The sequence below is a fragment of the Triticum aestivum genome, chromosome 7B (assembly GCF_018294505.1).
Source record: "Triticum aestivum cultivar Chinese Spring chromosome 7B, IWGSC CS RefSeq v2.1, whole genome shotgun sequence".
NCBI classification, from domain to species: Eukaryota; Viridiplantae; Streptophyta; class Magnoliopsida; order Poales; family Poaceae; genus Triticum; species Triticum aestivum.
Genome location: NC_057813.1, coordinates 599,163,665 through 599,235,753, shown reverse-complemented (window position 1 = coordinate 599,235,753; position 72,089 = coordinate 599,163,665). Strand labels below are relative to the sequence as shown.

The window sequence follows — 72,089 nt, the reverse complement described above, 5'->3', positions numbered from 1 at the left end:
TCTCCAGCCCTACCATTATTATGCAACCTACGTGTAACTATTGCCCCCAAGTTGTAATCTTTATAACCTAACAGAGCGCTCTTGAGGACACAAAGATCAGGGACACACATATGACATGCTTCATCTTTACTGTTAATGCATCTACCAATGAAGAGAGCAAAATAATGTATAGTAGGGAAATGAATGCTCCCTATGGTAGCTTGTGCTATATCCCTGGATTCTCCCACAGTAATACTAGCAAGAAAGTCTCTAAATTCAGATTTGTGGGGATCATTAATATTGCCCCACTGCGTAAGTTTGCAAGCAGTTGTAAAATCCTCTAAGTCCATGGTATAAGATTTATCATAAATATCAAACAGGACACGCTGAGAATTATGTGAACATTTATATTTAAAGCTTCTCACAAATGAATCAGTTAATTGATAGTGCTGAGGACACTTATCTTGTAAGATCCTCAAGATCGGCATTACGCACATATGCGTCAAATTCATCCTTAATGCCTGCATTGACCATAAAATCGTCTGATGGCCACTCACAAGCTCGCACTTCTGCGACTCTCGGTAGTTCATCGTCTTGCTCACGCATAGCAAGCCTGGGTCCTTTCTTTATTGAGGAACCACCTTGATACATTCTCCTAGACATATTTCTTTTTATGAAAAATTACTAAAATTTTAGTAACTTCAAAATAAAAGTGAATAAAACTAAACAAGGTTGGTAGTAACTACTCCTACAAGTGCCTAGAGCCTATATCATGCATTAGAATTACTTGGGACCTCATAAATTTAACATGCAAGCTCAAGAACAGGGTCACCTATGCAGAAAAAATTTGCAGAGAATAAAGCACTAGAACAAAAACTAATTGGACCAATGGAGGAGTCACATACCAAGCAACAATCTCCCAAAGCAGTTTTGTGAATGGAGCTTTCAGTAAGGAGATCGAAAATCACAGCAAAATGAGCTAGAACTCGTGCTTGAGCTGGATGGGGATTTTTTTGGGAAGAAGATGGAGTGTGTGGGTGCAGGAATAAGTGGAGGGGGCCACCGTGGGCCCACGAGACAGGGGGGCGCGCCCAGGGGGTGTGGGCGCGCCCTCCACCCTCGTGGCCAGGTGCTTGCCCCTCCTGGAGTGTTTCCAGTGCCTAAAATCCTCAAATAATCCATAAAAAATCATACTAAATTTGCAGGGCATTTAGAGCACTTTTATTTTCTGGATATTTTTTTATTGCACGGACAATTCACAAAACAGTCAGATAATACTATTTTTGCTTTATTTTATTTTAAATAACAGAAAGTAAAAATAGGGTACAGAAGGTTGTGCCTTCTAGTTTCATCCATCTCATGATCATCAAAATGAATCCACTAACAAGGTTGATCAAGTCTTGTTAACAAACTCATTTTGAATAACACGGAACCGGAGAAATTTTGAATAACACTAAGTTACCTCAACGGGGATATGAACATCCCCAACAATAAGAATATCATACTTATTCTTGACAGTAGGAAGAGGAAATTCAAAACCTCCAATAATGATAGCTGGAACTTTTCCAATAGAATTGATGCTATGAACTTGAGGTTGTTTCCTCGGAAAGTGTACCATTTGCTCATTACCATTAACATGAAAAGTGACATTGCCTTTGTTGCAATCAATAACAGCCCCTGCAGTATTCAAAAAGGGTCTACCAAGGATAATCGACATACTATCGTCATCGGGAATATCAAGAATAACAAAGTCCGTTAAGATAGTGACATTTGCAACCACAACAGGCACATCCTCACAAATACCGACAGGTATAGCAGTTGATTTATCAGCCATTTGCAAAGATATTTCAGTGCGTGTCAACTTATTCAATTCAAGTCTACGATATAAAGAGAGAGGCATAACACTAACACCGGCTCCAAGATCACCTAAAGCAGTTTTGACATAATTTCTTTTCATGGAGCATGGTATAGTTGGTACCCTGGGTCTCCATGTTTCTTTGGTATTCCACCCTTAAAAATGTAATTAGCAAGCATGGTGGAAATTTCAGCTTCCAGTATCTTTCTTTTATTTGTAATGATATCCTTCATATACTTAGCATACGGATTTACTTTAAGCATATCAGTCAAGCGCATACGTAAGAAGATAGGTCTAATCATTTCACCAAAGCGCTCAAAATCCTCATCATCATTTGTCTTGGATGGTTTAAGAACCCATGGTTCTCTTTCCCTACCGTGCTTCCTAGCAACAAAATCTCTCTTATCATAACATTATTCTTTGATTTTGGGTTATCAAGATCAATAGCAGGGTCAATCTCTACATCAATATTTTTGCTAGGTTGAGCATCAACATGAACATTATCATCAACATTATCACTAGGTTCATGTTCATCACCTGATTGTGTTTCAGCATCAGAAATAGAAGTATCATTGGGATTCTCAGGTGTGTCTACAACAGGTTCACTAGAAGCATGCAAAGTCCTATCATTTTTCTTTTTCTTCTTTTTAGAAGAACTAGGTGCTGAGGGAGTCCTGGATTAAGGGGCTCTCGGACAGCTGGACTATCTACCTTGGTCGGACTGTTGGGCTATGAAGATACAAGATTGAAGACTTCGTCCCGTGTCCGGATGGGACTCTCCTTTGCGTGGAAGGCAAGCTTGGATATTCGGATATGTAGATTTCCTTCTCTATAACCGACTCTGTGTAACCCTAGCCCCCTCCGGTGTCTATATAAACCGGAGGGTTTAGTCCGTAGGACAACAACAATCATAATCATAGGCTAGCTTCTAGGGTTTAGCCTCTACAATCTCGTGGTAGATTAACTCTTGTAATACTCATATCATCAAGATCAATCAAGCAGGAAGTAGGGTATTACCTCCATCGAGAGGGCCCGAACCTGGGTAAAACATCGTGTCCCCTGCCTCCTGTTACCATTAGCCTTAGACGCACAGTTTGGGACCCCCTACCTGAGATCCGCTGGTTTTTACACCGACATTGGTGCTTTCATTGAGAGTTCCACTGTGCCGTCGCGATAAGGCAGGATGACTCGCCTCGTTGACAAGGACAACATCACCTCCGGAGGATCCCTGGCTGTGGGCCAAACTCTCCGGCTGGGCGGTTTCGTCATGGCTGCTCGTTCGGCCGCCGCACCGACGATGACTTCTCAGGTCATCAAGAATAACCTCCACGTCAGCCCGGAATTCGCCGAGCAGATGGATCCAATGGAGCTCTCCTCCCTAAACGAGCTCTTGGATCGCATCGCCACCCTGGGAGTCGCTACGGACTATGATCGGATTGGGCTTAAACCCGACCTAAGGGAGATTAACTCTCCACTGGTCACCCATCAGATAGCAGTGGTGGAGGAACAGAACAACAATTCTCCCTCTATTTCGAGGACGAACTATGTCTGGATTCCCGAGCTCTCTGAGCCGGATACCCGTCTACGGGAGGACGTGGCCCAGGATTCGAACTTAGAATCGGGCAACAGGCCACAAATATTGGACAATATCCTGGAGCCTGAGCTGCCAAGCTCAGGAGCTCCTTTGCCCCTGGCACCCAGATTGGGTCAGGATGTGGACTTAAGTCTACCCACCCACCCAGACACAAGTGATCTTTCCCACATCAGACAAGAGCCCCAAGAGACAGTACACCACTTCTGGGCCAGATTCCTCCTTGTAATGAGCAAGGTTAAGGACTGTCACGAGGAAGACGCAATCTCATTCTTTTGCAAAAATTGCACGGGCAAGGGAATTCTCAATGCCATAAGTCACCGTGACATAGAACACTTTGCCGACTTGGCGGCCATAGTACAGAAGTACTGTGCGATGGAAGGTGCCTGGAAGACCCAAACAAAATTATGGGATCCTCCGACACTAACTAAACCCCTCGTCCGAACCAAAAGGTTGCGCTCTTGCAAGCCACCCAACCCAATTACAAAGAAGCCAAGGCCCCCTACAGGGCGTGGAACCATACTGGAGGGATGGCCCAATATGCCATGCAAAATTCACAGCACACCGGACTCCATACCAACACACAGCCTTAGAGCATGTTGGATACTCTGGCAGGTGGCAGAGAGCGGCGAGGACCTCCTCATCAACAATACCGCAGAGTACCATCCCGCAGAAAATAACAATACAGTATTTACTGTCTTTGAGACTTTCGCCTCGAACAACAGGCGCAAGCGAGCGCTCCGCAGCCTCACCGAAGTCTGCCACGTCGCAGCAACAAACCCGTGGAGCGATACAGCCATAACCTTCAATGCCAGCGATGAACCTCAATTCCGAACAGTCCGAGCACCAGCTGCTTTGGTCCTTAGTCCAATAGTGGACGGATTCCGGCTTACTAAAGTGCTGATGGACGGCGGCAGCGGATTAAATCTCATCTACGAAGAAACTCTTAACAAAAAGGAAATAGATAAGAGCCACATTGAGCAAAGTAGCACGACCTTCAGGTGAATCATCCCTAGTAGAGAGGCATGATGTGCAGGGAAAATCACATTGGATGTGGTATTCGGCACACCGGAGAATTATAGGTCCAAAGAAATCACATTCCAAGTGGCCCCATTTAGTAGTGGATACCACGCCCTCTTCGGGCGAGACGCATTCACAAGCTTCCAAGCCATACCCCATTACGGGTACATGAAGCTCAAGATGCCGGGGCCCAATGGGATCATCACTCTAGCTAGTGATCCGGACATAGCACTCCGTGCCGAAAATAAAACTGCCGCACTAGCCCTGGAAGCGTTATCCAAAGCCCTTGCGGCCTAAGAGTTAACTGTGCTGTGTTCCGTAGTAGACAGGGACGACGTGATACTCAACAAACAACCCAAGTCCACCTCGTTCAAACCAGCAGACGAAATAGTCAAATTCTAGGTCCACCCAACGGACCCTACAAGAATAGCATCAATTGGGGCACAGCTAAACCCCATAATAGACGCCGGACTACGAGAGTTCTTGCGCAAGAATTGGGACATTTTTTCCTAGCATCCTTCAGACATGCCAGGTATCCCACGCAGGTTGGCCGAACATAGCCTAAACATACTAAAGGGATACAAGCCGGTCAAACAGACTCTTCAGCGCTTTTCAGAACCCAAGCGACAAGCCATGGGAGAAGAGCTAGCCAAGCTACTCGAAGCCGGATTCATCAGAGAGATAAAACATCCGGACTGGCTAGCAAACCTGGTGATGGTACCAAAGAAGGACAAATCCTGACGCCTATGTGTCGATTTCAAAGACCTTAACAAGGCTTGCCCTAAGGATCCCTTCCCCCTCCCTCGCATCGATCAAATTATCGACGCTACTACAGGACACGACTCATTGTGTTTCCTTGGCGCATACTCCAGATACCACCAAATCAAGATGGCGGAGTCCGATCAAGCCGCAACGGCATTTATCACTCCATACGGTCCCTTCTGTTTCAACACCATGCCTTTCGGGCTTAAAAACGCCGGTGCAACCTATCAACACATGATTCAGACATGCCTGGAAACACAAATCGGCAAAACAGTGGAGGCTTACATAGATGATGTGGTTATCAAAACCAGACACGTCGAAACATTAGTAGACGACTTGAGGCTTATGTTCGATAATCTCCGAACATATGACATCAAGCTCAACCCGGAAAAATGCGTTTTTGGCGTTCCAGCCGGAAAACTCCTGGGATTTATTGTTTCCAATAGAGGAATCAAAGCAAACCCGGCTAAAATCCGAGCTCTGTCACAGGTTGCTACCCCAATAGACCTCAATAAAATCTAGAAACTAACTGGATGCATGGCTGCCCTAGGCCGCTTTATCTCCCGATTCGGAGAAAAGGCGTTACCTCTTTATCACCTTCTTCGACGCACCAAACACTTCGAGTGGACGGACGCGGCTACAGCCGGGATGGAGGAAATAAAAGCCCTCTTGGCCACCAATCCAATTCTAGCAGCACAAAATGTCGGTGAACCCATGCTACTATACATAGCTGCAACACACCAGGTTGTAAGCGCAGTGCTCGTCGTCGAATGAGAGACAGATGGACATAAATTCCCATTAAAAAAGCCAGTATACTACATATCCACTGTCCTCACTCCATGCAAGTCACAGTGCCCACATTATCAAAAGATAGCATACGCGGTCTTCATGGCATCTCGAAAACTATGACACTACTTTCAAGATTGTTCAATCACGGTGGCCTCCGAAGTACCACTCAATGACATAATAAATAACCGCGATGCCACAGGCCAGATTGCAAAATGGGCTATCGAGCTCCTCCCGTTCGACATAACATACAAACCACAGTGGGCCATTAAGTCGCAAGTACTGGCCGACTTCGTCGCCGAATGGACAGAAGCGAACTCCCTAAAGAATACGGCGCGTACTCCAATTGGATCATGCACTTTGACGGCTCTAAGATGCTAGGGTCTAGGGGCTGGCGTCGTCCTGACGTCCCCCACTGGAGATACAGTCCAATACGTACTCCAAATACTTTACACAGATTCCAACAATGCAGCAGAGTATGAGGCATTGTTGCACGGTCTTCGGATGGCAGTCTCCATGGGCATTCAACGTCTCGAAGTACGTGGGGATTCAAATCTCGCAATATCTCAAACAAATGGAGACTTTGACGCCAAGGACCCAAAAATGGCAGCTTACCGTAATGCCGTTCTCAAAATGTCAGCTCGATTCGAGGGGCTCGAATTCCACCATGTGGTTCGAGAAAACAATCAAGTGGCGGATATCCTTTCCCGCATCGGCACTAAACGTGATCCCGTCCCACCAAATATTTTTTTGGAAAGGCTGTTCAAGCCATCTGTGGTATGGGAAGGGGAGTCAGCAATACTAATCCAGATCCGCATACAACCCCAGATCCTGAACAATCTGACATAATCGGAGGCTCCGCCACTGAAATCACACCTTCGGCCCATTTGATCAAGGCGGTCATCGCCCTATGGACGGAACCCTTCCTAGCTTACTTAAATAGGCAGGAACTCCCAGAGGACCAAAATGAGGCACGCTGCATTGTGCGGCGCTCTAAAGCCTACAAAGTCCACGAGGGAGAGCTTCATAAGAAAAGCGCAACCGGAGTGCTCCAAAGGTGCATCTCCGAAGAGGAAGGGCGGCAGCTCTTGGCTGAAATTCATGCCGGACTCGGCGGCCACCATGCCGCAGCTCGGGTGCTCGTAAGCAAGGCCTTTCGTACAGGCCTCTACTGGCCGACAGCCCGGGCAGATGCACAAGACCTTGTCCTACACTACGTCGATTGCGAGCTTTTTGCAAATCAAAGCCATATGCCGCCCACCGCCGTCCAAACAATCCCCATAACTTGGCCCTTTGCGGTATGGGGGCTCGATATGGTTGGACCCCTTAAAGGAGGAAGCCATAAGAAGAAATATTTGTTGGTCATGGTCGATAAATTCACCAAATGGATAGAGGCCAAACCAGTTAAAACGGTTGAATCCGGACCAGTGATAGACTTTATATCCGAGGTTGTACACTGCTACGGTGTCCCCCACAACATCATCACCGATAACTGCTCGAACTTTATAGCCGATGAGGTGAAAACCTGGTGCAGTAAAATGGGCATAAACTTGATTACGCCTCCGTCTATCACCCCCAAACAAACGGTCAAGTTGAACGAGCGAACAGTCTTATCATGAGCGGCATTAAACCCAGACTAGTGCGATCTTTGAAGGAATCAGATACGCGCTGGGTCGAGGAGCTCGACTCCGTATTATGGGGGCTGCGGACCACGCCAAATCGCACAACCGGATACACACCGGTTTTTTATGGTGTACGGCACAGAGGCAGTGCTACCCTGCGATATCATACATGATTCACCTAGAGTGCGTATGTATGAAGAGAGAGAAGCCGAGCTGGATTTGGCAGGACAGCTTAGATGCCCTGGAGGAGGAGCGTGATGTCGCAAAGGTCCGTTCCGCATTCTATCAACAGCAGGCTCGAAGGTATCAAAGCAGAGAAGTGTGAGACAAAACTTATAACATTGGCGAACTCGTTCTATGCCTACCAGAGAAGAAAAAGGACAAGCTCAAGCCCAAGTGGGAGGGCCCCTTCATCATTGACAAAGTTCTCACAGGAGGTGCTTACCGTCTGTGGGATGCATCAGACAATCGACTCGAGCCGAACCCATGGAACGCGGCCAGACTCCGAAGATTCTACGCCTAGTGCCGAACTCTGTGTTTGTCTCCTTACCTCCATCTTCCCTTTTAATTATACCCTCTCTCTCTCTCTCTCCCTTTTACATTTATAGCCTTAAAAAGCTTCAAGTATGCTTTGACCGCACACTCTGGCCGCGCTATACGCGCTCAATATACCTGGGGGCTTCTTACACAGAAGCTTAATTGTCTTCTGGGCTTTATGCCCACCACATATGTGTCACTTTTCCATATGTGCCTTTTTTCGCCACTATATGCATCGATATGACTTAAGTTTTGGCAAAGCTAGGTTGCTTGGCTCTTGTGTTTATGCCCTACATTTCCGTTAATTTGGCTAGGGCATAAGGGGAGCACCTCTGCGATTGTTACTGCCGGGTCAGTCGGATGTGTACCTCAGACTGGGTGAAGCCGAAAGCTAGCGTTCTTAAGGGAATATTCGGTCGGTGAACAAAAGATGTATTTTACCTATTACAAAACATGCCCCCAGATCCTTATATCCTGCGTAAATTTTCGCAGTTTGGACATGCACGTCAATGCTTGCACACCCAGGGAAAGGAACCCTTAAGGGAACTATTCTCCCTGGAAGATGTTTCTTACTACCCATGTAATATAACATAACTAGTTGGGTACTTGTCTATTCAAGCACTTATGACCCCTACGCCTGGTTTCCACGCATGCCCCGGTTTTCACGTAACCGAGAGGGTATTCGGATACACTCCGGACTGTCGGGTTCAGAGGTTGAAGCGAAAAGGTTGGCCAAGACAAATGATTTACAATCCGGCTAGGGACAAAATATGTCCTTCGAAGTACAACATCACTTAGATTGACTAAATTCTTCTTATATACCATCCAACAGGCTGTCTAGCCTACAGTCCTGTTGGGAATACTTAGCGGCTAATGCTACTTGGTCATACACCAGATGTACAGGGATCTCCTTCCCATCTGACCCTACAGGTCCGACCTCGGACATGTGGTTCGGGTCAGCCTTGGTGTACCGCGTCTTCACCATGGCCCAGCCTTCCCTTGCGCCTTGTCGGTAGGCCGATATCTTCCATAATCGGAAGCGCTACCGCACTCCCTTGAGCATCTCCACAAGCTGCCCCATGCCTCCTGGAAGGGAGGCGGATGGCCACAAGGCTTGGGAAATGCCCCGCATCACCTGCCGAATTTGTTCGTGCAGTTGCGAGAGCTCCGACAGAAGATCGCCTGCAGATCCGGGCACCTCCTCCTCGAGACGGCCTGTTAGCATGCCTACAGACATAATTCTGTTAGCACGCTTCTTTGTCGAACTTTATAGTGATTCGTCAGAGCACTTACTGAAGATGCCGCATCGTAACCTCTTATTCTCCTTTACGGAGTCAGCAAGCTAGGCCCGAACATCCTTTAATTCGACGTCCAGTCGGACGTTCGCGTACTGGAGAGTATTTTTCTCCTTTATAACCTTCGTAAGCACACGCTGGCTAGCCTTCAGCTGTCGCCGAACATGTTGCTCATCCTCTGGTACGATCTCCGGATTGCCTCCTGGATTGTCTGTAGATTCTTTTGTTAGAATCACATTCATGTCGAATACTTAACTGGTACATACCATGACATTATTCTCGTTTAACGCAAACGTTACCAGATGGGGTCTTCATAGACTCCTCCATCACGGTGATTGCGGCCCGTAGTTGGCCCTTGCACTCCTCCAGCTCTTTGGATAGCTAGGTATTCTTCTTTGTCAGAACCTATGCACACGAGGATAGTTAAATCAGTTGTGCCAATTGTTTCAAGTCTCAGGGGCTACTGATATACATACTTATCAAATTTTCTTACCCGTATATCCTTTACGTACTGGTCCGTGGCCCTGGCGAGGCCACCTTGAGCAGCCCGGATGTACGCGTCCCCTGAGTTGAAGGCATAGAACGCCTCTTCAGAGAAATTAGGGTCGCGTAGTGCGGCCCGTCGGCGCCTATGATTTATGGCGCTCTCCACTTTAGAGTTTGTAGCGGAAAATCTATCCGCATCCTCTGTAGGAGGATCGTCCGCATGGACCTCTGCCCTTGAGTCCGGCCTCGGAGTCCAGTTGGTGGAAGCGTGACCGGCAGGCTCTCCGGATACAGTCCGGCAAGCACTCTTTCTGTCAGAAGGCAGCGGATATCGTTATATTTTAACAATGATAAATTCGTGGCAGGTTTTTAAACATACCTTTGCAACGGCATCTTGGTCCTGACTGCCTTCCTTTTAAGCCTACCCGACTTCGGTGCCCCTTGTTGGCGACTCACTGCGGGTTCAGCTTGGTGCCCCGATGGCCTTCCCTGTAAGACGCAATACATGTGCGGTGGGTGAAGTGTAAAGAGGGAATCATTTTTGGAAGTTGGGACCCTGGCTTTACTTACCTGGGATATAGGGAGTAGGCCAGGATAATCGGCTATGATGGCCACCATCACACCATCGCAGCTCAGCTGGTAAAATGGCATGTCAACAAGCTCCACAAACGTGTTCGGATCTTCTTCGAGTCCGGGGTCGAGGGCCCGGTTTGGGTCCTCTGGCTGTGGAGATGGGCTGTGGACATCCTTCATGGTCCTTCGCAGTTCCTGCTATGAATTGATGAATTAAACATCTGTGCCAAAAATATGGGAAAGATTGGAATAAAAGATAGCGACTCACTCAGCTTGGGGGGTTGTACATCGAGAATCCGTCCCGTGGCTTGATATGGATGAACTCCTCCTCTTCTCCTTTGTACAAATCGAACAGTATCTTTGCTAGAGCGGCGGGAGAATCCAGACCTTTACGGCTGCAGCGGGTGGCATCGTCTTCTCCATTGAAGTAACACATGGGTTTTCCCCGATATTGAAGTGGTTGCACTCCCCGCATTATACATATGGACATAACTTCAATTATTGTCAGTCCTGATTTGGCCAGTGTATTTATCATGTTCATTAGGAAAAGGATCTTTCTGTTATCTTCCTCCTGGGGGCTCCTGGGGCGCCAGCTGTGGCGTTTCCTTAACGGGGCATTTACAAACTCGAGAAGGCCCTTCCGAACAGGGTCCGGAAGAGGGACATCCTCCACGCAGAACCATTTCGAGGGACAGTCTTCGGATGTCTTCTTCGGGGTGCCGGATAGATATCCGGTCCCGGCGATGCGCCATATTTTGGCTCCGCCCACTTGATATACCGACTCCTTCTGAGTACAGGGTATGAGGCAGAATAGCCTCTTCCACAGCTTGAAATGGGCCTCGCAACCCAGAAAAAGCTCGCAGAAGGCAACGTAGCCTGCGATATGCAGTATGGAGGCTTGGGTAAAGTTATGCAGCTAGAGGCCATAAAACTCCAGGAGCCCGCGGAGGAAAGGATGGATTGGAAATCCGAGCCCCCTCAGCAAGTAGGGGACGAAGCATACCCGCTCTCCCTTGGATGGGTTTGGAAAGCTCTCCGCTTGCTCCCCGCCATTATAAGTGGCTAGTCCGGCTCGGATGGGGACCATGTATGCAAGTGGGAGAAACCCCTTGGTCTACAACTCTACTAGTCGGCTGTGAGGAACAGAACATCTCTCCCAATCGCCTGGCCTAGTGCTACAGGAGCAAGAGGAGGAACCGCGACAATCGGCCATGGTGGTGTGGATTTTTCCGGGTGCGCTCTGATGAATACTCGTTGGGAGGAGATGGTGTGATTTGGATCTGAGAATCCCCGTCTCTTTTATAGATGATTTACTCGCATGGTTGGGGTGGTAAATGTAAAAATGCCTCGACTTCTTGCATTCGCTCGACACATGGAAACAACTGTTATTAAAGCATAGAAGCCGAGGAGCGTGACCTAGATGAGGAGTCGGACACTACTTGTTACAACAATGCTCTGAAGGATTTGGAGAAGAACCTGCCTTGCAATGCCGAAGACAATTTGCGTGCCGGACTCATCGTCATTGAAGCCTGGTTCGGGGGCTACTGAGGGATTCCTGGATTAAGGGGTCGTCGGACAGCCGGACTATATACCTTGGCCGGACTATTGGGCTATGAAGATACAAGATTGAAGACTTCGTCCCGTGTCCGGATGGGACTCTCCTTTGCGTGGAAGGCAAGCTTGGATATTGGGATATGTAGATTTCCTTCTCTTTAACCGACTCTGTGTAACCCTAGCCCCCTCCGTGTCTATATAAACCGGAGGGTTTAGTCCGTAGGACAACAACAATCATAATCATAGGCTAGCTTCTAGGGTTTAGCCTCTACGGTCTCGTGGTAGATCAACTCTTGTAATACTCATATCATCAAGATCAATTAAGCAGGAAGTAGGGTATTACCTCCATCGAGAGGGCCCGAACCTGGGTAAAACATCGTGTCCCCTGCCTCCTGTTACCATTAGCCTTAGAAGCACAGTTCGGGACCCCCTACCCGAGATCCGCCGGTTTTGACACCGACAGGTGCCTCTAAATTATTTCTCTGAGAATCCTGCTCGATTCTCTTAGGGTGGCCTTCAGGATACAAAGGTTCCTGAGTCATTCTACCAGTTCTAGTAGCCACTCTAACAGCAAAGTCATGTTTATTATTTAATTCATTGAGCAAATCATTTTGACCTTTAAGTACTTGCTCAGCTTGAGTGGCAACCATAGAAGCATATTTGCTAATGAGTTTAAGTTCACCTTTAACTCTAGCCATATAATCACTCAAGCGTCCTATCTTGAAAGCATTATTCTTTAATTCTCTACAAACATAAGCATTAAAACTTTCTTGTCTATCCATAAAGTCATCAAATTCATCTAGGCATGGGCTATGAAATTTAGTAGAGGGGATTTCAACTTTATCATATCTATAGAGAGAATTTACCTTTACTACATGTGTCGGGTTATCAAGATAATGTGGTTCTTCAATAGGAGGTATATTAAGACCATGTATTTCTTCAATAGGAGGTAAATTCTTAACATCTTCGGCTTTAATACCTTTCTCTTTCATTGATTTCTTTGCCTCTTGCATATCTTCAGGACTGAGAAATAAAACACCTCTCTTCTTCGGAGTGGGTTTAGGAATAGGCTCAGGAGTTGGCTCAATTGGCTCAGGAATTTCCTCAGGAATTGGCTCAGGGAGAGTCCAATTATTTTCATTAGTCAACATATTATTCAATAGTAATTCAGCTTCGTCGGCTGTTCTTTCCCTGAAAACACAACTAGCACAACTATCCAAGTAATCCTTGGAAGCATCGGTTAGTCCATTATAAAAGATATCAAGTATTTCATTTTTCTTAAGAGGATGATCAGGCAAAGTATTAAGTAATCGGAGAAGCCTCCCCCAAGCTTGTGGGAGACTCTCTTCTTTGATTTGCACAAAATTATATATTTCCCGCAAGGTAGCTTGTTTCTTATGAGCAAGAAAATATTTAGCAGAGAACTAATAAATCATATCCTGGGGACTACGCACACAACCAGGATCAAGAGAATTAAACCAAGTTTTAGCATCACCCTTTAATGAGAATGGAAATATCTTAAGGATATAATAATAGCGAGACTTCTCATCATTAGTAAACAGGGTGGCTATATCATTCAACTTGGTAAGATGTGCCACAATGGTTTTAGATTCAAGGCCATAAAAAGGATCAAATTCAACCAAAGTAATAATCTCAGGATCAATAGAGAATTCATAATCCTTATCAGTAACACAAATAGGTGAAGTAGCAAAAGCAGGGTCAGGTTTGATTCTAGCATTAAGAGATTGCTGCTTCCATTTAGCTAATAACTTCTTAAGATCATATCTATCTTTGCAAGCAAAGATAGCTCTAGCAACTTCTTCATCAATAACATAACCCTCAGGAACAACAGGTAATTCATAATCAGGGGGAGAAATTTCACCATCACTATCATCAACCCTAGCAAGTTGTTCATCAAGAAATTCACCTAATGGCAAAGTAGTATCACGCACAGAAGTAGTTTCATCATAAGTATCATGCATAGCAGAAGTGGCATCATCAATAACATGCGACATATCAGAATTAATAGTAGTAGCAGGTTTAGGTGTCGCAAGCTTACTCAAAACAGAAGGAGAATCTAGTGCTGAGCTAGATGGCAGTTCCTTACCTCCCCTCGTAGTTGAGGGAAAATCTTGGTTCTTTTGTCTTTCAAGTTCCTCATAGTGATCAACAGATATAAATCCAAAGTGACTCAAAGAATAGAGCTATGCTCCCCGGCAACAGCACCAAAAATAAGTCTTGATAACCCACAAGTGTAAGGGATCGCAACAGCTTTCGAGGGTAGAGTATTCAACTCAAAATTATTGATTCGACACAAGGGGAGCAAAAGAATATTCTTAAGTATTAGCAATTGAGTTGTCAATTCAACCACACCTAGATAACTTAGTATCTGCAGCAAAGTAATGTAGGCATGTAATAGCTATAACATAGGGTGACACAGAACTAGCTCTAGTTCATCAATGTAATGTAGGCATGTATTCCGAATATAGTCATGCGTGCTTATGGAAAAGAACTTGCATGACATCTTTTGTCCTACCCTCCCGTGGTAGTGGGGTCCTAGTGGAAACTAAGGGATATGAAGGCCTCCTTTTAATAGAGAACCGGACCAAAGCATTAACACATAGTGAATACATGAACTCCTCAAACTACGGTCATCACCGAGAAGTATCTCGATTATTGTCACTTCAGGGTTGTCGGATCATAACACATAATAGGTGACTATACACTTGCAAGATAGGATCAAGAACACACATATATTCATGAAAACATAATAGGTTCAGATCTGAAATCATGGCACTCGGGCCCTAGTGACAAGCATTAAGCATAGCAAAGTCATAGCAACATCAATCTCACAACATAGTGGATACTAGGGATCAAACCCTAACAAAAGTAACTTGATTACATGGTAAATCTCATCCAACCCATCACCTCCAGCAAGCCTACAATGGAATTACTCACGCACGGCGGTGAGCATCATGAAATTGGTGATGGAGGATGGTTGATGATGATGACGGTGACGAATCCCCCTCTCCGGAGCCCCGAACGGACTCCAGATCAGCCCTCCCGAGAGAGATTAGGGCTTGGCGGCGGCTCCGTATCATAAAACGCAATGAAACTTTCTCTCTGATTTTTTTCTCCGCGAAACGGAATATATGGAGTTGGAGTTGAGGTCGGTGGAGCATTAGGGGGCCCACGAGACAGGGGGCGCGCCCAGTGGGAGGGCGTGTCCCCCACCCTCGTGGACAGGGTGTGGGCCCCCTGGTCTTGATTCTTTCGCCAGTATTTTTTATATTTTCCAAAACTTATCTCCGTGGATTTTCAGGTCATTCTGAGAACTTTTGTTTTCTACACAATAAACAACATCATGGCAGTTCTGATGAAAGCAGCATCAGTCCAGGTTAGTTTCATTCAAATCATGCAAGTTAGAGTCCAAAACAATGGCAAAAGTGTTAGGAAAAGTAGATACGTTGGAGACGTATCAATATGCAAGGGATGGAAAAGACAATTCCCGAGCTCTTCGTGATGCTAAAGGTTGCAGAGGTAGAAATCAAGAAGGAGCATCAAGTGTTGATGGTTAACAAGAGCACTAGTTTCAAGAAAAAGGGCAAAGGGAAGAAGGGGAACTTCAAAAGAATAGCAAGCAAGTTGCTGCTCCCTGAAGAAGCCCAAGTCTGGACCTAAGCCTGAAACAAAGTGCTTCTACTGCAAAGGGACTGCTCAATGGAAGCGGAACTGCCCCAAGTATTTGGCGGATAAGAAGGATGGCAAAGTAAAAGAAATATTTGATATACATGTTATTGATGTGTACCTTACTAATGCTCGTAGTAGTGCCTGGGTATTTGATACTGGTTCTGTTGCTCATATTTGCAACTCGAGACAGGGGCTACAAATTAAACGAAGATTGGCTAAGGATGAGGTGACGATGCACATGGGAAATGGTTCTGAAGTCGATGTGATCGCCGTCGGCATGCTACCTCTACATCTATCGTCGGGATTAGTTTTAGACCTAAATAATTGTTATTTGATGCCAGCGTTGATCATGAACATTATATCTGGATCTTGTTTAATGCAAGACGGTTATTCATTTAAATTAGAGAATAATGGTTGTTCTATTTATATGAGTAATATCTTTTATGATCATGCACCCTTGATGAGTGGTTTATTTTTATTGAATCTCGATTGTAGTGATACACTTATTCATAATATGGAAACCAAAAGATGCAAAGTTAATAATGATAGTGCAACTTATTTGTGGCACTGCCGTTTAGGTCATATTGGTGTAAAGCGCATGAAGTAACTCCATGCTGATGGGCTTTTGGAATCACTTGATTATGAATCACCTGATGCTTGTGAACCATGCCTCATGGGCAAGATGACTAAGACTCCATTCTCGGGAACAATGGAGTGAGCAACTGACTTATTGGAAATAATACATACTGATGTATGCGGTCCAATGAGTGTTGAGGCTCGCGGTGAGTATCATTATTTTCTGACCTTCAGAGATGATTTGAGCAGATATGGGTATATCTACTTAATGAAACATAAGTCTGAAACATTTGAAAAGTTCAAAGAATTTCAAAGTGAAGTGGAAAATCATCGTAAAAAGAAAATAAAGTTTCTACAATTTGATCGTGGAGGTGAATATTTGAGTTATGAGTTTGGTCTTCATTTGAAACAATGTGGAATAGTTTCGCAACTTACGCCACCTGGAACACCACAGCGTAATGGTGTGTCCAAATATCGTAACCGTACTTTATTAGATATGGTGCGAACTATGATGTCTCTTACTGATTTACCACTATCGTTTGAGGGTTATGCTTTAGAGACAACTGTATTCACGTTAAATAGGGCACCATCTAAATCCATTGAGACGACACCATATTCACTGTGGTTTGGCAAGAAACCTAAGCTGTCGTTTATTAAAGTTTGGGGCTGCGATGCTTATGTGAAAAAGCTTAACCTTGATAAGCTCGGACCCAAATCGGAGAAATGTGTCTTCATAGGATACCGAAAGGAGACTATTGGGTACACCTTCTATCACAGATCCGAAGGAAAGATTTTTGTTGCTAAGAATGGATCCTTTCTAGAGAAGGAGTTTCTCTCGAAAGAAGTGAGTGGGAGGAAAGTAGAACTTGATGAGTTAATTGTACCTTCCCCCGAATTGGAGAGTAGTTCATCACAGAAATCAGTTCCAGTGATGCCTACACCAATTAGTGAGGAAGATAATGATGATGATCATGAAACTTCGGATCAAGTTAGTACCGAACCTCGTAGGTCAACAAGAGTACGTTCCTCACCAGAGTGGTACAGTAATCATGTTCAGGAAATCATGTTACTAGACCATGACGAACCTACGAACTATGAGGAAGCGATGATGAGCCCAGATTCCGCGAAATGGCTTGAGGCCATGAAATCCGAGATGGGATCCATGTATGAGAACAAAGTGTGGACTTTGGTTGACTTGCCCGATGATCGGCAAGCCATAGAGAATAAATGGATCTTCAAGAAGAAGATTGATGCGGACGGTAATGTTACTGTCTACAAAGCTCGACTTATTGTGAAAGGTTTTCGACAAGTTCAATGAGTTGACTACGATGAGACCTTCTCACCCGTAGCGATGCTTAAGTCTGTCCGAATCATGTTAGAAATTGCCGCATTTTATGATTATGAAATCTGGCAAATGGATGCCAAAACTGCATTCCTTAATGGATATCTTACAGAAGAGTTGTATATGATGCAACCAGAAGGTTTTGTTGATCTTCAAGGTGCTAACAAAGTGTGCAAGCTCCAGCGATCCATTTATGGACTGGTGCAAGCCTCTCGGAGTTGGAATATACGCTTTGATAGTGTGATCAAAGCATATGGTTTTATATAGACTTTTGGAGAAGCATGTATTTACAAGAAAGTGAGTGGGAGCTCTGTAGCATTTCTAATATTATATGTGGATGACATATTGTTGATTGGAAATGATACAGAATTTCTGGATAGCATAAAAGAATACTTGAATAAGAATTTTTCAATGAAAGACCTCGGTGAAGTTGCTTATATATTGGGCATCAAAATCTATAGAGATAGATCAAGACGCTTAATTGGACTTTCACAAAGCACATACCTTGATAAAGTTTTGAAGAAGTTTAAAATGGATCAGTCAAAGAAAGGGTTCTTGCCTGTGTTACAAGGTGTGAAGTTGAGTCAGACTCAATGCCCAACCACCGTAGAAGATAGAGAGAAAATGAAAGTCATTCCCTATGCCTCAGCCATAGGTTATATCATGTATGCAATGTTGTGTGCCAGACCTGATGTGTGCCTTGCTATAAGTTTAGCAGGGAGGTACCAAAGTAATCCAGGAGTAGATCATTGGACAGCGGTCAAGAACATCCTGAAATACCTGAAAAGGACTAAGGATATGTTTCTCATTTATGTGGGTGACAAAGAGCTCGTCGTAAATGGTTACGTCGATGCAAGCTTTGACACGGATCCGGATGACTCTAAGTCGCAAAACGGATACATATTTATATTAAATGGTGGAGCTGTTAGTTGGTGCAGTTCCATGAAGAGCGTCGTGGCGGGATCTATGTGTGAAGCGGAGTACATAGCTGCTTCAGAAGCAGCAAATGAAGGAGTCTGCATGAAGGAGTTCATATCCGATCTAGGTGTAATACCTAGTGCATCGGGTCCAATGAAAATCTTTTGTGACATTACTGGAGCAATAGCCTTGGCGAAGGAATCCAGATTTCACAAAAGAACCAAACACAACAAGAGACGCTTTAATTCCATTTGTGATCAAGTCAAGGAGGGAGACATAGAGATTTGCAAAATACATACGGATCTGAATGTTGCAGACCCGTTGACTAAGCCTCTTCCACGAGCAAAACACGATCAGCACCAAGACTCCATGGGTGTTAGAATCATTACTATGTAATCTACATTATTGACTCTAGTGCAAGCGGGAGACTGAAGGAAATATGCCCTAGAGGCAATAATAAAGTTGTTATTTATATTTCCTTATATCATGATAAATGTTTATTATTCATGCTAGAATTGTATTAACCGGAAACTTAGTACATGTGTGAATACATAGACAAAATAGGGTGTCCCTAGTATGCCTCTACTTGACTAGCTTGTTGATCAAAGATGGTTATGTTTCCTGACTATAGCCATGTGTTTTCATTTGATGAACGGGATCACATCGTTAGAGAATGATGTGATGTACAAGACCCATCCATTAGATTAGCATTATGATCGTTTAGTTTTATTGCTATTGCTTTCTTCATAACTTATACATGTTCCTCTGACTATGAGATTATGCAACTCCCGAATACCGGAGGAACACCTTTTGTGCTATCAAATGTCACAACATAACTGGGTGATTAGAAAGATGCTCTATAGGTGTATCCGAAGGTGTTTGTTGGGTTGGCATAGATCAAGATTAGGATTTGTCACTCTGTGTATCGGAGAGATATCTCTGGGCCCTCTCGGTAATGCACATCACTATAAGCCTTGCAAGCAATGTGACTAATGAGTTAGTTGCGGGATGATGCATTACGGAACGAGTAAAGAGACTTGCCGGTAACGATATTGAACTAGGTATGATAATACCGACGATCAATCTCGGACAAGTAACATACCGATGACAAAGGGAACAACGTATGTTGTTATGCGGTTTGACCGATAAAGATCTTCGTAGAATATGTAGGAGCCAATATGAGCATCCAGGTTCCGCTATTGGTTATTGACCGGAGATGTGTCTCGGTCATGTATACATAGTTCTCGAACCCGTAGGGTCCGCACGCTTAACGTTTGATGACGATTTGTATTATGAGTTATGTGTTTTGGTGACCGTAGTTTTGTTCGGAGTCCCGGATGAGATCACGGACATGACGAGCAGTCTCGAAATGGTCGGGAGGTAAAGATTCATATATTGGAAGGTTATATACGGACACCGGAATGATTTCGAAGAAGATCGGGGATTTTTCGGAGTACCGGGAGGTTACCGGAACCCGCCGGGAAAGTTAATGGGCCTCATGGGCCATAGTGGAGAGGAGGAGGCAGCCACAGGAGGTGCCCCCCCACCCCCCCCCCCAAGCCCAATCCGAATTGGACAAGGGGTGGGGGCGCGACCCCCCTTTCCTTCTCCCTCTCCACCTCTTTCCTCTTTCCCCCTCCGTTGGAAGGAAGGAGGGGGTCGAATCCTACTTGGACTGGGAGTCCAAGTAGGGCTCCCCCCTTGGCGCGCCCCTCCTTGGCCGCCGGCCTCCTCCTCCCCCCTTTATATACGGGGGCGGGGGTCACCAAGGCACATTAAGATTCCCTTAGCTGTGTGCAGTGCCCCCCTCCATAGTTTACGCCTGCGGTCATAGCGTCATAGTGCTTAGGCGAAGCCCTGCGCAGATCACATCACCAACACCAGCGCCACACCGTTGTGCTGACAGAACTCTCCCTGGACCCTCTACTGGATCAAGAGTTCGAGGGACGTCATCGATCTGAACATGTGCTGAACACGGTGATGCCGTACGTTCGGTACTTGGATCGATTGAATCGTGAAGACGTTCGACTACATCAACCGCATTAACATAACGCTTCCGCTTTCGGTCTACGAGGGTACGTGGACACACTCACCGCCTCTCGTTGCTATGCATCTCCTACATAGATCTTGCGTGATCGTAGGAATTTTTTTGAAATTGCATGCTACGTTCCCCTACATGAAATCCATCGCCCAAGATCCACTCTCCATGGCCGAACAGACCAATCTCGTCTTGGGTGTTCTAGGTGGCACTAGGTCATACACATGCGGTGCAATCTCCTAAACTCTCAGGTCATCTAACCATCTATCTTCCCAAAAGAGTGTTGTGCGGCCCGACCACGTTGTACTCCTCATAGCTACCTGGCACAACAATTGTGCATCATCCGCAACTTTTATTCGGAACTCACTCCACGACCTTGACTCATCTTTCCTTTTGAGCTATGGCCAACGGGCCTGCATGGCGATGTTCATCCATCTTAGATTTGGCAGCCCCAAACCACCTGCCCACTTGGGCGTACAAACCATGTCCCATGCAACCGCGCAGTTGCCTCCATTCCCTTCCACTCTCCTACACCACAAGAAGCCTCTGTAAATCATGTTCATTGTTGCGATAGTTTTCATAGGGAGATCTAACACCATCATAGCATGTATTGGCATGGCGCAAAGCACGGACTGAACCAGAGTTAGGTGGCCACTCTTTGCATAAGTGTTGCCTTCCACTTTGGTAGCCTATTTGCCATATGCTCCACCAAGTACTATAACTGTGTTGCAGCTTGCTTCCTTAACGATAGTGGTAACCCAAGGTAGTTGTCGGAAACGATCCCAAGGGACACTCAAGCTCGCTGCATGCCATAGCTATCTCATCCTCAGAGCACCATGATAGGTAAGGCTGCAGATTTGCGCATGTTGATTCTCAGCCCTGTCGCCTCACCAAACAGCTCGAAAATGCACTTGCAGACTTCGAGATCCAGCGGATTGGGCTTGACGAACAGTACTACATCATCCGTAAAGATGGACAGGCACTTTCTCATGCCTTCCTACGTTAGAGGTGACAGCACGCCTCTACTCATAGCCACCTCGAACATCTTTTGTAGGGGCTCCATAGTTAGGACGAAAAGCATAGGTGAGATGGGATCACCTTGCCGCAGCCCTTTACAGTTATAGATCGTGTCACCTAGATCTCCATTCACCATGATCTTGGTGGTCGATGTTGCAAGAATCCCGCATATCCAAGATCTCCACCTCGGCCCGAAGCCCATCTGGTGCAAAACCTCAAGAAGGAACGGCCATTGCACCGAGTCAAAGGCTTTTGATATGTCAAGCTTGAGCAGCACAGTTGAACTCTTCAAAGCGTGCAGCCTCTGTGCCATGCTCTGGACAAGCATGAAGTTATCATGCAATGATCTGCCCTTCACAAACGCACTTTGATGGTTGCCAACTAGCTTAGGTAGATCCTCCAGCAACCGACAAGCGAGCACTTTCTCAAATATATTGATGGCCCCGTGCACTAGGTTTATTGGTCGGAAATCCCCCACCACCAAAAAATCGCTAGCCCTTTGCTAGTTGCTACGACCGCTTTGTTATTGTGGTGTCCGCCAAAGTATTTACTTGGGATATTCTTTAATTTGTGAAGAAAATGTGTTCTACGTTAAAGGGTTTTTCTCAATTCTAGTGCGACCAGCGAACCAACCTGTGGTTGAGATGGCTAGGTGGACAGTAGTATCCCCAACCCACCAGGTTCAAATCCTGGTGCTCGCATTATTCCTGAATTTATTTCAGGATTTCTGGCAATGCGCTTTCAGTGAAAGGAGACGTTTCTGTCGACGACGAGGCGCATACGGTGGCTTCATAAATCTCAAGATGATATCTCGGCTCAGTCTCTCGGAGATGCTCATAAGGGTAGGGTGTGCGTGTATGCGTTCATAGAGATGAGTGTATGTACATGTATATGAACGCTCGTGTCTGTACTCGTGCTCAAAACAAAAGTCTAGTGCGTCCATGTAGTTTTTGCTCGCCAATAGTATCGAAGGGTTTCACATATCCACCTGTATTGCGCTGTACGAAAAAATACGTGACATGCAAAAAAACCGTCCACTGTATAGCGGGGGAAAAAATCCAAATACATGTATCCAACTTGGAGGTATGGAATAAAATTAGGACCTTCTTATCTAGCAATCGTCAGCTGGGAAAGGGTGACAATTGCGAACGTTTTGGCTGGCAGTTTACATTGTGGGAGGATGATAATTTTTACAAACACATGGCAACTTTTAAAAAGAAGAAAAGAATTGCTGCAAACAAAATTATCATCTCTCATCACATAAACTTGCCATAAAAAACGTTGGCTCACCATTCCTTTCCAGCTGACGTTCGTCAGATAATAATACTGTACAATTAAATGTGTTTTAAGATAGATTTTTTTAGAAAACTTCGGATCTATTCATCTTCAATCATGACAGTATAACGAACATCAGAAATGATAAAAATTACATCAAGATTCGTAGAACACTTAGCGACGACTACAAACACTGAAGCGAGCCGAAGGCGCGCCGTCGTTGTCGTCCCTCCATCACCGAAGTCGGGCACAATTTGTTGCAGTAGACAGTCAGGAAGTCGTCGTGTTAAGGCCCCATAGAATCAGCACACCAGAACAGCAACCGCCGTCGATGAAAATAACATAGATAGGAAGGATCCAAACCGAAAACACACGAACTTACACAAACAACGACGAGATCCGAGCAAATCCACTAAAGATAGATCCACCGCAGACACACCATCTCACGCTCACCAACAATACTAGACGCACCGTCGGAACAGGGGCTAGGTGGAGAGACCTTTATTCCATCTTCAGGGAGCCGCCGCAGTCTCGCATTCCTGATCAGGACATAAACCCTAACAAAACTGAACGAAATGACTAGAAACGAAGCCCTTCAGCCGGTCCTTGTCAGGATCCACCATGCCCCCATGGCCCCAGGGCCACCGGAGACTAGGCGGCCCTGCGCCTGCACCGGCGAGAGGCAGGAACCCTAGCCTTTGTTTTAAGATTCTTTTTAACCCAGCCGCATAAGTTGTGTCCTAATTATTTCACATCTAAGTGGCCCAATCAAAGTAGGAAGGAAAAGAAAAAAGATAAAAGAAAATGTTTGCTCGAATCTCCGTGTAAAATTAATGACAAAGGACTTAGATGTGCTTTAGCAAAACTGTAATAATGTTTAAAAAGTTCAGATTTACATGGCGAAATATCTTTTTTTTTGTGCATCAAAATATCTCCATCGAAGCTGTAGTATTAGCAATTCGTACGTGCGCGAACCAACCGGTGGTTGGATGGTTAGAGGGACTGTGGTATCCCCAATTCACTAGGGTTTAAATCCTGATGCTCGCATTTATTTCTGGATTTATTTTAGGATTTCCGACGATGCGCATTCAGTGGGAGGAGATGTTCCCGTCGACGACGAGGCGCCTACGGTGACTTCATAAATCTCAAGATGATATGCCGGCTCAGTCTTTCGGAGGTGCTCATAGGGGTAGGGTGTGCGTGTATGCCTTTATAAGGATGAGTGTATGCGCGTGTATATGAGCGTTTGTGTCTGTACTGATGTTTGAAAAAAAAAAGCAATTCGTACATGGCACGACTTTATTGCCGTGTCAGATCACGGATGCCGGAGATAGGTTGTTGAAGCAACCTCTATATTGTATACAGTACATAAAGAGATCGATATACAAGTTCAAAAAACAAAAAAGAGATCAACATCCGCCGCCGACACAAGCCAACGGAGCAGCGGTAGCGATGGGAGAGGGAGACCACGAGGCGCACGGGGACGACATGGAGAGGAAGGCGGACAAGAAGCTCTCCGGCTGGGGGCTCTTCGGCTCCCAGTACGACGCCGCCGCCGATCTCTACTACGGGGCCGCAACCTTCTTCAAGCTCGCAAAGAGCTGGAGCAGAGCCGCATCCGTGTACACCAAGATCGCCAACTGCCATCTGAAGCTCGATAGCAAGGACGAAGCCGCCTCGGCCTATGCGGACGCCGCAAACTGCTACAAGAAGTTCTCGCCCCATGAAGCCGCGCGAGCGCTGGACCAGGCCGTCGTTCTCTTCCTGGAAGTCCGCAGGCTGGCCATGGCCGCAAGATACTGCAGGGACGCTGGTGTGATATATCAGCAAGAAAAGGATCTGGCGATGGCTTCAGATTACCTAGAGAGGGCCGCCGATCTGTTCGACGACGAGGGGCAGACGTGTCAGTCGAACGCCATCAAGCATGAAATCGCGGAGATCGCCGCGAAGCTGGGGCGGTACCCGAAGGCAGCCGAGATTTTTGAAGAGATTGCTCGTCAATCAATCAAGAGCAAGCTGCTGAAGTATAGCGTGAGAGCCGTCCTCCTCAATGCAGGCATCTGCCAGCTATGCATAGCCGATGGTGTCGCTATGCAAAAGTCGTTTGCGCGGTACCAGGAAATCGATCCGACTTTCTGGGGAACTCGTGAACACAAACTTTTAGCTGATCTTGCTGCATCAATGGACTACGGAGATGTCGCCAGATTTACCGATGCCGTCAGGGAATTCGACGTCGTGACACGTGTGGATCCTTGGAGAACGATACTGCTGCTGAGGGCAAAGGATGAGCTGGAGAAACAGGAGAATGACGACGATGAGGATGATCTAACCTAATTAAGCCTTGTTGTAAAGATTGTTTCATGCGTCAATATGGTTTGATTTATGCCTCTATTTCATCTTGGAGGTCCATATGATTGGACATAATGAGATCAACTGTGTGGTTGTATTGAACTTCGTTTATAAGTATATCATATTGGGTGTAAAAAAACATGAGGAAATATATATGTTGGACTAATTCTGTTGGACCCTAACACTTGTAGTATTGTAACATATTGTACCATGTGCGTGCTACAGTATGATGTGTGATTTTTTTTCATTAATTGTTGGTATTGACTTTCTATGATGTACACCTTGATGATACTTTGCATGCATCATTACGATGCAGAGGCCGGAGATACACCTCCATTTCCAAAAAAAAAACACTTTGATGATATTCCTTGTTATCCTTAGGACAGCGTGGCGACGTATGGGGCTTTCAGCATGGTTATTAGCCAAAAGGCAAGCTTAACCAATTCAGGGATGTTGTGCTACCCCGTAGAGGATATCGAGGCGATTCATGCATGCCAACTACTCCTACCATCAAGGACGACACCATCCCCATGACCCTGCAGACCTTTAGGGTTTTGGAGAAATTGATGGGGGAGCAGCGTTGAATTGCCCACAACCGTCGTTTTAGGGAAGATCACTATAATAATAGAGGTGGTTGCCCTGGCCGTCGAGGCCATGGGTGCAATTCATCTGGCCAGGTTGGTTGAGAAACTCCCGAGGAACCTAATTCTTCTCAGGTAATATGTTCGTATATTTTATTTACTTCACAATGACCGTGAACTTTTAATTAAAGAACCAAGGGACAATCAACGAATAATGCTACATCTACGGACGGCACTTATGTAACCTACGTAATTTGCTAAAATGCTAATCAAACTGCCCCATTATTTCAAGGGTGGGCCCGTGTCCCCAACTAATGACAAATTAAAAACTGCCAAATCATCAATTACGTAAGGTATATAAGAATCTCTACGTAGGTGTAGCGTTACTCGACAATCAGGGGCGGAGCCAGGATTTGAGCATGGGGGGGGAGGGGGGGGGGCAAAGAGACAACGCTCGCCACGATGCTACATGTTTATATTTTGTCTAGCATATATATAAAGTTATAAACACAGTGATGTACGCATGTTCAAGAATTACCAATGTATATCTAGCTCTAGTACACCTACACCATGTGTAGGGTTTAAGAATTGAAGCAAGTCCTTAGAAAGGGAACAAATTATTTTTTTTCACTTCATTTTTCCAATAGAAATTATAGCTAATATAAGGCAAAAGATTAATTAGATTCGTATTTGTCATATGATCACATGCATTACCACATCAGACAAAGCAGATTTACCCAAGTGTATATACATTGAAAAGTTTTTTGCAGGGAATATACCTTGAGAATTTGATCTGCGACAATTTCACTGGACATGTGTGATTAATCCACCAAGCGCAATCGGCAGCAACCTTCGGAGGACTTAGGAGTACCCAGATTTTATAAACAAGGAGCGGAGGAGGTGCCAACGTTTGTAATTTGAATCTGGTCGAGAGAAATCGCAACCGCAAGGCAAGGGCAGCAGGATGGCAGCACTAATCATGGGAGATTTGTTTGAGATAAGCTACATATACTCACGGAAGATGAGGAGGGCATTTTTGACGGTAAAGACTAGGAGGGCTTGATTGGGCTTTGGTATGGGCCTTTCTATTGTTGTAGAGATTACGTTTGAGGATTAGGGGGGGGCCAATATGTGAGCTGTTACGGGAATTACTCGATCGATCGGCAGGGGGGCAGGCCCCTGCTCGCCCCCCCTTGGCTCCGCCACTGTCGACAATCAACCATACGTGGATAGGAGCAGTACTTATCATCCATGCATGTGCGTGAACTGGAACTGCTAGAACCAAAGTTTGCACATGAATTTGGGACAGTTATGGACTTCTAGCTCCTGTGTACTCATTGTATACCAGGGAAACGCTAATATTTCATTGTTGTGCATGTCATAGCATATAGCATGTCTTAGCTAGCACAAGAAGCAAGCCCGTTTGCAACTTGGCATGCATTAGTTCATCCCCTGACGCTTATTACCACTCCAACGTGTGCATATACATTTTTCCTCGTTAATTCAGTGGTATTATCGTTTTTTATCAATCCTCACCTTGTTCACATGTATCATCCACTTCGTACAGGGTAACAACAGTGGAATTGGAGCTGCAAGAGTGCTACCCCCAGCCAAACCAGAGGATCTAAAAGATGACAAGACAAGCAATGGTGAGTCAACTATTTGGTGCCACATATGACACCCAAGCTAAACTTATTGACTCGATCCCTCTCCACTCGAAGCATCACGTGGATAGACTGAAGGAGATCATATCATCAACACTCACACATATAGGCCTAGAGAGAAGCCCAGAAATTCTTATAACAGACATCTGCATCACATACTCGGTATGTTTGGTTTCTACTGTGCTTATAGCATTGACAAGGTCTATCTAACATCATATTAGCACTTTGGATGATCTGAACGTTGAACCTAGCAGTGGCAAGGACTAACACACGATTCTTTCTTAGCAACCCATGGTCAGCTGGGTCCCTCTAGATGGAGACATACCCACTTTTCCAACAGTCACCTTAAAGGAGGAACCCATTCCCCTCGCAATAAAGGAGGAACCCATTCCCCTCGCAAAAAAGGAGGAACCCATTCACCGCCCAATGGAAGCACATATGAGTACATGAGCTCCCCAACTTAAGGCTGGGGTATTTCAGCCCGAGAAATTGTTGATGTGGATTCACACATTATTGGTTTCCAGGCTTAAATAGTAGCTTTTTGAAAGTGCGTTATATCGACTAGAGGGGGGATGAATAGGCGATTTTTATGGATTCTTCACTGAGGAATTTGCTGGTGAGGAAATTCCTAACTGAAGAACTACTTGCAGCGGAATAAGTATTTAGAAGTAAACATAACAGAACACAAGCATAGTCATTATAATGAAATGAAGACAAGCACAGAGTACAGAAAGCGTAAACACAAGATAACACAAGAAAGAAGACGGACAGACTGAAGAAATTGAATTGAGGAAATTGAGAAAGTCTCCAGTCAAAGTCTTCAAACAGATATGAACAGGCACACAACAACAGACATGAGGAAATGAAAGAGTTGAGAAAATAGAACCAGTAAGCTCAGTGAAGACAATGATTTGGTAGACTAGTTCCAACTGCTGTCTCAGTTGTACAACTAGTTGGAGCGGCTGAGTATTTAAACTCGAGGACACCCAGTCCCGGACACACAGTCCTCACCGTATTCTCCTTGAGCTAAGGTCACACAGACCTCGCCCAATCACTCGTGGTAAGTCTTCAGGTGACTTCCGAACCTTCACAAACTCGGTCACTCGACGGTCCACAATTCCTCTTGGATGCTCTAGACCTTGACGCCTAACCGCCTGGAAGAAGCACAGTCTTCAAAGGAAACAAGTGTCGGATCCACGCAGGATCAATCTCTTCAGTGATGCTCAATCACTTTGGGTGTGTAGGTGTTGGGTTTGGGTTTTCCTCACTTGATGATTTTCAATCAAAGTCCTCGGAAGATGGGATGCTCTCAAATGACAAGTGTCAGTTTCTATCGGAGCATTCAACCAGCTAGTGGTTGAAGGGGGTGGCTATTTATAGCCTAGGGAGCAGCCCAACATGATAAGACATAAATGCCCTTGTCTGATATGACCGTTAGGTGGGTAGATATTTTGGAACAACTGGCGCATAGCACAGCAACGGTCGGAATTTTGACTATCAAAATCCTCAGGGCTATCATGTTCCTCACTGTGTTGGCAATTCGCACTGGCGAATTCCTAACTCCTCAGTCAGAACAAATTCCTCAGAGACCAGAAGAACCTCGTCTCTGTCACTGAAGAATATGACTGAACTGTATGAGATTTCCAATGGCTTCACTCGAAGGGATTGGTAGGTGTAGGATTTTGAGTTGAGCATCACATGGAAATTTTTCCTTAGTATTTCCTCGACCCCCTTTAACAGTACGGTGTTTCCTATGACTTAAGAAAAGAGAAAATGAAACTACGAAAACAAAAGTCTTCACGCTTCATGTTCCTCGAATGATTGCCAAGTCTTCAGGGTCACACCAATTTCTTCACTTTCTAAGTCTTCAGAAAGTCTTCAGAAATCTAAAGTCTTTAGTTGAAGAACTTTATTTTAGGGGTCGACTTTCTCTGTAAATATCAAACTCCTCATAGACTTATAGACCTGTGTACACTCACAAACGCATTAGTCCCTTAACCTATAAGTCTTCAATACACCAAAATCACTAAGGGGCACTAGATGCACTTACAATCTCCCCCCTTTTGGTGATTGATGACAATATAGGTTAAGTTTTCAACGGGGATAAATATATGAAGTGTAGATACTGATGTTGAGGAATTTGATTGTAAGATATAGAAGAACTCCCCCTGAAGATGTGCATAGTGAGGAATTTTCTTTTGAAGCAATGCACACTTGAAGAGTATAATCATGGAGATCTCCCCCTATATCTTGTAATTCATACACGTATTTGACATATAATATGAAGAATTTTGAAATGCATGATGAAATATGGTGACTGATGTAATTCAACATGCGTGCATTGACATTAATGAGGAATAAGCATGCAGAAGAACATAGCAAAAGTATCAGGCCACCATAGAGTTTAAGATTACAACTCGGTCCAGTAAAGTCATCAGAAGAACGAGAGTTGTAACTTAGTAAAAAAAACGCCCATATAGGATAGACCCGCTTGAAGACTAACTCAAATTTCTCCCCCTTTGTCATCGAATGACCAAAAGGGTTGAAACTAAGGACTAATGCCCCTGAACAATATCATGATGATGGAGGAGCGTCGGCGTTGTCAGGGTCTTGAGTCATTGTAGGGCCTGCTGCAGTGTCGTCCAAGTCTTCATGCTCGTCCGTGGTGCGCGATGAAGAATATGAGCTGGCCACCAAGGAAGGAACCTTGACCTTCTTGTATTTCTTCGGTGGAGGAGCAGACCAGTCGAAGTCTTCCTTCAAGCCCATTTGCTTCAGATCTTCTTCACCATATAGATGTGACAGAATAGCCCAGGTGCGATCAAAAACTTCATGGAGGTAGTAATGGTTTTTCTTCACTTCATTATGTGTAGAGATCATGTTGTGAAGAATAGAGCCAAACTGACGCTTAACCCACTTGTGTTTTGGATCCACCTTCTGGTGAAGACTTATAAGCAGTTCACGGTCAGTCATCACACGAGGAGCAGTAGCTTGAGGACTTGTCTTGGCAGCATTGGCAGCAGAATCATGAGTGGCAGAGTCATCATTGGTGGAATAAGATGCAGCTTTGCGGAACTGACCATCCAATGGACGAATGCCTTCATCGATAACGGCTGGTGACTTGCCCTTCTCATCAAATGAGGGAATTGTCCGCTTGAGGACTTCAATAGGGGGAAAGTAGCTGAGGTGATTCTGAAAATCAGCCTTGTACTTGAGTGAAGACCTTGTTCTGAGGAATCTCATGATCTACGGCGCGTAAGGCTTCAGCTCAAATGGTGAAAGTGCAACATTTGCCAGGGTCCTCATAAAGAAATCATGATAGTTTATGGGGATGCCATGCATGATGTTGAAAAGCATATTCTTCATCATTCCGATAATTTCTTCATCAGATGAGTCATGGACTTTGATGGGACTCATGGTCTTCGTCAGAATGCGGTAGATGGTTCTTGGCACATAGAGCAATTCCTTCACGAGGAATTTGGTCCTGGGAGCTTGACCCGGCTTCAGCGGCTTCATGAGCACTTGCATATAGTGAGCAGTGAGTTCAGGCTCATCGTACAGACAATGAGCACCGTCAGGTGGAGGACTGATTGGCAAGGCACGAAGCAATTCAGAGGCTGGTGCCTTGTAATGAGTGTTTTCAGTCATCCAGTCCAACACCCACGAGTTGACGTCAGCAGCATCACCTGTGATATGCAGAGTTGCGTAGAAATGAAGAATGAGCTCTTAATTCCAATCAACTATGTTAGAGCAGAAGTTGAGCAAGCCTGCATCATGAAGCATACTGGGGACTTGAGAGAAGCAAGGCATTGATTCCATGTCCACATGAGGGATATGCTTGTGATCGAAGACTTTGTCCTTGTTGAAAAGCAGTGAGGAATAGAAGTTGGCTTGGCTGGCAGTCCAGAAACACTTCCTTCTAAGACGAGCATTGTCATAGGGGTTGAATTCAGTGAAGAACACGTGCTCGCCGAAGAAATCATCAGCCTTGAATTTTTGCTTCTTTGAGAAAGGATCCTTTGGCTTGGGCTGAGGAGTGGCAGTCAATTGCATCACCACCTCAGGAATCGCAATCTCAGGTTCCTCAGGCTGAGGAATTTCAGGCTCTTCTGCAGCTTCAGCCTAGGTCTTCAATTCTTCATTGACAATTTCTTCAGCACTAGTGGCTGGAATTTCTTCATGAACACTTGGGGTTGCATGAGGTTCTTCAGATCCCATTTGTACTTCAGTGGCAGCAGGGGACTGAGGAATTGCTTGGAGTGGAGTGAGCATTGGTGAGTTGGAGTGCTGACTGTCCCAAAATTCATCGTTGAGCACAGGAGTGGTATAGCCAATGTCCACATCCTCATCTTCTATTTCTTCAACACCTGCCTCTTCAGCAGTGAACTAAGGCATAGGTGAGGAATTGACTGGAGTTGAAGGGATTTCATCCACTTCAATTTCTTCATCCAACTGCTCTATCGAAGCAGCAGAAGGAGTTTCTTCATCGGATTCATTGGGAATCACATAATCTTCATCAAACGGAACAAGATCCTTTGATGGCATGGAGGATACTGGAATGGCATCAATTGGGTTGTCAATTGAGCTAGTTAGTGGCTTCATCTTCTTCGGAGCTGAAGAATTTGATGAAGTTGATGCCTTCCTTTTCTTCACGGCTACACGCTCTGCAGCCTTGGTCTTCATCGCATCTGATGCAGATGGAAGGATCAGAGTTGGTGTAGGCACAGGAGGTGCAGAGGACTTTGGTTCATTTTCCTCAGGCGCAACTGATGAAGTTGCCCTGACTTTTTCACTCTCTTCAGGCGCACCACTAGTGGATGTCTGGCAATATCTTCAGCGGCTAGAATGGAGTCATCAGCACTGGCACTCTCAGTTTCTTCAGCAGCCTGATTGTCATCAGCGGTGCTGGCATGTTCTTCAGTAGGCTGAGCAGATGCTTCAGCCTGAGTAACTTCAACGTGCACAGGAGGAGGAGCACTTGAAGTGAATTTCTTTGTCAGATTGACGAACCACACCTTGGCGCCCTTCCAATCAGCATGGTAGCGATAAAATTCATCACTCAGTTGCTTGATTTCAACTTGCAAAGCAAGGAGCTGATCAGGAGTGAGAGTGAGGACATTGTCCTTGAGGTAGCGCTGTTTCTTGTACTGCGCTTTCTTCAAACTTCTGCCTTGTTCAAATTTCCACTTTTCTTCCTCAATGAAGGAAGTCAGGACATGACTCTGACCAGGAGTGAGGTTCATCTTCAGCAAAGGCGTGTTAGGGTCCTTATGCCATAGGTCAATGTAGTCGAGGATCAACTTTGGATCCAACATCAGTGGCACATTGCTGCCTTTGGATCTAGTGGCCCTGGCTTGCCTGTCTTTGATGATTTCGGCAAGTTCTTCATCATCAGCCTCATCATCATCAGAGGGAACTTGGAAGGCGACCTGCTTCTTATGAGGACTTGGTCAAATGCCTCGTCTAGTAGTGGCCTTTTTCTTCAGCAGAGAGGGACCAGTTGAGGAATTTCGAGCAGCTGATGAGCTTGCAGATGCTCCTGAGGCAATTGAGAAGCCTTGAGTCCTTTGGCACGAGGCGAGATGCACAGGTGTCGAGGATTTGGTCGGAGTAGCTGAAGACTTTGAAGGAGGAGCTGAGGACTTTGAAGGAGCAGTATGAGGAATTTGCCGTGAGGGCCTTGAAGAATCTGGCCTTGAGGGCATAGCAGAGGAGCTTGGCCATGAGGGCATTGAAGGAGAAGCACTGGACTTATGCACAGGCTTCTTATGCATTTCCTTCTTTGGCTGACTAGCAGAGGCCTCAGCAGAGGCAGCAGCAGCAGCATAGTCTGCGTTGAATTTATTCACTGCTTCCTTTGCTTGCTTGGCCAATTTGGCCTGGCGCTTTGCCTCATCAGCATAGTCCTCACCGCGCTTGAGGCTGGTGGGATCTGCCTCTTGGCCTGGTGCCAATGGAAGTCTTGAGCATGGAGGGTTCAACGCGAATTTCTTCAAATACTTGGGAGTAACATACTTGTACTCCCTCCATTCTCATGCCCATCTCCTCTCTATCTGTTGTATGCGCACCTTGCACTGATTCTTGTCCTCCTTGCCAAACTTGGCTTCATTAGGAGTGCAGTATCCAGCATAAATGTCCTCAGGGATTTCAAACGCAGTATTGACCTCAGGCCTCTTTCCTCCCTTCTGTGGCTTCTTGTCAGCCATTTTCTTCAGCTGAGGAATATGAACAACTGAAGTTTCTGAAGAGGTGTGCAACTTTTCTTCGAGGTACGCTGCAAATGAGTTAAGTTGATGAGAACCTAGTGATTCAGCAGTGGACATTTGTACCTGTGAACAGAGTATAGTTGCGAGGAATTTGGAGAGATTATATGCGTTCTCAGAAGGTTTTTCAAAAATGAATAGGTTTTGAGGAATTTGACTAGATGAGTCTTGAGGAATTTCACTAAGCGTTCTTTGTTTTAGGTTCCAGAGTTGTATAGATTGAAAATCCACACAATTGAGGAATCTTGAAGAAAATAATAGCTTAGAGAAACAAATCAAGAGCTGATAACATGTGAGGTGTTCATGTGTGTGAAGATTTGAAGAATAAACACTTTTGAAGATTTTCAAGAAAACTTGAGAATCAAAGAGGGCAGTAAAAGTAACTTTTAATTACCCAAAGTGAAGAACTCGACGAACTGGGAAGAGTAGATGTGAAGTTCGTCGGGTCAGATCTTCCACGCCCTAACTCGGCAGAGGAAGACGGCTACGGCGGCGGAGGAGTGAAGAAATCCGCAACCGGCGCGAGTATGACGGTGACGAGGTCGAGGCGGTGAAGCTCTTCCTCACCGGCGATGATGAAGTAGCAGCGGCGCTAGGGTTTCGGGAAGCTCGAGCGGGAGAGATCGCGAGCAAGGTGAAAGTGAAGTGAGGAAGAGACATGGGTATTTATATAGGGAGTGAAAAACTATTCACCCGAGGAAATCGGACGAACATGCCCCTGGCCCTTCTCATTCGTGTGACATGTGTCACCCACATACTGAGAGGTGGCGATCGTGTAGGGTCATGGGTGCATAGATAAGTATTGTCATGAGAAGTGGAACGGTTTGAGCAGCAAAGCCGAAAATTTAGATAAGATAAGTTTAAAAATTTCGTTCGCAATTTCTTCAGCTGTCAAGGACACAGTGAAGATTTTGAACGAGTTTCAATTAGAACGCACATGAAGAATTTGTGCATAGACTGGGTTGAGTTTAGCATAGAAGGGAAGGGTCCAATCACATTCACTTAGCAGAAGAAAACAACTTGAAGAATTAGCAACAAGTGAATGCTGTAGAAGACATAAAACTCATATATATATATATATATATATATATATATATATATATATATATATATATATATACCAATGAAGAACAACACCGGAAAAGAGTGAAGACAATGCAAAGTTGAAGAATTTGAAAAACTGAGGAATTTCAAAAATGAAGAAAAACTTAATTGAAAATTTCCAACTTTGGGTGGTGGCGTAACCCACCGCATAAGAAAGCTGATTTCAGACACCGCATACAATTGTCGTAGGGCTCTGAGAATCAATTTCTACATTAATTTCTTCACACTTAGAGGGTTAGTCTTCATTGATTGAAGAAAAATGTTACTTCGTGTGTTGCGCATCTAAGTCATCAAGTCAGCATAAGTGTTAGGATGTGTGTCCATTTCAGAGAACATTCGAAGATTCTAGGATATTTAGCTCACACCACAACTTGCTAAATCTCTTCTCATCCAAGGGCTTAGTGAAGATATCGGTCGGTTGATCTTCAGTGCTAACGTGGTCGATGGAGATGTCGCCCTTCAACACATGATCACGAAGAAAATGATGACGAATCTGGATGTGCTTGGTCTTCGAGTGCTGAACTGGGTTATGAGCAATCTTGATAGCACTCTCATTGTCATAGTAGAGAGGCACATTTTTCACGTTGACGCCATAGTCCCTGAGTGTTTGCTTCATCCATAGTAGTTGAGCATAGCACGATCCAGCAGCAATGTACTCAGCTTCTGCAGTGGAGAGTGATACGCAGTTCTGTTTCTTCGAGGACCAACAAACCAAGGATCGTCCGAGGAAATGACATGTGCCTGATGTTGACTTGCGGTCCACGCGATCGCTAGCATAGTCAGAGTCTGAAGATCCAATGAGATCAAAAGAAGAGCCCTTGGGATACCATAATCCAAGTGTTGGTGTGTGAGCTAAGTATCGAAGAATATGCTTCACAACCTTATGGTGTGATTCCTTCGGTGTAGCTTGAAATCGGGCACACATGCAAACACTAAGCATAATATACGGCCTAGATGCACATAGGTACAGTAAAGAGCCAATCATGGAGCGGTATACCTTTTCATCGAAGTCTTGACCATTTTCATCAGTGTACAGATGGCCATTTGTGGGCATTGGAATTTTGACCCCTTTGCAATCTTGCATGCCGAATTTCCTCAATACATCCTTGAGGTATTTCTCCTGAGATATGAATATGCCATTGCGCTATTGACGAATTTGAAGACCTAAAAAGAACTTCAATTCTCCCATCATAGACATTTGATATTCTTCACTCATCATATAGGCAAATTCATCACTATATCGTTGGCCAGTACAACCAAAAATGATATCATCAACATATATTTGGCACACGAACAATTCATCATCATAAGACTTGGTGAAAAGAGTTGGGTCGAGTGAACCGGGTTTGAAGCCTTTCTTCATGAGGAATTCCTTCAAAGTATCATACCATGCCTGAGGGGCTTGCTTGAGGCAATACAGGGCCTTGTTGAGCTTGAAGACTTTGTCGGGATTCTTTGGATCTTCAAAACCTGGTGGTTGAGCAACATATACTTCTTCCTCAAGCTTACCATTGAGGAATGCACTTGTCACATCCATTTTTTGTAAGATAATATCATAATGGTTAGCATAAGTGATACGTCTCCAACGTATCTATAATTTTTGATTGCTCCATGCTACTTTATCTACTGTTTTGGACTATATTGGGCTTTATTTTCCACTTTTATATTACTTTTGGGACAAAGCTATTAACCGGAGGCCCAGCCCAGAATTATTGTTTTTTGCCTTTTTCAGTATTTCAAAAAAACAGAATATCAAACGGAGTCCAAACGGAATGAAACCTTCTAGATCGTGATTTTCCAACCGAATGTGATCCAGGAGACTTGGACCCTACTCCAAGCAGTGCCAGAGGCAGTCACGAGGGTGGAGGGGCCCCCTCTGGGCACGCCCCCTACCTTGTGGGCCCCTCGACACTCCACCGACGTACTCCTTCCTCCTATATATATCCCCGAACGATCAGAATAGGAGCCAAAAACCTAATTCCACCGCCGCAACCTTCTGTATCCACGAGATCCCATCTTGGGGCCTGTTCCGGAGCTCCGCCGGAGGGGGCATCCACCATGGAGGGCTTCTACATCATCACCATAGCCCCTCCGATGAAGTGTGAGTAGTTTACTTCAGACCTTCGGGTCCATAGCTAGTAGCTAGATGGCTTCTTCTCTCTTTTTGGATCTCAATACAATGTTCTCCCCCTCTCTCGTGGAGATCTATTCGATGTAATCTTCTTTTTGCGGTGTGTTTGTTGAGACCGATGAATTGTGGGATCCAGTATTATCTATGGAAAATATTTGATTCTTCTCTGAATTCTTTTATGTATGATTGAGTTATCTTTGCAAGTCTCTTCGAATTATCCTTTTTGGTTTGGCCAACTAGATTGGTAGTTCTTGCAATGGGAGAAGTTCTTAGCTCTGGGTTCAATCTTGCGGTGTCTTTACCCAGTGATAGAAAGGGTTGCAAGGCACGTATTGTATTGTCACCATCGAGGATAACAAGATGGGGTTTTTATCATATTGCATGAATTTATCCCTGTACATCATGTCATCTTGCTTAAGGCGTTACTCTGTTTTTACTTAATACTCTAGATGCATGCTGGATAGTGGTCGATGAGTGGAGTAATAGTAGTAGATGCAGAATTGTTTCGATCTACTTGTTTTGGACGTGATGCCTATATACATGATCATTGCCTAGATATACTCATAACTATGCTCAATTCTGTCAATTGCTCAACAGTAATTTGTTCACCCACCGTAGAATACTTATGCTCTCGAGAGAAGCCACTAGTGAAACCTATGGCCCCCGGGTCTATTCTCATCATATCAATCTCTATCACTTTATTTACTTGCTTTGTTTTTACTTTGCCTTTTACTTTTTTTACTTTGCATCTATCTATCAAAAATACCAAAAATATTATCTATCAGATCTCACTTTCGTAAGTGACCGTGAAGGGATTGACAACCCCTAAGCGTTGGTTGCGAGTTGCTATAGTTTTGTGTAGGTACGAGGGACTTGTGCATGGTCTCCTACTGGATTGATACCTTTGTTCTCAAAAACTGAGGGAAATACTTACGCTACTTTGCTGCATCATCCTCTCCTCTTCGGGGAAATCCAACGCAGTGCTCAAGAGGTAGCAAGAAGAATTTCTGGCGCCGTTGCCGGGGAGGCTCACACAAGCAAGTCAACAATACCAAGTACCCATCGCAATCTCTATCTCTCGCATTACATTCTTTGCCATTTGCCTCTCGTTTTCCTCTCCCCCACTTCACCCTTGCCATTTTATTCGCTCTTCCTCCGTTCAATCTTGTGTTACCATGTGCCTTCTTTTTGCTTGCATCTTCGCTTGCTAAAAGTTTATGGATCCTCATCCACTTGCTAATCTCTTTAAGAGATCCAATTATGATGAACCTATTGCTAGTGAATTGAGTGCACTAGATTATCTTTATGAGGTTTTGCCTGAAATTCGTGAATCTAAAAATTGTGATGAAATACTTTATGAAGCGATTCACGATAGATCTTTGAATAAAAAGCATGATTGCAATGATTTTACTATAAATTCTATTGTCAATTGTGCTAAAAATATGCAAAACACTAAGCTTGGGGATGCTAGTTTTGCTATGTCCTCTACTTGTTGCAATGATCATGATTGGGGTGATTTTTCTTATGGTCCTGAAAATTTATTTAATCCCCATGATGAATATGAGATTGATAATATTATTTGCAATGATATTAAAAGTGGTTTTGGAAGAGTGTCAACTTTAGATCCCACATATTTGGAGAATGTTCAATCTTATGAAATTTTTGATGAAAGTGGGTTTGGAGAGGTCATGACTTTAGTTAATGATAATCCCACTATTTTGGAAGAGTGTCAAATACGCATGCATGTGGATCATGTTGAGAATATGTTATGTGATAGCTATATTGTTGAATTTTCTTATGATCCTACATGTAACTATTATGAGAGAGGAAAATATGGTCGTAAAATTTTTCATGATAATAAATTACCTCTCATTATGTTGAGATTGCTATTGTTTCTTTCCGCTTCCTTGCATATGCTAGTTTTTGCTTGCTATGATAATTTTTTTACCTATAAGATGCCTATGCATAGGAAGTATGTTAGACTTAGATGTGTTTGTCACGTGTTTCATGATGCTCTCTTTGTGCTTCAATTCTTGTCTTTCTTGTGAGCATCATTGGAATATCTATGCCTAGCTAAGGGCGTTAAACGATAGCGCTTGTTGGGAGGCAACCCAATTTTATTTTGTGTTTTTTGTTTTTGCTTCTGTTTAGGAATAAATAATCCATCTAGCTTCTGTTTGGATGTGGTTTTATCTTTTAATTAGTGTTTGTGCCAAGTAGAACCTATAGGATAACCTACGATGATAGTTGATTTGGTTCTGCTGAAAAACAGAAACTTTGCACGCACAAATATAGTTATGTTTAATCACAGGAACGTGATTTTGCGTTGATTATTTTTGATGCTGTTCAATAAACAAATTGTCCAGGACTTCATATTTTGGTAGAATTTTTAGAGTTCCAGAAGTTTGCGTTAGTTACAGATTGCTACAGACTGTTCTGTTTTTGACAGATTCTGTTTTTCATGTGTTGTTTGCTTATTTTGATGAATCTATGGCTAGTAAAATAGTTTATAAACCATAGAGAAGTTGGAATACAGTAGGTTTAATACCAAAATAAATAAAGAATGAGTTCATTACAGTACCTTGAAGTAGTCTTTTGTTTTCTTTCTCTAACGGAGCTCACGAGATTTCTGTTGAGTTTTGTGTTGTGAAGTTTTCAAGTTTTGGGTGAATTCTTTTGATGGATTATGGAACAAGGAGTGGCAAGAGCCTAAGCTTGGGGATGCCCATGTCACCCCCAAGATAATCCAAGGACACCAAAAAGTCAAAGCTTGGGGATGCCCCGGAAGGCATCCCCTCTTTCGTCTACTTCCATCGGTAATTTACTTGGAGCTATATTTTTATTCACCACATGATATGTGCTTTGCTTGGAGCGTCTTGTATTATTTGCGTCTTTGCTTGTTAGTTTATCACAATCATCCTTGCTGTACACACCTTTTGAGAGAGCCATACATGAATTGGAGTTTGTTAGAATACTCTATGTGCTTCACTTATATCTTTTGAGCTTGATAGTTTTGCTCATAGTACTTCACTTATATCTTTTGAGCGTGGTAATTTTTGCTCTTGTGCTTCACTTAGATCTTTTAGACCACGGTGGTGGATTTTTTTAAAGAAACTTTTGATCTCTCATGCTTCACTTAGATTATTTTGAGAGTCGTTAATAGCATAGTAATTCGCTTAATGTTAATATAATTGGTGTTCAAGATATGTGAAACTTTCTTTTGGGTGTGTTGAATACTAAGATAAGTTTGATGCTTGATAATTGTTTTGAGATATGGAGGTGATAATATCAAAGTAATGCTAGTTGGGTGATTATGAATTTAAAAAATGCTTGTGTTGAAGTTTGTGATTCCCGTAGCATGCACGTATGGTGAACCGCTTTGTGATGAAGTTGGAGCATAATTTTATTTATTGATTGTCTTCCTTATGAGTGGCGGTCGGGGACGAGCGATGGTATTTTCCCACCAATCTATCCCCCTAGGAGCATGCGCATAGTGCTTTGGTTTTTGATGACTTCTAAATTTTTGCAACAAGTGCATGAGTTCTTATGATTAATGTTGAGTCCATGGATTATACGCACTCCCATCTTTCCACCTTTGCTAGCCTCTCTAATACCGCGCACTTTTCGCCCGTATCATACACCCACCATATACCTTCCTCAAAACATCCACCATACCTACCTATCATGGCATTTCCATAGCCATTCTGAGATATATTGCCATGCAACTTTCCACTGTTCCGTTTATTATGACACGCTCCATCATTGTCATATTGCTTTTTGCATGAACATGTAGTTGACATTGTATTTGTGGCAAGGACACCTTCATAATTTTCATACATGTCGCTCTTGATTCATTGCATATCCTAGTACACCGCCGAAGGCATTCATATAGTTATACTTTGTTCTAAGTATCGAGTTGTAATTGTTGAGTTGTAAGAAAAATAAAAGTGTGATGATCATCATTATTAGAGAATTGTCCCAAGTGAGGAAAGGACGATGGAGACTATGATTCCCCCATAAGTCGGGATGAGACTCCGGACGAAATAAAATAAAAGAGGCCAAAGAAGCCCAAATAAATAAAAAAAGAGGCCATAAAAAAAGAGAAAAGGCCCAAATAAAAAAATGAGAGAAAAAAAAGAGAGAAGGGACAATGCTACTATCCTTTTACCACACTTGTGCTTCAAAGTAGCACCATGATGTTCATGATAGAGAGTCTCCTATGTTGTCACTTTCATATACTAGTGGGAATTTTTCATTATAGAACTTGGCTTGTATATTCCAATGATGGGCTTCCTCAAAAGCGTCGTAGGTCTTCGTGAGCAAGCAAGTTGGATGCACACCCACTTAGTTTCTTTCGTTGAGCTTTCATATACTTATAGCTCTAGTGCATCCGTTGCATGGCAATCCCTACTCACTCACATTGATATCTATTGATGGGCATCTCCATAGCCCGTTGATACGCCTAGTTGATGTGAGACTATCTTCTCCTTTTTTCTCTTCTCCACAACCACCATTCTATTCCACCTATAGTGCTATGTCCATGGCTCACGCTCATGTATTGCGTGAAAGTTGAAAGAGTTTGAGATTATTAAAGTATGAAACAATTGCTTGGCTTGTCATCGGGGTTGTGCATGATTAAATACTTTGTGTGATGAAGATAGAGCAACAGCCAGACTATATGATTTTGTAGGGATAACTTTCTCTCGCCATGTTATTTTGAGAAGACATGATTGCTTTGATTAGTATGCTGGAAGTATTATTACTTTTATGTCAATATGAACTTTTGTCTTGAATCTTTCGGATCTGAATATTCATATCACAATTAAAGAAGTTTTACATTGAAATTATGCCCAAGTATCACTCCGCATCAAGAATTCTTTTTTTATCATTTACCTACTCGAGGACGAGCAGGAATTAAGCTTGGGGATGCCTGATACGTCTCGAACATATCTTTAATTTTTGATTGCTCCATGCTACTTTATCTACTGTTTTGGACTATATTGGGCTTTATTTTCCACTTTTATATTACTTTTGGGACTAACCTATTAACCGGAGGCCTAGCCCAGAATTGCTGTTTTTTGCCTTTTTCAGTATTTCGAAGAAACAGAATATCAAAGGGAGTCCAAACGGAATGAAACCTTCGGGATCATGATTTTCCAACCGAACGTGATCCAGGAGACTTGGAGCCTACTCCAAGCAGTGCCAGAGGCAGTCACGAGGGTGGAGGGCACCCCCCTGGGCATGCCCCCTACCTCGTGGGCCCCTCGACGCTCCACCGATGTACTCCTTCCTCCTATATATACCTACGTATCCTCGAACAATCAGAACAGGAGCCAAAAACCTAATTCCACCGCCGCAACCTTCTGTATCCACGAGATCCCATCTTGGGGCCTGTTCCGGAGCTCCGCCGAAGGGGGCATCCACCATGGAGGGCTTCTACATCATCACCATAGCCCCTCCGATGAAGTGTGAGTAGTTTACTTCAGACCTTTGGGTCCATAGCTAGTAGCTATATGGCTTCTTCTCTCTTTTTGGATCTCAATTCAATGTTCTCCCCCTCTCTCGTGGAGATCTATTCGATGTAATCTTCTTTTTGCGGTGTGTTTGTTGAGACCGATGAATTATGGGTTTATGATCCAGTATTATCTATGGAAAATATTTGATTCTTCTCTGAATTCTTTTATGTATGATTGAGTTATCTTTGCAAGTCTCTTCGAATTATGCTTTTTGGTTTGGCCAACTAGATTGGTAGTTCTTGCAACGGGAGAAGTGCTTAGCTTTGGGTTCAATCTTGCGGTGTCCTTACCCAGTGACAGAAAGGGTTGCAAGGCACGTATTGTATTGTCGCCATCGAGGATAACAAGATGGGGTTTTTATCATATTGCATGAATTTATCCCTCTACATCATGTCATCTTGCTTAAGGCGTTACTCTATTTTTTCTTAATACTCTAGATGCATGCTGGATAGCGGTCGATGAGTGGAGTAATAGTAGTAGATGCAGAATCGTTTCGATCTACTTGTTTTGGACGTGATGCATATATACATGATCATTGCCTAGATATACTCATAACTATGCTCAATTCTGTCAATTGCTCAACAGTAATTTGTTCACCCACCGTAGAATACTTATGCTCTCAAGAGAATCCACTAGTGAAACCTATGGCCCCCGGGTCTATTCTCATCATATCAATCTCTGTAACTTTATTTACTTTCTTTGTTTTGACTTTGCCTTTTACTTTTTTTACTTTGCATCTATCTATCAAAAATACCAAAAATATTATCTATCAGATCTCACTCTCGCAAGTGACCGTGAAGGGATTGACAACCCCTAAGCGTTGGTTGCGAGTTGCTATCATTTTGTGTAGGTACGAGGGACTTGTGCGCGGTCTCCTACTGGATTGATACCTTGGTTCTCAAAAACTGAGGGAAATACTTACACTACTCTGCTGCATCATCCTCTCCTCTTCGGGGAAATCCAACGCAGTGCTCAAGAGGTAGCAATAAGCAAGTAATATGTGAATAGCCTCAAGTCTAGCAACAGGTGCAAAAGTTTCATCGAAGTCAATTCCTTCAACTTGTGTGTAGCCTTGAGCTACAAGCCGTGCCTTATTCCTCACCACAAGGCCATTTTCATCTTGCTTGTTGCGGTAGATCCACTTTGTGCCAATAATGTTGTGCTTGCGACGATCTGGACGTTTGACTAGTTCCCTGACGTTGTTGAGCTCGAACTAATGTAATTCTTCTTGCATAGTTTGAATCCACTCAGGCTCCAGAAATGCTTCATCTACCTTAGTGGGCTCTGTGATAGAGACAAAAGCAAAGTGCCCACAAAAGTTAGACAAATGTGAAGCTTTTGAGCGTGTGAGAGGACCTGGTGCTTCAATGTCATCGATGATCTTCTCGATCTGCACTTCGTTTGCAATACGAGGATGAGCGGGTTGTCTTCGAGGAATTTGATCTGCATAATCTTCAGGTGCATTTTCCTCGGCACCATTTTCTTCAGGTGAGCCAGCTCGATGTTCATCATGTTCTGGAATGAATTCTTCAGCGGATTCTTTAGTAGGAATGACATCCTCAGTGGCTTTGAACTTGATAGAATCCTCAGGTGCTGGTTCATCTATCACAGAAGGTATGTTCTCTCTTTGCGAGCCATTAGTTTCATCAAACCGCACATCTATAGTTTCAACAACCTTGTGAAGAACGTTGTTGAAGACTTTGTAGGTGTGCGAGTCCTTTTCGTAACCAAGCATGAAACCCTCATGTGCTTTCGGTACAAATTTAGATGTGTGATGAGGATCTCTAATCCAACATTTAGCACCGAAGACTTTGAAGTAACGCACATTGGGTTTCTTGTCAGTGAGGAGTTCATAGGCAGTCTTCTTGAAGAATTTGTGAAGATATACTCTGTTGATGATGTGGCACGCAGTATCAATTGCCTCACTCCAGAAATGATGAGGCGTCTTGTATTCATCAAGCATAGTGCAAGCCATCTCAACAAGAGTTATGTTCTTGCGCTCCACGATGCCATTCTGTTGAGGAGTATAAGGAGCAGATAACTCATGAGTAATACCAAGTTCATCAAGATAGTCGTCAAGACCGGAATTCTTGAACTCAGTTCCATTGTCACTCCTGATGTGCTTGATCTTCACACCAAAGTTGGTTGAAGCCCTCGAGGAAAATCGTTTGAAGACTTCCTACACATCATGTTTGTAAGTGACAATGTGTACCCATGTGTAACGAGAATAATCATCAACAATAACAAAGCCATATAGAGAAGCATCATTTGTAACAGCAGAATAATGATTAGGACTGAAGAGATCCATGTGAAGCAATTCAAATGGTCGAGTGGTAGTCATGATAGTCTTCACTGGATGCTTGGCCTTTGTCATCTTTCTAGCTTCACAGGCTCCGCATAAGTGATCCTTGAGGAATTTGACATTCTCAATGCCAATGACATGCTTCTTCTTCGCGAGCGTGTGCAGATTCCTCATGCCAGCATGACCAAGTCGTCGATGCCATAGCCAGCCTTCTGAAGCTTTTGCAAGTAAGCATACAACCGGTTGTGATCCCGTAGAGAAATCAATAATGTACAAGTCTCCTCTCCTAAAGCCTTCGAAGACTTTGGAATTGTCAGCTTCCATGATCACAACACAACGATACTTGCCAAAGACAACAACCATATCAAGATCACAAAGCATTGAGACAGACATAAGGTTGTATCCTAAGGACTAGACAAGCATGACTTTGTCCATGTGTATGTCCTTAGAGATCGCAACCTTACCTAGACCCAATACCTGACTTTTGCCTTTGTCAGTGAAGATGATATGCTTCAGATGTGACGGTGATAAAGGAGCATCCATCAATAGATTATTGTCGCCCGTCATGTGATTCATGCATCCACTATTGTTGGTGTACTAGAGTAGGGTACCCTAGTATCCCGAACTTGTGCACGGGCAGTTGCAGCGCCCTGCGGCAAGGCTTGCCGGGTGACCGCCAAGGTCCTCCGTGGTTCCTTTGGAGCCATTCAAGAACAAAGTATTAAAGCCAAGGAGACAAGGCCCCGGCAAGAGGAGCTTGCCGGGAAGGCCAACCAAGGCATTTCAAGGAACTTGCCGCGACGCGCCGCGCGTCCCGGCAAGGCCCGGTGGGCGACAAGCTTCCAGACGCGACAAGACAACGACCGCGGCAAGGCGCTTGCCGCGGCAGGCTACCACTCTGTACCCACGCTCCAGCACATCCACCAACGTGTCGCTTTGGGGTCTTTCCAGGCGCGCGTGGCAGGAGGCTGTGCAGCCAGCGGTGCGAGGTGGCAAGCGACGCTGACAAGATCGCCATCGTGGCAAGCGGTGGTGTCCCTAACGGTCCTTTTTTGCACTATTTGGGCGACGCAGACGGGCATTTAATGCCTTTGTCCCCTGCCGTCAAGGTTAGGTACGATACACTGTACAGGTAGCTGTACCAACCACCCCTCTTTTTCCATTTTTACCCTTGTCTACATTGCCACCTGTCGGTGACCCCTTGTGCGTATAAAAGGAGGCCCATGCGCAACGTAGAGGGGATTCGAAGCTAGAAAACACTCACGCTCGGTCTCGTTAGCAGTTCAAGTGTACTGTAGCACTCAGCGCTCCCGAGCAAGAAATCAATACAATCAGACAAGCAGCAGTAGGAGTGTTATCTCTCCGGAGAGCTCTGAAGCTGGGTAAACTGCTCGTGTGTTTCGCCTCGATCTGCTCTTCGTGCGATCTCCCCCCCCCCCCCCCCCCCGCTGAACCAAAAGGGGCTCGGTCCGTTGGTCCCATAGGTGTTCGTGGATCAGCTTCCCCGACATCTTTGGCGCGCCAGGTAGGGGGAGTCGAGATTGTGTGAACCTGATCCGGCGGTCACACGAGCTAGATCTTCATTTTCTTCATCGACATGCCACCGAAGAAGAAGACTTCGGCGGCAGCTGTTCTGTCCACGTTGATCCCACCACCACCGGAGCAAACGAGTGGTGGGGTAGACGTCGGCGGAAGAACGGACATCGACGAGGGAGCTCACGACGCTGCCAGGTCCAAGGACAAGGCTGCGCAGACCTCGGCGTCCGTACATGTTCCGCGCCCATCTCAGGAGGCGCAAGACCGACAGTGTCATGGTACTCGCAGTACCATACGTCTGTTGGGCCAAGATCGAGCTGGTGGATCTCGGGGTGCTCAAGACCAGCATGCACGCCAACATGCTGACACGAGCGAGACGCGGTCGCCCGGACGGGATACTGCTCCTTCCAACATAGTTAGAAGTCCGAGCATATCCCGCTCCTCGCACCGTTCGCCACTGCCTCCCACCACTCCAGCAGAAGCTTTGGCGCGAGCTCAACTACTCCTGGATTACCCTCCAACGGAAGACAAGATCGACGGATGGAGGGCCACCATTCAGAGTCTCATCGGCTTCGCCAACGGCGACACACCGCGGCAGCCGAGTACATCGCCGCCGCGGCAGGACTGCCAGGCACAAGCCGGTGGCGACGAAACTGGCGGAGGTGCAACCACCATGCACTCTCCACCCCGAAGGTCAAGATCGCCGACTCGCCGGATCCACCTCGACAGCGACTCCACCGCATCATCGGATCCAGGAGCTCATCGCGATCAGCGCCAAGTTCTTCACGAACGACAGCAAGAAGACGCTCGTACTCGCATCGAGCGCCGAAGAGAAGCGCGACGTCAATCAGACCAGCGCGATGGGCCCTCTGTCGACGTGCATGCGACGGGGGAACCAGGCGACTTGCCGTACGCGGTAGGTTGCCCTGCGTTCACTCGTGAGCTACGGCAAGTCCAGTGGCCCAGCACGAAGAATTTCAAACCAGACGTGCCAGAGAAGTACGACGGCAAGTCGCATCCGTCGCAGTTCCTCGGCATCTACACCATCACGGTGCAAGCTGCCGGGGGACGGGACGACAAGATCCTTGCCAACTACTTCCCGCTGGTGCTCAAGCCCAATGTCAGGTCCTGGCTCATGCACTTGCCGGACAACTCCATATCCTCCTGGACAGACCTATGCCATCAGTTTGTCAGCGCCTTTACAGGCGGCCACAAGACTCATGGCCAAGAGAGCGATCTTCATCTGCTCGCCCAGAAGGAAGGAGAGCCCCTGCGCAAGTACATTCAGAGGTTCAGCCGTGTACAGCACAACATCCCAGATGTCCACCCTGCCGCGGTAATCAGCACGTTCCATCAGAACATGCAAAACCGCAGGATGCGGGAGGAGATGGCGATGTGCAAGATCAGGGACGTCAGTGAGCTATATGCCCTGGCCGACAAGTGTGCATGTGCTGAGGAAGGGAGGAAACTCCCCGGAGAGAATATAGGACCAGGAGGATCTGATAGTGAGGAGACTGCCCCGGCAAAGAGAAACCGGCGACGGAACAACAGGAAGAAGAAAGGCAAAGAGGTGCTAGTCGTTGAGCAGTCCGGCAATAAAAACAAAGCTGGTAGCTCCGGCAAGGAGATTGCCGCAGGCATCAACCACCAGGTTGTGGCGGTTGCCGACAAGCAGGACAGCACCAACAAGCAATACTGCAAGATCCACCGCACCAAGGGCCATGACCTCCAGAGCTGCAAGAAGGTCGAACAGCTTGTCGAGCAGCAAAAGGCTGAATACAAGCGACGCGACAAGGAGAAAGCCCAGGAAGGTGCTGGAGGAGCTGGCAAGAAATGTCCCGGCCGAGGAGGACGCCGCGGCAATGCCAAGCAGCGGCAAGGAGACAGACCTCCCCGCGGCTGCGACAAGGATAAAGATGACGACGACGATGAAGACATGGATGATGACGAGACCAATGAGTAGGAGTTCCAGAAAGCCACAGAGGTCCTGTGCGTTGACGGCGGTGCTTCTCTGCATACTTCACACCGCCAGCTCAAGCAGTAGGTGCGGGAAGTCAATGCGACAGAACCACCCATCGAGTCACGCAACCCTCTGAAATGGTCCAGCACGCCTATCATCTTTGATATTGAGGACCACCCTGATCGCATAACTGCGGTCGGGTGCTTGCCGATGTTGGTTTCACCAACTATCCGCAACCATAAGGTCACTAAGATGCTAGTTGACGGCGGGGCCGGCTTGAACCTGATCTCCTCCGCGGTACTCCAGAAAATCCAGATCCCTGATGGTGAGCTCGAAGAGACCGGCACATTCCAAGGAATCAATCCGGGAAGGAGCAAGCCGAAGGGAAAGATCACGTTGCCCGTGACATTTGGCAGCGAGTTGAACTTCAGGACTGAGAGGGTCACTTTTGACGTTGCTGATTTCCCATTACCTTATAATGGGATACTCGGCCGTCCAGCACTCGCCAAATTCATGGCAGCCTCTCACTATGCATACAACATACTGAAGATGCCAGGCCCGATAAGTGTCATCTCCGTCCCTGGCGACAAGAAGGATGCTCTTATCTATGTCGATGAGATCTACCGGGAAGCAGCAGCCGCAACAGATCGCAAGACACTTGCCGTTGAAGCTCCCGGGGCGAAGAAAAAGACCAAGTCCGGCAAGAGTTCTGATGCCCACTCCGGCAAGCGCACCTCTTCGGAGTGCTGCGCTACTATCGAGGACGCACCATCGAGCTCCACCGGCAAATGTAAGAAGACAATGGCAGCTCCACCAAAGACCAAGAAGGTGTCCGCCAAGGAGGATGGCACTAGTGGTACCTTCACCATCAGTGCCACTCTCGACCCTAAATAGGAAAGCATGCTCGTTGCTTTCCTGCGGGCGAATGTCGACGTATTTGCGTGGCAACTGTCTGACATCCCCGGTGTTCCTAGGAAAGTAATCGAGCACCATCTTGCCGTCTGTCCTCATGCGCGGCCCGTCAAGCAGAAAGTCAGGAAACAGGCAGTGGAGTGCCAAGAATTCATTGCAGAAGAAATCAAGAAATTGGAAGCAGCAGGCCTTGTCAGAGGAGTGCTCCATCCTACATGGTTGGCCAATCCTGTAGTCGTGCGTAAGGCGAACGGAAAATGGAGGCTTTGTATCGAATTTACCGATGTCAATAAAGCTTGTCCCAAAGACCCATTTCCCTTGCCGCGCATCGACCAGATTGTTGACTCCACGGCCGGATGTAACTTGCTTTCATTTCTTGATGCATACTCAGGATACCATCAGATCTTCATGGCAGAAGAGGATGAGGAGAAGACCGCATTCATCACCCCATGTGGCACATACTATTTCCTACGGATGCCCTTCGGTTTAAAGAATGCTGGTTCAACATTTGCAAGGGTAGTCCATGACGCTTTTGAGCCGCAAATGCACAGAAATGTGGAAGCCTACATGGATGACATAGTGGTCAAGAGCAAGGACAAGGCAACTCTGATTCAAGATTTAGACGAAACCTTTGCGAATCTGCGCAAGATCAACCTCAAGCTTAACCCCGAGAAGTGTGTGTTTGGAGTCCCTTCCAGCAAGCTTCTCGGGTTCTTCGTGTCTCAGCGGAGAATTGAAGCCAATCCAGACAAGATCAGGGCCATTGAGCAGATTGAAGCACCAAAGCACGTCAAGGATGTACGAAGACTTGCCGATTGCGTAGCTGCTCTCAGCAGGTTTATCTCTAGGTCTGCTGAGCGCGCCCTGCCATTTTTCAAAATATTGAAAATGGTAGGTCCAATGAAATGGACTCCGGAGGCGGAGGCTGCACTGCAGGACTTAAAGAGGTACCTGTCCTCCACTCCAACACTTGTCGCACCTAAGCCACAAGAGAAGTTGCTGCTATATATAGCGGCAACCAATCAAGTGGTTAGTGCTGCGTTAGTAGCGGAGAGGGAGGCGGATGATGAGCCAGCAACCACGGCAGATGCATCCAACGACAAGCAGGGGACTTCACTGGCAATCTCTGGTCCCGACAAAGATGAATCTGCGCAGGAGCATGAGAAGATGCAGAAGAGAATGGTACAACGCCCAGTTTACTTTGTCAGTTCCCTTCTGCAGGGGGCTAGGTCAAGGTACTCTGGTGTGCAGAAATTGCTCTTCGGCCTTTTCATGGCCTCGAGAAAGCTGCGCCATTACTTCCAAGCACATGAGATCCCAGTCGTCACTCGTTTTCCGCTGAAGAGGATACTGCAAAATCCAGAAGCAACAGGCAGGATTGTCGAGTGGGCACTGGAACTGTCAAGCTTTGGTGTCAAGTTTGAGAGCACTTCAACTATCCAAAGCAGAGCATTGGCAGAATTCATAGCAGAATGGACGCCAACGCAAGATGAAGAAATTCCAGAAACGAGCATCCCCGTCAAGGAAGCAAGCAAAGAGTGGCTGATGTACTTTGACGGTGCCTTCTCGCTGCAAGGCGCCGGTGCGGGCGTGCTACTTGTTGCACCCACCGGAGAGCACCTCAAGTACATAGTCCAGATGCACTTTCCCAAGGAGCAAGCAACGAACAATACTTCAGAGTATGAAGGATTGCTTGCCGGTCTCAGGATCGCAGCAGACCTTGGGATCAAGAAGCTCATTGTCAGGGGTGACTCACAGCTTTTCGTCCGCCAAGTGAACAAGAATTATCAGAGTCCGTTGATGGAAGCTTACGTTGACGAAGTGAGAAAGCTAGAAGAGCACTTTGACGGCCTACAGATGGAACATGTTCCGAGAGCTCAGAACGACATTGCCGATGGCCTGTCAAAGTGCGCCGCGCTTAAGTTACCTGTGGAACCAGGGATCTTTGTGCTCAAGCTGACTCAACCATCTATAACACCATCAACTAGACAGAGCAAGAAGAGGAAGTTGATTTCTGGTGATTATTTTCCGGCAGAGCTCCCCGAAGCCGCCGCCAAGAAGGTCGTCAAAATCAACACCAAGGGTGCTGAGGAGCATTCTGCTCCGACAAGCCCTAGGGTTTGTTCCGTTGAAGCAGGCGCTCCCGACAAGTTTTGCCCCAGCAAGCTTGTCGGGGAACATCAAGCTCCGGCTGAGCCACAGGTTCTCGCCGTAGAAGCGGATGTTCCCACAGCAGCAGATGTGCCTTTAGTCCTTGTTGCCGAGCCGCAAGCTCCAGCATGGGCACAGCAGATTGTTCATTTCCTTCAGACAGGGGAACTTCCTGAAAAGCAAGAAGAAGCGGAAAGAGTAGCCCGGCAGTCAAGTATGTACCAGTTTGTCGACAACACACTGTACAGAAGAAGACTCAATGGCATGAAATTGAAGTGTATTCACCGGGAAGACGGACAAAAGCTGTTGGCAGAGATACATGGAGGCATATGTGGTCACCACATTGGCGCAAGAGCACTTCCCGACAAAGCGTTCCGGCAAGGTTTCTTTTGGCCGACAGCCCTCCAGGATGCAACTGCACAAGTAACCAAGTGTGAAGCGTGCCAGTTCCATTCCAAGCAGATACACCAGCCAGCTCAAGCTCTCCAGACGATCCCTTTATCCTGGCCATTTTCGGTCTGGGGGCTCGACATCCTCGGCCCTTTTCCCCAAGCTGTCGGGGGCTTTGAGTACTTGTATGTTGCAATCGACAAGTTCAGAAAGTGGCCGGAAGTGGAAGCAGTGAGGAAGGTGACAGCACAGTCAGCAGTCAAGTTCTTCAGGTCGATTGTTTGCCGTTTCGGGATCCCTAACAGGATCATCACCGACAACGGCACGCAATTCACGAGTCGCACCTTCATGCGGTACGTCCAAGATCTTGGCGCCGAGGTCTGCTTCACTTCTGTTTCTCATCCGAGAAGCAACGGTCAAGCGGAGAGGGCAAATGCTGAAGTGCTGCGCGGGCTCAAGACTAGGACTTTCGACAGGCTGTACAGGTGCGGAAGGAACTGGATTGAGGAGCTGCCGGTGGTTCTTTGGTCGATCAGGACGACGCCAAATCGAGCCACTGGCCAGACACCTTTCTCTCTAGTCTATGGAGCAGAGGCAGTTCTCCCCACGGAACTTGTATACGGATCACCTCGAGTGCTCGCTTATGATGAGCTTGAGCAAGAGCAGCTACGGCAAGATGACGCGCTGCTCCTTGAGGAGGACCGTCTTCAGGCTGCTGTACGAGCTGCTCGATACCAGCAAGCTTTGCGCCGCTACCATAGCCGCAAGGTTAATGCCAGAAGTTTCGAGGAAGGCGACCTTGTTCTTCGGCGCGTTCAGTCCGCCAAGAATTCCAAGAAGTTGACGCAGAAGTGGGAAGGCCCTTATCGGGTGAAACGAGTCACTAGGCCTGGCGCTGTCCGCCTTGAGACTGAAGATGGCATTCCGGTGAGCAACTCCTGGAATATTGAGCATCTTCGTAAGTTTTACCCGTAAGGCGTGGTTGCCAGAACCTGTTCCGGCAACCACCTTTTGTACAAGTCTTGCCGATGTTGCATGTAATCCTTTGTACAAAGCCGGGCGCAGAACCCGTGCATAAGTAAAGCTCATGTGCTTCGCACATCTTGTCAATTTCATGCTTTCTATTCTTTGCACGCGTTATCTGACACTTTGTGCAGCACCTACCCCCGGTAAGCAATAACGAGCCGTAAGGCTCCATATCTTTATTTTCTCTTCTTTCTTTTTCTCAAAAAGGAAAGGAAGGTTCCCTCGCCCACAAGTTTGCCGGGGGGGAAGGAGAAGATAATGGTGTGGACCAAGCATCGTTCAAGGAAGTTTCGCCTTACCGGAAAGCAAACGACAGAAAAGCTAAGTTGCCAAAGTTTGAGCAATCAGTTCTAATTTTTTAAGTTATCTTCCTCGAATGACCGTACTTTGTATGGAAAACCTGTGCGCGGAGGAACCAACTCGTAGCTAGTTGCGCCCTTACTTTGTTTCAAGTCCGCTCAACAACTTAAGTGAGCTGCGACTAGCTGCGACAAGGTTTCTTGTCGGTAGCGGCACCGCCAGCAGGCTGCTGACGTCCCACACTCAGCCCCCGCGGCTAGGGTACCTGCACCGACAAGTTCCCTAAAAGCGTAGGGCAAAAACATACAAAGGAAGGAATCAAGTAAAGGAAATAACACAGCAATTTCTACCCAAAATAGAGTTATATTACAAGATAACTTGTCGCAGCTCTAATAGATTGTTCTCATAACATGACCAACAGCGGCAAGAAAAAGAGAAAATGGGCGGCCTAATCTACGCGATCGCCCTCAACCCTCTTGATCTCGCTCACCTTGTCCACAATGGGTGCGACAAGGGCCTTGAGCGCTTCCAGATCAGCATCCGGAGGCAGGGACCGGAGGACGTTGGTGAGGTTGAGGCCTGGGTTGCGGAAGGCCACCTTCACCAGCACCTTCTGAAGAACTCCCGTGCAGATCTTGCGCGACTCGTCGGCCAGCTGCTTTGGGATCTTCTCCCGGAGTCGCTGGAGTGCCGTCGCCACGCCTTTGAAGAAAAAGCTGAGCTTGGCGCTGGGTTGGAAGTGCTCGTCGGAGGAGTATCCAAGATCCTCCATCCCCAGCTGCGCCAGCTCCCCATCGATAGCTGCAGCAGCATTCACCAGACCCTCGGTCCAGTGCTCCACAGTCTCCCTAAAAGTATCCTGGGCGGCAACAGCACTCGCCAGCAGCGCCTCGTCGGCCTTGATCTTCTCCGACAAGGCCACCTCCCGCTCCCTGGCACCGTCCAGCGTCTGAGTCAAAGTGCCAGCTTCAACTCGAGATCTGCATTGGAATCCTTGGCGGCGCTAAGCTCCTTGCCCCTCTCAGCAAGAAGACCCTGCAGCTCACCATGAGCGGCAGCGTCCTTCTCGCGCTCAAGCTTGAGCGCGGCAAGCTCCTCACCGCCCTCCCTGAGATCGGCTTCCAGCTGCGCCACCTTCGTCTCCAGCTCCTTCTTGGCGGCCTCGGCAGCTGCGGCAGCATCCCTTGCCTCCTTGAGAGCCCCGCCAATCGCTTGCTCGCGCGCGGCAAGCTCCTCCTCGTGGCTGTCAAGGTTCACCTTCCGCTGCGCCAACTCACCTTCCTGCGCAGACAGCTTCTCGGCAGCGAGCCGCTGTTGCTCTTCAACTTCAGCCTTCGCGAGGAGGAAGGCTTTCCGCTCCTCGACAAGTTGCTCCCACTCCTCCGCCAGGGACCGGAGGGCTTCCTGCCTGAGACCCCGGAGCTCCTCCGCGCACTTCTCGATGTCCACTCCCGCCTTCGCGACAAGTGCTTCTCGGGATGCCAGCTTGGCTTGTCGGGCGCGGTAGAGCGACAGCAGCTTCCGCAGCAGCCGCTCCTCCTCAGGCTCGTCGCTGCTGCTGCTTGGCGCGTCGACCAACGTTAGCCCAGCGGAGGCGAGCACCTCTCCGTCTAAGATTTCTCCTTCGACCGGCGCCCTAGAGCTTGACGCCCAGGGGAGCTTGATGAAGATACCGTCGCCGGCCTTCAAATAGGCGCCGGGCTGGGGCCCTTCGGGGCCTGGCGCTGCAGCAGCGGCGGAGGGATCGGCGGTCGGCGCAGCGCCTGGCGCTCCTACGGCCTCGGGGCCGTCAGTGCGATCGCCGGATCCCTCGCCATCTTCTGCGGCGGCAGCTTTGGTGGCCTCTTCGTCGGCAGGATCATCAGTGCCGGCTTCTCCTTCAGTTTCCATTGGCTCCATGGCAGATGGATCTGACGAACGGAAAAAGGAGAAAAGTCAAGCAAATACTCAGAAAGAAAATTAGAAGAAGAAGAACCCAAGGGAAGTTTTCAAGAAAAAGGGTTACCTGTGCTGGGATCTGCAGTCGTGGTCTCAACCACCGGAGGATCACTGGTGCTGTCCCTTGCCGGAGAACTGTCCCTTGCCGGGGAACTGCCCCTTGCCGGAGAATTCTCCCTTGCTGGAGAACGCTCCCTTGTCGGGGAAGCCTCCCTTGGCGGTGTAGTCGAAGCAGATGGCATTTCGGGAGCGGCTCCAGGGCCCTCCTGGTGAGGTTGCTCTGCTCCTACACAAGCCAACAGTCAGATATCAGCAAAGAAAGAGCAACCATGTGCGCCTGACAGCAGGAAGTAAACCATATACTTACGCTGGGGGCTGCGCTGGGGAATAGTTGCCGGCTCCGGCAAGGTGGTCTCGGACACGCCCTCTGCCGTCGCAATGGGATCATCCTCGATGACAATCACCGGGGCCTTGGCTCTCTTCGCCGCTCTCTGGGCTAGCGTCCTGAAAAGGAATAGGTTCAGAGTGGAGCAAATCAGATACAAGACAAAACAACAAAAATTGAAGAACTACAAGAACAGCGCCGAATCTTACTCTTCTTCTTCCTCATCGGAGCTGAGCGCGGAGAGATCAAAGTCCGGCTCGCCTCCGGTGCGACGGGGCGGAGGAGTAGGTTCCCTTGCCCGCTTGGCAGGGGCAGTAGCGGTCGACCGAGAAGACCCCGCCCCAGTTGCCGCAGCGGCGTGAGGCGCTCCCGCGGCAACAGTACTTGCCGCGGTAGAGCGTGTCGCGCGGCTCGGCGGCTGTTGACTCGTTTGCCGCCCCGCTACGTCCCCGGCCTTGCGGAGACGCCTTCTTGGTGCAGCTGGGTGCTCCACTTGCGGCAAGCTGTCTGAAGGTTCGGACCCGACAGGCTCTCCCTCGGCGGGCTCGCTCGACTCGGCTTCAGGCCCGGCAAGCTCTTCCTCGCCGGCAAACTCCTCTCGCTCGACAAGGCTTGCCGCCTCTGCTGCCTCTGCCTCCTCTACGGTGAATCCGAACTCGCCCGCGGCAGCTGCTGCCGCCGCCTCTTCCAGCCTGGTGGCGATGCGCTGCATCTCCGCATTGGTAGTGTCGCGGGTGAGGCTCTTCTGCTCGTCGGAGCGGACCGGCACTTCAACCAAGCCGTCAAAGAACTCCTGCACAACGGTGTCTGCCGGCTCTTGCCAAGTTGGCACAATTCCATGCGAGTCGCACAGCGGCATCATCGCACGGATGCGATCGAGCGAGGAATTGTTGCACAGCGGAACAACGCCCCTCGGCAACATGAATGGATGTTGAGGATCGCGCTTGAACAGCTCCAGGAGCATCGCGTCCAGCTCCAGGACGGTGAAGTTGAAATTTAGGACCGGGCGCAGCCTCATGATATCCGCCGAGTTCTGGAACTCCCAAGCGGGTCTCCTCCTCTCCTGCAGGGGGCGATGCGGCGGCGAAGAAAATCTGCGCCAACGGCGCCTACGGTGAGCCCGGCAAGCCTGAGGCGTAGGATCCGGGTGACGGCGATCTTCAGCCTGTCGTCTTCCGGGGCCACGTTGCTCCAATCGTTACCACGCACTATTGGGGCTTGGCGCAGGGCAGTAAATGGCTGCGGGTTCTCCTCAACAATCCAGCACCACTCTGCTCTCCATTCCTCCCACTTGCTGCGGAGCTCTCCCTCCAGATAAGCTTCCTTCTTGCCGACTCTCGAGATCCAAGCGATCCCGCCGGCAAGAGGCTCCCCTCTCTCAACCCGGGGCATAAAGAAGTGGCGGAAAAGGGCTACGTTTGGATGGACTCCGACAAAGTTTTCGCAGAGATGTGCGAAAACTGCCATGGTCAGAACGGCGTTGGGGGTGAAGTCAAGGAGGCGGAACCCGTAGGTGTTCATGATGTCACAGAAGAATTCAGAGAAGGGCGGGCAGAGCTCGCAGTAGAAGAACAGCGCGAAGAAGGGGTACCCGTTTGGAGCTAGTTCCGAAGCAGCGGCCGGGAGTACCTTCGTGCGCGGATGCGCTCGCGTCTCCATCGACCAGAAAAGGTAGTAGTACTCCCTCAGCTCCTTCGCGCCGAGCTGAGGGGGGAAGATGGCCCGCTCCTTTCGCAGTGCCGCAAGCCGCTGCGCCTCGACCGATTTCACGCCCTTCCCCTTGTCGGCTTTCGGAGCCATGGTGGAGGTGGTGGGGGAGATCGACGGCGTTGGTGGTGCTGGTGGCAATGGGGGGCGGAGCGCTGCTCTCCTTCAGCTTCGGGAGGAAGGGGGGAGCGGCGGAGATTTGTGAAATTGGAGTAACAACCGGCGAGATGGGCGAACTGCCCCTGTTTCCCCTGCTTATAAAGAGGGAGGGGGCGGACGTTTCATCCTTCCGAATAAAGAAACCACCCACGATCTCTCCCACGACGCCGCATTCGACGCGTGCCGTTGGGGGAGGGCGCGGTGGATACGGAGTAAGATACGGCGTAATCCAGGCCGCGCGTGCCCGTGCCCTGTTTTGGGCCTGGCCCAACAGCGCTCGGCACCGTGTGTGGCCCAGGCCCGGGGGCTCCTGTCGGTGTACTAGAGTAGGGGTACCCTAGTATCCCGAACTTGTGCACGGGCAGTTGCAGCGCCCCGCGGCGAGGCTTGCCGGGTGACCGCGAAGGTCCTCCGTGGTTCCTTTGGAGCCATTCAAGAACAAAGTATTAAAGCCAAGGAGACAAGGCCCCGGCAAGAGGAGCTTGCTGGGAAGGCCAACCAAGGCATTTCAAGGAACTTGCCGCGACGCGCCGCGCGTCCCGGCAAGGCCCGGTGGGCGACAAGCTTCCAAATGCGACAAGACAACGGCCGCGGCAAGGCGCTTGCCGCGGCAGGCTACCACTCTGTACCCACGCTCCAGCACATCCACCAATGTGTCGCTTTGGGGTCTTTCCAGGTGCGCGTGGTAGGAGGCTGTGCAGCCAGCGGTGCGAGGTGGCAAGCGACGCTGACAAGATCGCCATCATGGCAAGCGGTGGCGTCCCTGGCGGTCCTTTTTTGCACTATTTGGGCGACGCAGACGGGCATTTAATGCCTTTGTCCCCTGCCGTCAGGGTTAGGTAGGATGCACTATACAGGTAGCTGTACCAACCACCCCTCTTTTTCCATTTTTACCCTTGTCTACGTTGCCACCTGTCGGTGACCCCTTGTGCGTATAAAAGGAGGCCCATGCGCAACGTAGAGGGGGGTTCGAAGCCAGAAAACACTCACGCTCGGTCTCGTTAGCAGTTCGAGTGTACTGTAGCACTCAGCGCTCCCGAACAAGAAATCAATACAATCAGACAAGCAGCAGTAGGAGTGTTATCTCTCCGGAGAGCTCCGAAGCTGGGTAAACTGCTCGTGTGTTTCGCCTCGATCTGCTCTTCGTGCGATCTCCGCCCCCCCCCCTCCCCCCCACCGAACCGAAAGGGGCTCGGTCCGCCGGTCCCATAGGTGTTCATGGATCAGCTTCCCCGACAACTATCGAGGACCCACTCATTGGCTTTGGGTTGTTCATCCTGCAGATGAATTAGTGCAACTTACGAACTCATAAACTTCATCAGTGAAGAATATGACATCAATATCATTAGATCAATTTCTTCGAGCAATTAGAACAGATAAACAGTATGAGGACATATGAAATAAAAGTTCATTTCAACATGATTAGCCTGCGTCCTATCAGGCACTGTTCAGGTCTCCAGCAAATTCTTCAGACGTTTTGAGCTCGTCTGGAGACCTGACTGTCGGTGTCAAAACCGGCGGATCTCGGGTAGGGGGTCCCAATCTGTGCGTCTAGGCTGATGGTAACAGGAAGCAAGGGACACAGATGTTTACCCAGTTCCGGGCCCTCTCGATGGAGGTAAAACCCTACTTCATGCTTGATTAATATTGAAGATATGGGTAGTACAAGAGTAGATCTACCACGAGATCGTAGAGGCTAAACCCTAAGAGCTAGCCTATGATGGTATGATTGTAATTGTGATCGGCCTTCTAAGGACCAACCTCTCTGGTTTATATAGACAACGGAGAGGGCTAGGGTTTACATGGAGTCGGTTACAAGGAAGGAAACACAATATCCGGATCGCCAAGCTTGCCTTCCACGCCAAGGAGAGTCCCATCCGGACACGGGCCGAAGTCTTGAGTCTTGTATCTTCACGCTTCAATAGTCCGGACGATGTATACAGTCCGGTTGTCCGGATACCCCCTTATCCACGACTCCCTTAGTAGCCCCTGAACCAGGCTTCAATGACGATGAGTCCGGCGCGCAGTCTTGTCTTCAGCATTGCAAGGCGGGTTCCTTCTCCAAATACTCCAAGGTAATTATCGAACACTTGAGTCGTGTCCGGATCCAAAAAATAATCTTCACATACCGCCATAGAGAGAATGATATTTCACAAGTGCAATCTGCTGACAACTTTTTAGACAACGCGACGTGTCATTACGGTCGGGTCATTATTCGAACCGTTTTCCCACAACCACCCACAACGCATATTGCGAGGCGGTTTCCTTGACATGTCTTGTCAAAGCAGAGATTGTGTCCCCTTATCACGGGATTCTCAACAATATGGGTATTGGTAATCTCACCGCACCATCAATCGTGGCGCTTGGGAAGCAAGCGATTCCCAACGGGCAAGTGGGGAGGCACACCGCTTTCGTCGCCTCTATAAAGGGATAAGATTTGCCCATTTTTACCCACGTCTTCTTTCTCCCTTGCCCACTCTTGCCCCCTCGAGCTCCAGCGCCCAAGCCCAAGTCTTCTCCGTACAGCTAAACATGTCCGGAGCAGGAGGCAAGTGCGTGACTTCCTCCGTCAAGGAGAAGCATATCGCAAATCTTCAGGCGGCCGGATACTTGGCCGCAGATATAGCGCACCGGCTACCAGATGGCGGGCAGGTCATTCCAACCCCAGGACCCCATGAGAGGGTCGTGTTCGTCGCCCACTTCATCCATGGACTGGGATTTCCACTTCATCCCTTCGTCCGCGGGCTCATGTTCTACTATGGGCTAGATTTCCATGATCTAGCCCCAAATTTTGTCCTCAACATCTCGGCGTTTATCGTCGTATGCGAGGCCTTCCTCCACAACAAGCCTCATTTCGGCTTGTGGCTGCAAACCTTCTGCGTGAAGCCGAAGATTGTAAGCAGCCAGCAGGCGGAGTGCGGAGGGGCCATGGTGGGCAAGATGCCCAACGTCACCTGGCTGGACGGTTCCTTTGCGGAAACCGTAAAAGGGTGGCAATCGGGGTGGTTCTACATCACCGAGCCATGCGGCGCCAACTGGGCGGCAGCCTCCGAGTTCCGATCCGGAGCCCCCATGCGGCTCACCTCCTAGAAAGGAAGGGCCTGGCTTGGGGTGAACCTACAGAGCTGACCGGACTCCAGACCTTCCTCAAGAGCATGAAGGACAAGAACATCAAGCTTGTCAACGTGATCCAGGTCATGCTTGTTCGCCGGATTCTCCCGTGCCAAAGGCGGGCATTTAATCTGTGGGAGTTCGTCCCGGCCGAACACCAGACGCTTCAGAGGCTCTACGGCATGAAGCACAAGGACGCGTGGAAGGCGTTGTTCAAGGCCTCCGAAGTACCTCCTCCCACATCCGAGGACTGTGGGCTCCACGCCACGCGGCCTCCCAGCAAGGTGAGTTTTCAGGATATCACTGGATTTAGTCCTTCCCAATATATTCATGGGGGAGCCTTAAGTAGTTGTGCATATTTGTTCAGGATTATGTGGAGACAGTGGAGTAGATTGACTGTCCGGCTCCGCTGCCAGAAGGCCCAGCTGATGCTCTCTTAACAGAGATGATGGTCCTGGCGCCTTACAAGGTGCCGGAGAAGAAGGTCGAAAAGAAGGCCCCGGGGATCTGAAAGGGTCTCCAGTGTAAGGTTGTGCGGGAAGCCTCGTCCGAAGATGACGAGGCACACTCCTCCCACGAAGGGGAGGAGGAAGAATAAGAAGACGCCCCATCCGGAAAGGATGAGGGGCCTGGGGAGGCGGACTAGGGGGCCGGAAAAGGCCCTCGGGGCAAGGCCGTCATACCCACGTCGTTTGACGACGACGAGTCAGATTCCTCCCATGGAGACGGGGGAAGCAAGAAGAAATTCTACCTCCCCGCACTGGGGAGGAGAAAAAGAGAAAACTCACCCCGGAAGGGGAGGCTAGGACGTCCAAGAAGGGAAAGGTGTCCCTTCCGGACTACTCCGCCACGGCCGCTCTCAACGAGGAGGGGTGGCTGCCCAGGGGGAAGCCCCCAGTGCGATCGTAAGTACCCGCACTCTATCATGACTTTACTTCATGGTTTTTGTTTTTATAATGCCGAACATATATGCAGTCCTGCCAGGGTTCATCTCGAGGTATCTTCTTCCGGGTCCCTGAGCGATTCGGAGATGAATTCGCTTCCGACGGCCACTACTCCTCAGCCCGCGGATGACACGAAGGTGTTGTCCCGAAGGCTCCCAGAGCGGGGGAGGTGACTCTGGAGACTCCCCAAGGCGAGATTCCAGATGCCGGACACGCTGGGTTCAAGATCCCCGCGGATCGTGTCGATGAGAGCCATGGTAAGTCGGGCTCTCAGCCGAACACTGTTCTGGAACCTTCAATGGTTCCGGACTCAGGCGGGCAGGCCCTCGTGAGGGAGGGCGAGCCGTCTGTGTCGAGGACTTCCGTTGCACCCGAGGCGCCGGATTGTCTGCTGGAAGCGCTTCGCGGCGCTTCCATGGATGAAGAGCACCGTACTCTTATCAGTGCGGTGATTCGGAAGGTTTCATCCGCCAAGAGCGGACTAACCGAAGCTTGCACCAGCCTCCTGACAGGCTTTGAGGTAAGCAATAAATATGTGTAAAATTACCACCCGATAGGTAGTAGCCCCTGATACTCTGTTTGGTGTTCGGAAAGAAACCCCAAACGGAGGGTCAATTATAATCCGCAAGAGTCTAACAATAAATATTCCTGTGAATAAGCAGGCTGTGCTGCTTGCCGCTGCTGCCCGCACAGCCGAGGTTGCCGAACTAAAGCGGGACCCGGAGCAGGCACAGGGAGAGCTCGACCTCATGAAGAGGCAGCTCGAAGAGAACAAGGTTAAGTAATTCCCTGCTGTTATGTAGTTAAGGATAGACAAAATTGGTTAGTCTAACGCCAGAGCGTCGTGACTGTGTAACAGGAACCACCGCCGAAGTGGCATCCCTGAAGAAAGCGTTGTCCGAGGCCGAAGAAAAGGCGGCCTTGGAATGCAAGGAGCGCGAAAAGCAAAGTGCTAGAGTGGGCGAGGTACAGCAAGAGCTCCGGGACCTCGGCAAGAAGTATGAGTCCGTGGAGCATGATTTGAAGATGAAAGTGGTTGAGCTTGCGAAGGCCCTTGTGAGTATAAAAGACACCAAGGCCGAAGCCGAGAAGGCACGGCAAGAAATCCAGGAGGCCAAAAAGATAGCGGCGGGTAAGAAATTCTTTATGCAAAGCAAACATGTGGAGGAGGCATTTCTTTTACTTACTTGAATTCGAAGCTCTCCAGGGGCATTCGCAGATCTGCCACGCAGCATATCAGATGCCGCAGAGTTCTACCGTGCCCAAGAGGGGAGCTCAACGGAGAAGCTGTTCTGGTCCCAGTATGCTGGGGCCGAACACCAGATGCCTCTGAGTGACCAACTGAAGAAGTTGGTCGAACTCCACAGGGCGGCCGAACTAGCTATGAAAGATTTCATAGTCTGGATGTGGCCTAGTGAGCTCCTGCCCACTAGCTACTTCAGCCTGATCAAGCGGATGGTGGATGCCTATCCGCGGCTTGAAGTGATCAAGCGATCCATTTGCATTGAGGGTGCCCGCCTGGCCTTTGCCCGCACGAAGGTGCATTGGGGCAAGCTGGATGCGGAGAAGTTGGTGAAGGACGGGCCGCCGGAGGGCAAGGCGCATCGCCATCCCGAGATGTACTATGATGGCATTATGAAGGGTGCTCGTCTCGTGGCCGATGAATGTACCAAGGACACCATTTTAGAATGAATTCACTTTTGTCATGTTTGTAATGTAAAGACGAAGTTACTTGTGCTATGTAGCACTTTTGTTATTTAAAATATTACCTTCTATGCGGCTGTTTATAAAATTCTGAAAGTAGGCCAATCGTCGGCTTACGCCCCCATGTAACTAGTATTGGGGTGTTCGTGGAAAACCTGGACTCTCTTTATCCAATTGTTTGGTCCCTTAAGGAGGTATCCGGCGCAGCGAACAAGGCAATCGGACTATGCGGCTTTATAACTTTCACTTAGCCATAGAAGTCTACAATTTTAAATTTTGGCAAAGCCCCAAGAATCCGGAAGGCCAAATTGGGGCGCTATACATGCCTAGATCGGACGAAGTTGATTTATCACCTAAAGCGGAAAAATCTTTAAGGATTTTAAGACCTCTCGAACAGCGACCAGTTCTTGCCACATCATACCGGTCAGTTTTTGGCTTTCTCTACTGAGGTGCTCGTCCAGAAGAACCGGGACACAATCGCAGTAGTTCTCCCTACGCTACTTTAGCCGGTATAACGGAACGTAAGTTACCAAAACAAGGGAGCCGGGCTAACCCAACTGTAGACCCAAGACATGATTCGGAGCTGATGCATATAGTGCTATAAGTTCGGGGTGCCGCACTGTTGAAATTGTTCAGAATTTACTTGTCGTATTACGAGGCGTCATGAGAAGCCCCTGGCAAACTGACCGTACCAAGGTGTACGGATGCAATATCAAATAAACATTTATAAGAAAAAATGTTCAAGTAAGAATAATAAGTTGACGCTATTTATGATCTCCCATTGATGAATAATATGTTTAAGCGTATGTTTACAATGGATGCATTAAGCGGAGATAAATAGGACTATTTGACATGTCCTATCCAGGGGCAGGCCGCGTACAGATAGATAAAACAGGTATAACGATCGTAAATAGATTCCACCTGGGTATTTCCTTCTGTGCGCAACGCCTGTTGCCTCCTTGGTTTTCTCTCCTATGTGAGTCCGGCAATCCAGCTCTTCTGAAGAGGCTGCGCTAAAGCAATGTCCTGAAAGGTAAAAGGGAAAGATTAAGAAGGTATGTAGCGGTGACCCGCACTATTGACTGAGTCGTTGTTGTGCCTCTGCCTACGCCCATGGTATCTTGAGTGCGTAATTGTGTACGCGTGGCACGAATGCTGCTTTGATGGGGCTTGAGCGGAGGCCGGACTGCTAGTCGCGCTCTTGGCGTGCTTGATGATCCTGTTGCGGGGTGCTCCGGACTCTCTTGACGGTGCTCGAAGTTGTTGTTGTCGGATTGGTTTGTCGGAGTAGGCTGCATTGTACTTCCGCCGCGAGGGATGTAGTATGCTCTTCTATTCGAAGAGAGCGGTATATGTTTCCATTGATAGTTATGACCCCGCGCGGTCCTGGCATCTTGAGCTTGAGGTATGCATAGTGTGGTACCGCATTGAATCTAGCAAATGCGGTTCGTCCGAGCAGTGCGTGGTAACCACTGCAGAAAGGGACGATGTCGAAGATTAACTCTTTGCTTCGGAAGTTGTCCGGAGATCCGAAGACCACTTCCAATGTTATGGAGCCCGTACATCGGGCCTCTACTACAGGGATTACACCTTTAAAGGTGGTTTTGGTGGGCTTGATCCTTGAAGGGTCAATGCCCATTTTGTGCATTGTGTCCTGATAAAGCAGGTTCAGGCTGCTGCCTCCGTCCATAAGGACTCACATGAGGTGAAATCCATCAATGATTGGGTCTAAGACCAATGCGGCCGAGCCGCCATGACGGATGCTAGTAGGATGATCCCTATGATCAAAGGTGATTGAACAAGCTGACCATGGGTTGAACTTGGGGGCGACTGGCTCCATCGCGTAGATAATCCGTAGTGCCCACTTCCGTTCCCGCTTGGGGATGTGAGTGGCATAGATCATGTTGACCGTTTTCACTTGGGGGGGGGGGGGATTTCTTCTGTCCCCCTGTGTTTGGACGCCGGGGCTCCTCGTCATCGTCGCTGTGCAGCCCCTTGTCCTTGTTTTCAGTGTTTATTTTGCTGGCCTGTTTGAATACCCAGCAGTCTCTATTGGTGTGGTTGGCTGGCTTGTCTGGGGTGCCATGAATTTGGCACAAGCGCTCCGGTATACGGTCCAGACTAGATGGTCCCTGATTGTTTCTTTTGAACGGCTTTTTCCGTTGACCGGACTTGAATCCGCTGAATCCAGTGTTTACTGTCGTGTCTTCAGTGTTGTCGCTGTTCTTCCGTCGCTTATGTCTGTTACGCCGTGGCTTGGCGTTCTTGTCGCGGACATCCGAAGTGACGGATTGTGGCGTGGTGCCGCTATGAGCCAACCAGCTATCCTCGCCTGCGCAAAAGCGGGTCATTAGTGTTGTGAGAGCTGCCATGGACTTGGGTTTTTCCTGGCCGAGGTGTCGAGCAAGCCACTCGTCACGGATATTATGCTTAAAAGCCGCCTGGGCTTCAGCGTCCGGACAGTCGACTATTTGGTTCTTTTTAGTTAGGAACCGAGTCCATAATTTCCTGGCTGACTCTCGGGTTGTTGAGTAATGTGGCTCAGGTCATCAGCGTCCGGTGGCCGCACATATGTGCCCTGGAAGTTGTCGAGGAATGTGTCTTCCAGGTTTTCCCAACTGCCAATGGAATTTGCTGGCAGGCGGTTTAGCTAGTGTCGGGCTGGTCCTTTGAGCTTAAGGGGAAGGTACTTGATGGAGTGTAGATCATCTCTGCGGGCCATGTGAATGTGGAGAAGGAAATCTTCGATCCATACTGCGGGGTCTGTTGTGCCATCGTATGATTCGATGTTTACGGGTTTGAACTGTTCTAGGAATTCATGATCCATCACTTCGTCAGTGAAGCAGAGGGGGTGTGCGGTGCCTCTGTGCCGGGCTATGTGGCTACGCAGTTCGAATTGGTCTGGGTTGCTGTGTTTGGCCCGACCGGACTTGTTGATAATGTATCCGGCGTGACAGTCATCATCGCGCGTTGGGGCACGCCCCCGCGATCCGTAGATCAATCTTGGTTGTCCTGCTTTGTTTTCCAGAATATCTTGTAGGTCTTGCTTGTTGCCCCGAGCCATAGTGTATTGGCGTGGGGGTGCAGGCTGGTATTCGGGCTGATATCTCGTTTTATCCCGGCCACGGGGTGGCCAGTCAGCCGTTTGGCGCTCGAGTCTGTATTCCTCGGCTGCTAGGACTTCAGTCCATCTATCTGTGAGCATGTCTTGATCAGCTTGGAGTTTCTGATGTTTCTTCTTCAGGCTCCTCGCAGTGGCAATAAGTCGGCGCTTGAAGCGCTCCTGCTCCACGGGATCCTCAAGCACGACAAACTCGTCGTCACCGAGGCTAATCTCGTCTTCGGAGGGGGGCATATAGTTGTCCTCCTCCGTGTATCCTGGGCTGACCTGCTCATCTTCCTGTTCAGACTGCTCGAAGGCGGGCTGGTCAGGGTTATATTCCTCTTCGGTGCCATCCGGATTGTTTTCATCTTCGGGGCCGGTATTGCTGTGGCGGGGCTTGGAGCAGCACCGACGACGCACATGCTTTGCTTTTCTCCTCGAGGGGTTATCCTCCGTTTCCTCGTCGCCATTGGTTTCCTTCAGAGTGTCCACCATGTATATATCGTATGAGTAGGTGGCCGTCCACCGCCCTGTGAGCAGTGGCTCCTGTAATTCTCCTGCATCATCGTCCATACTGTCGATGTCTTTGGAGTCAAAGTCAAGCACGTCGGTTAAATCATCGACTGTGGCAATGAAGTGGGTGGTGGGTGGGCAGCGAATTCCTTCATCACCTACTTCCCACTCAAGCCGGACATAGTTCGGCCCAGAGCCTCCTGACAAAGAGAGAGACTTTAATGAATTCAGCATGTCGCCAAAGGGCGAGTGCTGGAAGATGTCCGCAGCGGTAAACTCCATTACTGGAGCCCAACCTGGCCCGGCTGGCTCGAGGGTGTGTGGACCAGAACCAACAGCCGGATAAGAGTCGGGGGGCTCGGGGTTACAAGCTCCCACAGAGGTGAGACCTATGTTCGGCTCCACCGCCGATGAGTGTGCGGCCTACGGGGCGGGGTCCAGCCCTCCGTCCTTAGGCAATGCAACCAGCTCCGGATTTAGATCCGAGGCTTCTACCGGGGTGATATCCCGAGCATCGTCCGACAGCAGGTCTAAGCCGTGCTCTTCGTGACTGTTCGGTGCTCCTCGCGCAGGCCCAAATCCGTCGAAGATCAAGTCTCCGCGAATATCCGCTATGTAGTTCAAGTTTCCGAACCTGACCTGGTGGCCGGGGGCGTAGCTATCGATCTGCTCCATATGGCCAAGCGAATTGGCCCGCTGTGCGTAGCCGCCGAACACGAAGATCTGTCCGGGGAGAAAAGTCTCCCCCTGGACCGTGTTGTTGACGATTGAAGGCACCATCAAGCCCTGCAGCGATGACACAGAGGAACTCTCAATGAAAGCACCAATGTCGGTGTCAAAACCGGCGGATCTCGGGTAGGGGTCCTAATATGTGTGTCTAGGCTGATGGTAACAGGAAGCAAGGGACACAGATGTTTACCCAGGTTCGGGCCCTCTCGATGGAGGTAAAACCCTACTTCCTGCTTGATTAATATTGAAGATATGGGTAGTACAAGAGTAGATCTACCACGAGATCGTAGAGGCTAAACCCTAAGAGCTAGCCTATGATGGTATGATTGTAATTGTGATCGGCCTTCTAAGGACCAACCTCTTCGGTTTATATAGACACCGGAGAGGTCTAGGGTTTACATGGAGTCGGTTACAAGGAAGGAAACACAATATCCGGATCGCCAAGCTTGCCTTCCACGCCAAGGAGAGTCCCATCCAGACACGGGCCGAAGTCTTGAGTCTTGTATCTTCACGCTTCAATAGTCCGAACGATGTATACAGTCCGGCTGTCCGGATACCCCCTTATCTAGGACTCTCTCACTGACCCTGCATAAGAGATTAGTTCTTTTTCTTCACCACCCACATCTGTAGGGGTGGCAAAGAATTCATCACTCTGCGAGCACCATATGAGAAAGGTGGCATAGACGTCAGTCCACTTTGTTTCACATAAGAGGGGTTAGGGTAAGCATATGAATAAGTAGAGAAATTCTTAGAGGACTTATGAACATAATGATTTGAAGAATAATGCACATATTCATAGCCCTTAGCTTTACCCTGCGAAACAGAAGGGTTAGCACGATGATAATCATATGAGGACTTTGATCCTTTTGAGGAATTTGATCCACGTGAGGAATTTGGTCCATATGAGGACTTGGATCCATATGAAGAATTTGGTTCATATGAAGAATTTGATCTGGGGTTCCTATTCTTCATGGGCGGTGTCATGAGGACATTCACCTGAAGACTTTCAAGGCAACTTTTGGGAACCCAGATTTTCTTCATAGGGGAACCATTCCTGCAGTTAGTCCCAACATATCTAGCAAATACTTCACCATTCTGGTTTCTGAACAGTTTATAGTTGGAGTCAAATGACTCATTAGAAGAATGAGGAGATTCACATGTAAAGCCAGATAAGTTAGATGGATCAACTGGAGGTCCCTTTGTAGCAACCCATGAGGTTTTGGGGTACTACTCAGGCTTCCAATATGTTCCATCAGCATTGAGTTTCCTCTCAAAGGCAATACCCTCTTTCCTAGGGTTTTTGTTGAGGATCTGCTTTTTGAGCACATCACAAAGAGCCTAATGCCCTTTGAGCCTTTTGTACATGCCTGTCATGTACAATTCCTTCAGCCCTGCATCATCAGTGATACTTGCATTGTCCTCAGATGAGGAATTAGTGATAGAAGAGACATATGAAGAATTTGTAGCATTAGAAGCATTTGAACATTCAGGTGAAGAATTAGCAGTTTCACATTCAATGCACTTCAAACATGGAGGAACAAATTCACCCTGAGTAGCGCTGATTTGTTGAGCAAGTAGTGAATCGCGCTCCTTCTGAAGATCTTCATAATCCACTCTTAGCTTTTCAAGATCTTGCTTTCTTTGAAAAATTCATAAGAAAGCTTCTCGTGATCAGATAAGAGAGTGTTATGATGACCTTGAAGATTGTCAAATTTGGACTGAAGTCTATGAAGACTCTCAACCAATGCTTTTGACTGATCCATTTCTTCACCCAACATATCATCGCTCTTATTTAGCATGTATTGAACTTTTTCCAAAGCTCTTTGTTGTTTAGTGGCAAGGGAAGCAAGTTTGACATAGCTGGGGCCAAATTCATCACCTGATTCATCATCACTAGACTCGGAAAGGTAGCATTCAGTTACCTTGGCACCCTCTGCCATAAGGCACGGTGAAGAGGATGACGATTCAGGTGTGAAAGTCATCTCCTTGAGGGAATCCTTGTAATCCTCAAACCAAGGATCATGATGAGTACAATGACCTTCGTAGACCTCAGAGAGCCGGTCCCATATTAGCTTCGCGTGATTGAGGTGCATGACGTTCCTGAACTGACTTCGGGACAGACAGGAGCAGATGACATCCTTCGCTGTGAGGTTGAGCAGAGTGTACTTGCGAATGTCATCAGCCTCCGCCATCTTGCATAGATCGGTAAGACCAATCTCAGTGACGGTCCACAGTTTGCTGTACATAGCCATGAGTCGCTTCTTTATCATGGCCTTCCACCGAGGATATTCATGACCGTCAAAGATGGGGCAGGATACATTCCTCAATCCTGCAGTCGACATAACTAAAACTCCAGGCGGTTAAACCAAAATCACACAGAACAAGGGAGTACCTTGCTATGATACCAATTGAAAGTGCGTTATATCGACTAGAGGGGGGTGAATAGGCGATTTTTATGAATTCTTCACTAAGGAATTTGCTGGTGAGGAAATTCCTAACTGAAGAACTACTTGCAGCGGAATAAGTATTTAGAAGTAAACATAACAGAACACAAGCATAGTCATCATAATGAAATGAAGACAAGCACAGAGTACAGAAAGCGTAAACACAGGATAACACAAGAAAGAAGACAGACAGACTGAAGAAATTGAACTGAGGAAATTGAGAAAGTCTTCAGTCAAAGTCTTCAAATAGATATGAATAGGCACACAACAACAGACATGAGGAAATGAAAGAGTTGAGGAAATAGAACCAGTAAGCTCGGTGAAGACAATATTTTGGTAGACCAGTTCCAACTATTGTCTCAGTTGTACATCTGGTTGGAGCGGCTGAGTATTTAAACTCGAGGACTGATAAGCACATTTCATATACATAATTTGATGCTCAAATATACCATTAACTGAGATATATCCATCCATTCTTGCTAAGAATTGTTGAATATTCGAATGATAATCATAAAAGGGAATGTTGACTAGTGAATTGTCTATTTTGCAGCAAAGTGCGCAAAGGCACTATAAACTACAAGTTTCTGTCCATGTGGCAATCGAGATGAGCATATGAAAGAAGAGAAGGAAGAGGGACTTGAGTGTGATGAATATTAAAGCTTCAAGGGCAAGAAAGAAAGAGTGGAGGGATCAACTTGTGAAATAGGCAGAGAAGTAGAAGGGCCAAAGTGCAAAAATGCAGATATGAGGAGAGGGTCAAAATCCCTAGCAGCAGCCCCGATCCCCTTTCGGGCCTGGCCACATCCCCTCTTCCCCTGTCTCCTTCTCTACCTTCGGCTGCCGCCACAGCCAGGCCGGCGTCGGGCGCGCCGCCGCTCCACCGCGCCCTCCGTCCACCAGCACCTCCATACACCACCATCCATCCACTCCATCACCACCTCGCGCCGCTGCACCATCCATCAGTGCCACCCCTTCACCACCGCGCCTCACGCGACCTCTCCCTCCAGCCGGCGCGCCTCTCCCTGCTGCTTCCCCAACTTCTTCCCCTTGTTGTTCCTCTTCCTCTTGCCTTGCGACCCCTTGCTGCTGATCTTCTCCACTTACTGCTGCTCTACTTCCTCTGCCTCCTTGCTTCTTCTCTGAACCCCGACCGCTGCTGCTTCTTCTCTCTTCCCCCTGCTGCTTCTTCCCTTCACGCTGCTGCTGCTGCCTTTCTTGCGCTCATGCTGCCACTCCTCTTCTCCCCACGCCTCACTTGCTGCTGCTTCTTTCTTCTTCTATCCCCAAAACTGTTGCTGCTCTCTCTCAATCTCTTTCTCTCACACACCCTCTCTGATCTCGAATGTCTGTACTCTTGAGAAGTGTGATGTTAAGTACTTTGTAATTTTCAGATATGTTAAGTGTTAGTGCTGTTGTTTAGTTTCAGACTTGTGCCTGTGTGAAAATTAGTTGAATCTATTCCCTGTATACTGTGGTTGCTGTAGAAACTTGTTCATTTTGTAGTATCTGTGATTTATATATAATGCTGTAGTGTTAAACAGTTTTGTCCATGTCCCATTATCTTAGTTTTGTCTTTGTCTTATATGTTATATATATGTGATCTTACCCTATTATTTCCCTTTCGTCGTTGTTGATCTTCTGTGTTAGAATCTTATATTCTCAAGAATCTTGAAAACATCAAACAGATAGTGAACAATATCTTAACCTTTCCTATACTTGTTTGTTTCTTTCATTCTATATAATCTTCGGGAACAACTTTGTTTAGTTTAGGTTTATATCTCCTTGCAATCATCATCTAAATTCTGTCATCTAGCTTTAGCCGAGTGTAGTTGCCGTCGCCTAGTCCCTGAGGAGAATACGACACTCGAAGTTTTGGGCGTAAAAACCCCACCATACCTACAATAGATCATTTTGGCGCCGTTGCCGGGGAACTAGCGTCGAGCGATTGTGTTACACTATAGACTAGGTTTTTCTTGTTTTTCTTTTGTGACATTTATATGTGATATATATCTGACCCCTAACCACTGTTCTAGTTATTTTCTCTTCCTTTTCTTATTTGTTTTGTAGGTTGGATTGTCTTCTTGGAAATGGCATTCAACTCAAACCATCATGCTTATGTGAGCAATAGCACGGAAAGTGTTCAAGACTTGATAAGTAAAATTTCCTATCAGTTAGATGATTTAGCTCGGCAGCGAGGTATAGTTTTTGAGGATATGCCTAGCTCTTATGATGCTTATTCTAGAGGCCATCC

The 72,089-nt window shown here is 47.4% G+C and overlaps 1 protein-coding gene across 1 annotated transcript; it reads left to right on the top strand.

The window, feature by feature from the left end:
- Positions 1–24,311: 24,311 nt before the first annotated feature.
- On the top strand, positions 24,312–25,250 carry LOC123161876 (alpha-soluble NSF attachment protein-like). Its single transcript, XM_044579692.1, has one exon. It carries the CDS (start codon positions 24,369–24,371, stop codon positions 25,248–25,250), a length of 882 nt encoding a protein of 293 aa, XP_044435627.1. The 5' UTR covers positions 24,312–24,368.
- Positions 25,251–72,089: the final 46,839 nt, after the last annotated feature.

What these genes read in the sequence shown, in the direction of transcription:
- LOC123161876 (XM_044579692.1), top strand. Translation starts at nt 24,369, where the DNA reads ATGGGAGAGGGAGACCACGAGGCGCACGGGGACGACATGGAGAGGAAG.